General features: G+C 39.2%; 2 protein-coding genes and 1 pseudogene across 6 annotated transcripts in view; 1 reads left to right on the forward strand and 2 right to left on the reverse strand.

The window, feature by feature from the left end:
- Window positions 1-30837: 30837 nt before the first annotated feature.
- Window positions 30838-40685, reverse strand: LOC101616527 (pancreatic alpha-amylase). Of its 3 annotated transcripts, none has more exons than XM_004659067.3 (10): window positions 40515-40685; window positions 40046-40192; window positions 39019-39216; window positions 38189-38419; window positions 36508-36641; window positions 35922-36044; window positions 33630-33729; window positions 32623-32741; window positions 32385-32510; window positions 30838-31027 (listed from the first exon to the last, which is right to left on the reverse strand). In XM_004659067.3, the coding sequence occupies exons 1-10, from the start codon at window positions 40680-40682 to the stop codon at window positions 30838-30840; spliced, it is 1536 nt and encodes a 511-aa protein (XP_004659124.2). In that variant the 5' UTR covers window positions 40683-40685. The 3 variants fall into 3 exon arrangements, with proteins under 3 accessions (XP_004659124.2, XP_004659122.2, XP_004659123.2); XM_004659065.2 differs by having other exon boundaries at window positions 38354-38419; window positions 40515-40682; XM_004659066.2 differs by lacking the exon at window positions 38189-38419 and having other exon boundaries at window positions 40515-40682.
- On the forward strand, window positions 39489-39663 carry LOC123456188 (annotated as a pseudogene).
- Window positions 40686-68157: 27472 nt separating the features above from the next.
- The window catches only part of LOC101612958 (pancreatic alpha-amylase-like), a 10659-nt gene continuing 6727 nt past the window's right edge, over window positions 68158-72089 (reverse strand). For all 3 annotated transcript variants that reach the window (XM_045138077.1, XM_045138076.1, XM_045138075.1), the window contains 4 exons: window positions 72079-72089; window positions 70185-70303; window positions 69947-70072; window positions 68158-68347 (listed from right to left, as the gene is read on the reverse strand). The exon at window positions 72079-72089 is cut by the window's right edge and continues 89 nt beyond it. In XM_045138077.1, coding sequence (XP_044994012.1) covers window positions 68158-68347; window positions 69947-70072; window positions 70185-70303; window positions 72079-72089 — 446 coding nt within the window. The remainder of the gene's footprint in view (window positions 68348-69946; window positions 70073-70184; window positions 70304-72078) is intronic.

Here is a 72089-nt window from a genome sequence, read left to right on the forward strand (position 1 = left end):
AGATGGTGCCTGTATCTTTCATACTCTCTTTCAATAAATTAACTAATTAAATAGTTTTAAAAACCTTTTCTACATCAAAGGACACTCTTAATTTAACAAATAGGTAGCTGACAGAATGAATAAAAATATTTGCCATCTATATACCTGACAGAGGATTAATATCTAGGTTAAACAAAGAAACTCAGACAACTAAATAATAGAAAATAAAACAGTCATTTTTTTTAAAAAGGGCTATCAAACTGAATAGAGTTCTCACAAAAAGGAAATACTCTTAAAAATTAACAATATCTTTAGATATCAAGGAAATGCAAATTAAAGCTACTTTGAGATTCCAACTCACTCAGGTCAGAATGGCTGTTATCAGGAAATCAAATAACAATATGGTCTCAGGAAAAGAAGAATATTTATCAATTGTTAGTACAGTTATTAAGGAAATCGGTGTGGAATTTGTGGATATAGCTATAAATAGGTCTATCAGCTTTACAACTTCCAGGCATGTACCCTAAGGACTCTACACTTACAATAGCCATTCCTGCTCATCAATGTTTATTGCTGCTCTTTTCCCAAGAGCTGAGAAATGGAATTAGTTTAGATGGATTAGTTTAGATGCCCATTAACTAAGATGTGGTACATACATACAATGGGGTTTTATTCACCTGATTTTTAAAAAATGAACATATGAAATATTCAGGAAAATGGACATGAGGCAGTTAGGGTGACTGGGACCTAAAAGTAAACAGTAGGGCCAGCCTTTGCACTCTCTGCTTTGCTAGAGATCAAAGACAAGTCTGTTTTTTTTTTTTTTCTCTTATCTCTTGCCTAATCTATTGTTTCATAAACAATCTGAGCCCCTCTCTGCAAATGAGTTCCACTTTCCTAAGATCTGCTCCTGAAATTAATTTGACCTATAAAGTATCAGGAAGAGACAAGAGAGACAGCATAAAGCCTTGGCAAATGTGTTTGAAACATCCCTGTGTGGGGATTAATTACACAGGCAGGCTGGAATCGGAACAGTGGAGCTTGAGACAGTTGCTGGGGAGACCAAAAAACTCATCAAACTGCTGAGAAGAAGTGATATTCGGGGGTTAAAAACTGGATGGGACATCTCCATCACACTCGGCAAGGCTCAGCGACCACAGCTAAGAAAGACCCTAAGAGCCAAAGGTGTGGAAGACTGCTATGGAACACTGTCTTCAAGGTACAAAGTGGTTGTTGCACTCAGGACTCACCGTGGCTGTCGTTATCTGCATAAGACTTGCATGAAATTGAACCCATCCACATGTAGTCATGTTTGGAGGAAGAGGGGGAAAGGAAGACATTAAAGAAGAAGAGACAATAGTGGAAAGAAAATTCCCTCAGAAGAGGGAACGGGGGTGAGAAGAAAGACAAAGAAGGGTGGAGGGAAGAGTTCATATAATGATTTTAACAATTTCTAAAAGTCTTAGGAAGAGTTGGAAAGAAAATGCCAATAGTGCAAGAGACTGACTACATGCTGCTGAGAATTAGAAATCGGATAGGATAAAGGTATCATTGCATAATAGGGGATACAGACAGGGATGATTAATGAAACAATGAAAGAAGAAAGAATTCACCTGAATCACACTTGGTTCAAGGTGTCTAGGTGCTAAAATGTAATGGCTCAGGGCAAGATCTTAGAATAAGACAAACCACACTTTTAAATATGACCTCTCTACTAATCAGGACCTTGGGAAATAACTTCCAAAATTAAATTATTTATATTGGAAAATAACCACTAACTGGAACCTGTCAATGGACTAGAAAAAGGTAGACCACACTTCATAAAGTTGTTATCATGATTAAACAAATTAATACAAATCATGTTGTTATGCTAGTGTGTGTATATAGTAAAATCTCAGTAGCTTGGTTGACAGTATTTTCATTGCTGTAAAGCTGTCTTTATGATTGGTCCTCCTGATACTGTTCCCACCTTCACTCCCTTGGCCTTGCCATTCTGTCACCCCACCCCATACCTTCTCACCTCTAATAATCCTATTTCTCAGAAATATTTGTAAATGCCTCAGTAGAATACATGGGGATCAAAAGCAATGTTTTCCACCTCTAATATTGTTGGACTTTTTTCCTTCATTTTTTACACATTTTCCTTCATTCTTTGCTCTCCCATTTGCCATATTCCCACTCCTGCAACTCTGACTTCCCTACTTGGGGGCTTTGAAAGACACACCCTGGTTTTGACATGTACTACTCATGACTGATTAAGTTAACTCTGACTTGTTATTTGTAAACCAGTGTATTTATCATATTATTTAAACCAAGGATAACTTAAAGGTATTACTCTGGAAAGTTATCACCTCTCCTGGATAAGTAAAGGCACACAAATATATAATAAGCTTATACTAAGTATGAGGTAGTGTCATATATTTTCTCTTTTCATCTCTTTCTATAACAGATAAGCAATGTGAAGAATTCTAAACTCCATTTTGTAGGCATTGAAAGAGCTAAAATATATTTCTACGTTCTGAGGAAAACCTTAAACACACACCCAATGTCTTTTTTTATCAAGAATGAAGAAATGACAGACTTAAAGTAGATGTCCTATCACTACCTGGTAAAGCTATTTTGAAGGCAAAAACCATGCTATCATAGTAGCTAATGTAAATGCTGTGTTGTCATTCTTGTACTCCTCTTCAATGAGGAAATTCTCTTTTATTGAGCAGATCAATGGCTAAATAATGTGACTATCTCATGATTACAAGGATTTCTAAAATAGTAAAATCAGGTTGGGGGATAGGGAAATGGTAGAATATGTGATTAGTACATACATACATGGCCTTGGGTTTGATTCATAGCACCCCACACACATATAAAAATGTGAAAAGAGGATGCATAATATCCTAATATATAAAAAATGTTCTTTCTAGAGTACCTATTCTTTTAATTCCAATAAAAATCTCCAAGATTTATAGGGTATGATATATTTTAATACTGAGGTTCATTGTGTATTGATTAAGCCAGTCTATTGCAAGTTTTTGTTCTTTTTAAAAAAATACTTTACTATTTATTTATTAGAGAGAGAGAATGGACAAGGCAGAAGGAGGTAGAGAGAAACAGAAAGAGAATGGGTACTCCATGGCCTCCAGCCACTACAAATGAGTTCCAGACGCATGCACACCTTGTACATCTGACTTACGTGGGTCCTGGGGAATCGAACTTGGGTCCTTTGGCTTTTCAGACAAGAGTGCCTTAACTGCTAAGCCATCTCTCCAGCCCCAAGTTTTTGTTATTATAACTTTATGTTTGGAGCCTTGTAGGTAACTTTATTGTACCAAACAATAGTAGAGCTATATTGTTCTCAAAAGTAATTTTTCTAATGAATATTACATTATAGGTATTTGTTATTCAAATTGTTTTACAATGTAAATGATATACAGGAGAAGGACTCTAGTATAAATGTAGAATTTCTCTTAATGCATCAAGTACCATAAATTTAGTCTAATGCAAACTCTACTAAAGTCCTTTCAAAGTCATACTTGCATAAGTCAATGAAGTTCTATATAAATATTAAAGAAAAATAGAGGCTTCTAAAATATTTATATCACTACAACTTCCACATATAAAACTACAGTACTCACAAAATCTCCTTGTTCACTGGGTATAGCCTAATTTTTATGGCAGATACTATATCAATGGCAAATACTTCCATCAATTACAAATGAAATTACATATATCAAGAAGAAATGAGCTATGTACACTTGTCATTTCTAGTTACTAGCCTAGAGTAAGTTACTAGCCTAAGTACCTTTAGAGTAAACAATTTAATACAAGTATCATTAAAATGTCAAGACAAATACCTTGATGTCATATCTTGGCCTATACTTTTATGATTTGTGTTTAATTTATTTTATGTTGACATCCTTCATATTTTTCCATTTTTCTCAGCTTTGGTAAATAATACTACCATAGAAATTGGCCAAGTTGGTGAATGTTTTCACAGAAAATTTGTCAGAAATCTTCTCAATTTTACACTGGATTTTGTATAATTTTAAGAACATAAAATGTTAACCTACTAGTTCCTCCCAATTTGACTTGAACAGAAAAGGACGAACAAAGACATGACACTAAGTTTAGCATAATGTGCATAATATAAAAGCTGGAGGAAAAAAACAAAGATTGTGAAGTTTTCCTAGGAGATCTCTGACCTGAGCAGACATTCTGAGCCAAGGCTCAGTCATATTTCCAACATAAATATTACATTCTGTCCTGCTGGACAGTCAACACTGATCTGTCAACAAACTTAATAAAGAAAAGGATTGGGAAACTCTGAACTATATCAAATCATGTGACAGGCACCGTTTATTTCCAGGAAAAAAAAATGGCAAAGAAATGATTTACCATAGTGAATTGTTTAAATCAACAATATTCCAAACCTATGATTCAGGATTTTTTTCAATCAAAAAATGACCTAAAACTCAGTTTTTGTTCCAATTCATCTTCAGTTGAAAAAAGAAATGCCAGAGTTAGACTTTATGATTTTCTGTAGCAGCTTGGTTTCAATGTAAGCTTTTACATCCTTGCTCCAACACTCCAAAAGTGATTTCTATAAGCATTGAATCAGAGTCCCACAGTGACAAGGGATTGGCCACATCAGTATCCTTGACAAAGCGCTGTCTTCCTCCTCTGCTGCCCTTCCACCTCTTCTGATGGCACCACACATGTCAGGTCTGTGTTTTCTTCTTCTACCATTGACTCCCCTTTTCCTCCTAAATCATTGATATCAATATGCACTTATATCAATATATCAGCATTGCTTGTTAAAATCACAATAATTTCTCATGAAGCCAATTTTAATAAAGTGAAACTATTATACAAATAAATCACTTTAATCATAGAGCTAGAATTATGTCAAAGATTGTCAATACTATGTGTACCTTGAGCAAAACACTAAATCATATAGGTGTCCTTTAGGGCCTCAGCGAGGAAATGTAGATGAGACTGTTAATAAATATGATAAAAACAGAAAACTATACTGACTGCTGTTTTGTGACATGTGTTGTTTTTAAATATATATATAAATAGTTTTCGAGGTAGGGTCTCACTCTAGCCCAGGCTGACCTGGAACTCACTATGTAGTCTCAGGGTGGCTTTGAACTCATGGCGACCCTCCTACCTCTGCCTTCCAAGTGCTGGGATTAAAGGCGTGTGCCACCATGCCCAGCTTAAATATTGTTATTTATTTATTTACAAGCAGAGACAGGGCGAGAGAGAGAGAGAGAGAGAGATTGGATAGCCATGCCAGGGTCTCCAGCTATTTCAAAGGAACTCCAGAGCATGCGCCACCTGTGCATCTGGCTTTAACTGGGTACTGGAGAATTGAACCCAGGTTGCTAGGTTTTGCAGGCAAGCACCTTAACCACTGAGCAATCTCTCCAGCCCTGACATGTATTGTTTTAACTCAACACATGGACACATGTTCCAATGTAGAATTGTGACTATTTAAATATTTATTATTTACTTGAGAGAGAATGAGAAACAGGAATGGGGGAGAATGGGCATTCCAGGGCTTCTAACCACTATAAAAAGAAATTCAAGATGCATGTACCACCTGGTGCATCTGGCTTTATGTGGGTACTAGGTAATTGAACCTGAGTTCTTTGACTTTACAAGCAAGCACCTTAACTGCCAAGCCATCTCTCCACCCCTATCTCTATATTTAAATTAAGAGAATCACAAGACAAGTAGATAATGAGAATTATCCATATTCAAGTTACACAAAATATTGAGATGAAAATACCAAGCAAAGATATCTAACTTCACAGTGCACTGTTTCTTCTTAATGAAAATCAAAGAAATAATGGTGGCAAATATATTCTGAAAAAATTAAAAGGTTTTGTTCAGCTACTAATATGTAAAATCATAGTGCTGAACATTATTCTAATAGTTGTTTTTAACTTTTCACCCCAAATGGCATTACTTTTTTGTGTTATAGTTTTTTCCCTAATCTTTCTTACATAGCCACAAATTTTATTATTGTTCACAGCTTCTGCTCTTCATATTAGGTGACATGTACATGACTGTCTTGTTAAATTTTACAGTGGTTATGTGATTTGCTTCAACAATATAATGTGAAAAAATATTTTACTCAGAGGTCTCATAAACTGTTCCAGTATGTGTCAAATTGCAGGTTTTTTTTTTTATTAATACTGCAGAGACCAATGAGAATCACTTTGTTGATCTTGGATGACCATGTAAAAAGAAATGTGGTTATTGTAATTTTTAGAAAAAGTCCAGGATTTTTTTTGTGTGTGACTACAACATAATTTATTGTATTCTGATTTGGTATAACCCCTAGAATTTTGTAAGCTCCTTGATTTATAACAGTTCAGGAAAATGGTTCTTTTCCTATGAGATATGGAATATTAAAAATTTTAGCATTAGAAAATATAAACCATATAATAGTATTGGAATAAACTTGCTCATTGGTTTCCATACTAATGATTCTAAAGAACCATTAGAGTTTTCCATTGATATTTTATTTTTCATGGTACTGGAAAGATACCAATGCAGAGACAAGAGGCGTACAAAACACTAAATAGACAGGACCAGAAAGGCCCCCCCCACACCCAATATTACATAACAGTATTAACTACAGGCAATGGAGAAAGGAGAATGAAAGCCACAAGAGAGGAACAACAAATCACATGCGAAGGCAAGCCCATCAGAATAGCACCTGGTATTCAACAGAAACTCAAAAGGCCAGAAAAAAAATGTTGATTTATGTATTCCAAATATTAAACATTGAAACTGATAATCTAAACTACTATACCCAAACAAATTATCTCTCAGATTGAGAAAGAGAAATTTCCCATGATGAAAGCTGACAAAAGCAATTTAGGAACACTAAGTTTTCTCTACAGAAGATACTAGAAGGAATATTTCAGGCTGAAGAGAAGGATAAATGTATTCAAAATATTAGAGTTATGTTTATTTTTCATTGCTTTTTCACCTCTGGAAAAATAATGAAGTATAAAAGTTACCAATCAACGATCAAGATCCTATAATTCCTCTCCCCATATAGTGCACTTTCTTTCAAAGTTGAATTTTGTAGAATCCATTTAAATAGGGGTAGAAGGCTCTCAGTGCTTTGTTGAGGGTGCAGCCTATTGTATAATGACATTCAATGTATGCCTGGCCTTAAGTCACTTCATTTTATAAAACAGAAGTCTTCCATGTGGTACTCCATTTGCAAGTGCTAAAAGAGGACATGGGTTTATACAAGTCAATACCACCCTCAGTCAGCACACCACAAGAGAAAACAGATGCCTATTTCAGGTTATACAAGAAACAGCAGACACACCATCAAGTGTTCCATGTCTAAGACACACCATCAAGTGTTCCATGTCTAACCCTCTAACTTAAGACTGTGAGAGAGAGAATCCCAGAAAGATGGTGCAGCATGCTGACCCACCTTTCCGTTACTTGTGAGGAGACGTTTCCAGGATAATCACCCAGCATAAGCTTTGGTTGTCTGTCCCCTGGTTTCATTGCAAGCATAATTTCTCCTTCTCCTGATACATAGTCCACTTCATGCAGACGCTCAAAACCCCTTGCCATGTGCATTTGAGCCTGATATCTCTGTGCCTTGGCAGCCCTTAGCTGGGCTCTTAATCCTCATTCTGCCACCAAAATCAACAAACTTCTTCAGTCTTTTATCTCTGCTTTTACTTTCAGACTTAACTCTTCAAATCTTTTTATTCTTTTTTCAGTAGTGTCTTGCTCGAGTCCAAGCTGACCTGGAATTCTCTATGTAGCCACATGGTGGCCTTGAACTCACAGTAATCCTATTGTCCTTTTATCTCTTTGTGGTTCAGCAAGTATGTAGCAAAGTGTATGACATAATATGTGATGGTCGCTATTAATTTAGCAATTAGACAGCGATATAGAGGTAGGATGGTGATGCTCATGTTTACCAAGCTATCTCAGGAGTACTTGGTGACTTAAAGCTGAGGACCATAAAAGGAACGGGAGATACAAGATGAGCATGATACAGTGAATTTAACCACCTTACTAACAAAAATATATAAAGGGAGACCAAGCAGAACTTCTTCATAAAGTTCACAGTCATGTCCCCCTTCCTGTAACCCCTGGAGCCCTCACCACACTGATCAGAACCCACGTGTGAGGTTTGGAGCCATGAAAACAACTCAATGATCACAATACATCATGCTGTAACACATGGAGCTTCCTTCAAGGTCAGAGTCCACATAGCCTTTAAACTAAGCCAGGATTACCTCAGTAACCTCAACCATCCATCAGCATTGACTGTCTTTCTGACTAAAATTAAGCATTGCCAAACTAAAACCAGATAAACTGAGGAAGCACCAAGTGTCAATCCCAACACTCACTCAATCAGTGCTTCACAGACTTAACTAACTCCAGATAGGCAAGTCCCAACGCAAAAACACAGCCTGGATGAAATATTAAGACAATTTATCTCCTTCCCAAATCCTATAGCAATGGACTCCAGGAGGAATGACTTAGGCAATACTCCAGACACATAATTCCAGATAGTGGTTATAAATACATTCAAATTATTCCAGAGAGGAAACTAGCAAACTCCTGAATGAATTCCAAGTAACTACAAACAGCTAAACAGAATACTAAGGCCAATGCAGGATGTGACAAAAGAAGTCAATAAAAAGGTGGACATACTGAAAGAAAATCAAAATGAAATCGTGCTAGAAAGGAAAAATTCGGTAAGTCAAATCCATAGCTGTTGAAGAGCCATTGCCTCAGCAATAAAACATGCCTTCCTGGGAGGAAGCTTGTTCCGAATTGCAACACGGGCTGCTAAGTCTCAGGAGGCAGGCGCTTCACAAGTCTCAGGAAGCTGCTGGAAGTTATCCAGACTCACAGGTCTCCCCAAAGTGCGGTAAGAATGAGGTGCATGTGGGAGGAGACAATGTCCTAGCAGCCCAGCTCCTGGGAATGTGTGCAGTGAGCAGCAGGGGTGCAGCTTTGGGAGCGGGCACCCGTACTGGACTGAGATGTTCAGTGAGGAGATAGCTACCTTTCAGTCAGCCACATTAAGTATCCCTTCACCCATACTGCTGTAAGAAAACCCAAAGACCTCAGTGGTACACCAAGTCGACTTTGGTATGATTGTTATTTTGATCTGTTCTCCATCAGGGGTGAATAGATACATGTTCGTGTGTTCCATGGGAAAATTAATGCGGTCATACCCATTGGCTGGGAGCCAAAGGAGGTGTGTTGGCTCAAGAGTTTAGTACCATGGAATAGTAGCCGAGAAGCCAATTGCTTCCTCACAGACAAAAGAGAAATCTTGATCAATAAAATGCATCATGAGGAGGACTCCAAAGAGGAAATGGATTATTCAGACAATGACAATGATAAACTTAAAAAAAATATATGAATTGCATACATATCATTGGGCCACTGTGAAAATACATGAATGAATTATATATCATTTGAATACCATAAGACATATGACTGGATTGTGTATCACTGGAACAATGTGAAAAGCCCAAATCTATGAACTATCTTGTCTTTGGCCCATTTCCTTCCACTTCTTACCAGGGGTATTGAGGCAACTACCACATGTTCCATGCATGATGTCCCGCCTACCTGCAGCCTACATTCCAGGGAGACACTGAACTATGGACTGAAAACTCTTAAACCAAGAGGCATGATAAATTCCCCTATGCAGTTGATTTCTTAAGGTAGTTGTCATAAGATGCAAAGGTAATCAAAACAGAAAATTGATCAGTAAGGTATGATGGCTTGTCTTTGTCAACTTGGGAGGACCTAGAATCACCTTGGAAAGGAACCTCTGGGTTTGTCTGTGAGAGACTATCTTGATCAGGTCAGCCTCAGGGCATACTTACGAGGGGCTAACTTGACTGTTAAAATTGATGTGGGAGGGTCCACCTTAACTTTGGGCAGCATTCATCCCTCATGTTATGCTTCCCCACTATGGACTGAATGTGACACACTCTGTTTCATTTTCCTGTTGCCATGTCTACCCCACCACAGTGGACTATAACCTGGAGCTGGAAGCTAAAATCAATGCTTCTTCATAAGTTGTTGCTGTCAGGTATTTGGTCAAAGGCAACAAGAAAAGAAACTAATACATGAGGTCATTGTAATTGTGTATGATTATGTAGTTAGGAAGACTTTGGATGGCATTTGGGGGAAGAATTCCTAAGCTTTAAGAGGGACAAGTAGAAAAATCTTAGACTACTGTACACAGAGTTTAATAGAGAGCTCTGATCTGTGTTGAGAAGACCAGAAGGTCAGTAGCAAAGTGGAAAGGAAAACCGTTCCATGACATTTAAAATGGAAATGAATCTTCTTTGAAATTGGCCCGCAGCTAGTTTGTATTGCTTTCTGGCAAAGAACGTCTACATTTCGCCCATGCCCATAGAAATTGTGAAAGTCTGACATTAAAGGAAACAAAACAAATAGAAAGGATGGAAAATTCCAAGGCAACCCAGTAGTTAAGTAGAGTCAGTGTTATATTCCTATTTGTTTTTAGCCACATTCACAATGACAATCAGGGCATAAAAGCAGAGACTAGAATTAAAAAAAAAAAAAAACTGAGCCGGGTGTGGTGGTGCACGCCTTTAATCCCAGCACTTGGGAGGCAGAGGTAGGAGGATCGCTGTGAGTTCGAGGCCACCCTGAGACTACATAGTGAATTCCAGGTCAGCCTGGGCTAGAATGAGACCTTACCTCAAAAAAATAAAAAAACCACCCTCCCCCCGAAATTTGGCCTCAGGTGGTAAGAATTTAAATTTGGAGCCAATGAAGTTTCATTAGCTAAAAAGATTAGCACTATGCTATAGTAGCCAAGTGCTTCAAACTGGACAGCAAGGAAAACACCTTGAGGGTAACTCAAAAGTTAGAAAGGCCACACTCATCTCAGGCTCACGTGTACAAATGTCTATAATCATTAGAAATGCGTTGAGTTTGGAAGAGTGCTCCAGTGTGCCCAGCCCAAAGAGGAAACTTGAGAAAGTCTTTTTTTTCCCCATAATCAGCCACGCTGTCACTTAAGACCACTGAAGCGATGACAGAAGAGGGCAAAGCTACTCAGGCTCACGGCAAACATGGATGTCATCTGCATGATGCTGGTTTCTCAGGCATGGGACATGTAAGTTGTACAATCATGGAAACTTCCAACACACTTGTACAGTCAGTTTCTTGGAGGGTCAGGTATTCCCTGGAAGTATGATTTATCAAACTGTGAGAGTACAGCGAAAGCTGAGGTTTAGACACACGTGCTGGATATTTTAGCAGCATGACATGTCTATCATGGAAATCTTTTAAGTCATGAACAGATCCAGACTAGCAGAGAGAGAGAAAGACACCATGGGTGCTACTTCTACCAAAGATGTAGGTGAAGGGGTGCCCAAGCCCTTCAGAGCAGCACCTGTGGGGCTGGAGAGATGGCTTAGCAGTTAAGGCGTCTGCCTGCAAAGCCAAAGGACCTCAGTTTGATTCCCCCAGGAAATGCATATGCATCTAGAGTTCATTTGGAGTGGATGGAGACCCTAGTGTGCCCATTCTTATTCTCTCTCTCTTCCCCCCACCCTCTCTCTCTTTCCCTCTCTTGCTCTCTCAAATAAATAAATAAAATTTTAAAAATCAGCATCTGCCAAGATGCTAGAAATCTACCTAAGCATTTAGTGATTATTAAGTTTTAATCTTGATTTGGTCTCATTCTCTTTTTCCTATTCTGCCTTTATAAAAGAACTTTTACCCAATGTTGATGTATTTTGACAGTATGTAGGTTACTTTTTTTAAAATTATAGATGCATTCTGATAAGACATTTCTTTGAGTCTCAGATAAGAGTTTAGGCTCTACTTTCTCCTAAATAGCTTTCTCCTAAATATACACACAGAATGGGCATGCAGGGCCTCCAGCCACTGCAAACAAACTGCACAAGCATACACCACTTTGTGTAGCTGGCCTACATGTGTTCTGGGGAATTGAACCTGGTTCTTTTGACTTTGTAGGGATCGAGCCATCTCTCCAATCCTCCAGACTCTACTTTTGAGAAATGGAAATGTTAGAGTTGTTGAAACTTTGTGGACTCTTGAATGTGTATACTTGATGCATATTGCATATTGAAATGGTCACTATACTTTGTGGTCAGAGAGAAATTCCATCAATTTTCCTATAAAGTATCCTGCCAAAAGGCTCATATAGTGAAGGTTTGCCCTCAAACATGTAGATATTAAAAGGTAATTGAACCATGAGATAGACACTTACTTCAGCAACGCATTAACCTGTTAATGAGTCACTATTGACTGGGTTATAGGAAAGTGAGGCCCTGTTGAAGAAGAAGGCGATCAGAGGTATGTTTAACAGTATGCTTTTCCCCCAGCCCCATCCTGTGTCTTGTCTCTCATTCTTAACCAAGATGAGGAAGAACCACTTTTTTTTTTTCCACCCCATGTTTCCAGTGATGCTGTTCTGCCTCACCACAGCTGAAGAGCAACAGAGAGAGCTGGCTCTGATGGGAAATTCTTCCAAAGATGAGAAACATAAGGACTTCCTTTTATTTAGTTAATTTTTTTCCACGTATCTTGTCATAGTAACGGAAATTTTAAACACAGTTTTATTATTTGAAGTTATATTTGGATGTGACATCCTCAAACTTGGCACAAACCAGTATAATGCACCATGTAAAAAGAATAATATGTGTTTTCTCTCCCTGGACTGCCCTTTGGCTCCTATTCTCAGAAGTTACAGTGTACATTGTAGAGAGCATGCTTTGTTCTGCTCAGAGGAGCTCTAGGCTGAGCGGGGCAAAAAAAAGGACCAGGTTTGACCTTTCCATAGGTTATTTCAGTTTAACAAAATAGCAGTTACTTTGCCGCCATTTACCACATTTTGACTACAAGGACCTATGTGGAATGAACCCACATTTTGTTTAAAAGATTATACATGGCTGGAGAGATGGCTTAGAGGTTAAGGCACTTGCCTATGAAGTCTAAGGACCCAGGTTCAATTCTCCAGTACCCACGTAAGCCAGATGCATATGGTAGTACATTATCTGGAATTAATTTGCAGTGGTGGGAGGCTCTGGTGTGCCCATTCTCTCACTATCTGCCTCTCTCTCTCTCCCTCTCAAAAAAAAAAAAAAAAAAAAAAAAAAGATTAAACAACCACCCTCTGCCAGTATGCTACAGATCAATAGATTGTCATGCCAATAAAATTAGACTTCTGAATATTGCAAATTGTATAAAACACTCAATACACATGGGCTGCTCAGTTTTCTAGTATAACACCCATCACACAAGGCAATCACACGAAGATCCCTCCAGGGCAATGCCTCAACCTGTGGCCTACAGCCCAGTCACTGCTCAGAGGCTTGCCAAGATCACTTGGGATGATTTACTTGGATTTCAGCTCAGGCATGGTTTCTCCTAAGTCAGGTGCACAGTCCATCACGATGAAGTTTCAGCCTGACACTGAACCCTGCTTAACATGTTGATCTGTGCCTGACAGCTGTGCTTCTTGGCAGCCCTGCAGCTGGGTTCCTTAATCCTTCATCCAGTCACCAACAGTAACCTTCTGCACTCTTTAAAGCACACAGCTTCTTGAACCCTTTCTTAGCTATTCAATACACAGGCTACCATTAGGTAAAGGGCACTTGTGTGGTCTGTTGCTGTTTTTAGCCCTGAAGACTAGGATAGATGGTGTGACATGGGAGATTAGGAGTTGTCTCTGTGTATGGTGGTGAATGAGCAGAGTTAGGATATCAAATCGAATCTATTGCAGAGATTTGGAAATGATGACACACCCTCTGAAAAGTGCAGCCACACAACTAGAAGAAGTTATCAGCTCACAGTTCATGTCCCGGCTCCTCAGAAGCCAACAGGGAGATAACACAGATTCTTCATTAAGTGGGTAAGTCAGGGATCCCTGGTGAAAAGTAATTAGTTCTCTTACCCAGAGATGAACCCCTAAGCTCTTTAAAACCTTGTGCCTACTTGGAGGATTTGGTGAATCAGTTATGCCCCCTGCATAACAGGACAGCAGTCAAGAGGAGATCCATTTGTCGCTGTTTTTCAGAGTGCTGAGTCTGTGCACCATCTTGGTTAGGAACCAGTTGTTTAAAGAGGAACTACTCTCAGACCCTGATAATGAAAACAAGCACAGCACAAGGAGCCTGGGGTCAACATGTCGCAGCCCCGGGGTTAGATACGTTACATGAAGCAGTAATGGAGAGGGCTAGCATCGACTTTGGCAGGCTGGTTAGTCTGTCTCTGGTGGTGAGTTGTATAGAGATACATAGATCCACCTTTTGTGACTCAGACCACATGGTATCACCTGATTACAACTGTGTATTATAATATCCCTTTTCTAAAACCATGATTCTCAGAAGGAAGCCTGCAAAGAACTCCAAAAGATCCTAGCTCTTTTTCATAACATTATTCTTTCATTGTTATTTATTTATTAGAAAGAGAGAGAGAGAGAGAATAGGCATACCAGGGCCTCTAGCCACTGCAGACAAATCTAGACAGAGACATCACCATGTGTATCTGGCTTACATGGGCTCTGGGGAATCGAACATGGGTCTTTAGGCTTCACAGGCATGTACCTTAATCTAAGTCATCTCTCCAACCCAAGATCATAACTCTTCAGTTACTAAGTGAGAGACACTGAAATGGCTGGGATACAAAGCAAAGAATAGGAAAGTCTACTTGTAGCAATTACCTATGATCTGAAAGCGACACCAAATATGCAGAAGCATAGGAGACAGATGTCAAGCTAGGAAACTAGAAAAAGGGAAGAGTACAAAAGAGGAAGTCAAGGACGTAGCTCCAAAATTGAGCAAGGAATTGAGATTTACAAAACGTAAATAAACAAAAATGTGGGAAATGAAAATTCAATTAACCAAGTTTTAAAAACGTCAATAGAAAGCATGAATATTGGACTATATCAAATATAAGAAAGAATATTAGAGCCGGGCGTGGTGGCGCACGCCTTTAATCCCAACACTCGGGAGGCAGAGGTAGGAGGATCGCTGTGAGTTCGAGGCCACCCTGAGACTACACAGTGAATTCCAGGTCAGCGTGGGCTAGACAGAGACTCTACCTTGAAAAACAAAAACAAAAGAATATTAGGAATGGATGGCAAGGTGAAGGAAATAGTAAATTCAGTTGATAAGCAAGTGCCTTTAACCACTGAACCATCTCCCTAGCCTTCTAATTCAGATTTCAAAAAGAAAATAATAAAAGCTATTAAGTCCACAACTTCTTCAACAAACTCTGCGACATGATCAAGTCATGAATTTTAAAAATCAGTTCAGTAGAGGAAGAAGTTGGGATTAAAATTTACATTCACAGCCGGGCGTGGTGGCGCACGCCTTTAATCCCAGCACTCGGGAGGCAGAGGTAGGAGGATCGCCATGAGTTCAAGGCCACCCTGAGACTACAGAGTTAATTCCAGGTCAGCCTGGACCAGAGTGAGACCTTACCTCAAAAAACCAAAAAAATAAATAAATAAATAAAATAAAATAAAATAAAATAAAATAAAATAAAATTTACATTCACAGAAAGATATATTCAGGGAAGTTACATTGGAAATACCCAAAATTTAGCAAAGGAGTTCTCATACGAGAACAAGAGGCATTTAAAACCTGAAAAAAGGCAAGAGTACAGGAGATACTACCTCCGATGTTACAGTCACATCCCAAGAAAACAAAGCAGGTGAAAATATCATAAAAGCTATGAAAGAAAAGCACAGGCTGGAGAGATGGCTTAGCAGTTAAAGCTCTTGCCTGCAAAGCCAAAGGACCCAGGTTCAATTCCTCAGGACCCACATAAGCCAGATGCACAAGGGGGTGCATGTGTCTGGGGTTCATTTGCATTACCAGAGGCCCTGGGGCACTTATTCTCCCTCTCTCTCTCCCTCTCTCTTTCCCTCTCTCTCTCTCTCTCTCTCTCTCTCTCTCTCTGCATACTTCTCTCTCTCTCAAATAAATAAATAAAAAGCTGGGCTTGGTGGCTCAAACCTTTAATCCCAGAACTCAGGAGGCAGAGGTAGGAGGACTTCCACACATTGGAGGCCATCCTGAGACTACATAGTTAATACAGGTTAGTCTGGGCTAGAGTGAAACCCTATTTCAGGGAAAAAAAAAAAAAGAAAAAGAAATAGAAAAACATCAAATAAGTTACCAGTAGTGAACATCAGAATAAAATAAGACATCTCAGGATAAACCCCAAAGTCAGGAAAGGGTGGAATGTTGTATTTCAAGCACTGAGGCTGAAAAGACCAAACAAGACAACGGGATGTGCCAGGTAGAGGTATTTGTAGATCTGACAGAGAACCAATGACATTTTAAAACAAGTACATGGCAAAGCAATTTTGCTTAACATGCTTGTCAGATCACAGGAGATACATTTTTAAATCCAACACATTGACGACAATGATAATCCCAGTAGTGATAGCCCTGAGGAAAAACATCTTGGAAGAACAGATATACTTAGGGGATGTGGAAAGCATAATGAATTACAAGCCAGTGAGACACCAAACTCTTAAATAGGAATATAAGAAACAGAAAATAAAATCAAATAAAAACTAATTTATTTAGCATCACCATTATTACTTTTCCAATTTCCACCTTTGTACTTTTATCCATTCTGCTGATTTCTACTTTGAAATATTGAATTGCCCACTAACATATTATTAAATAACAGGTTACTTGATGCATGAGAAGTATTGTTAATCAGAAAAATAAAACTACAATGAAAACCCTATTGTTAACACATAGATAGTAAAATTTCACCTGAGGTATTTCAAAGTCAAACTCCCCACTAATATAGTATCGTTAATATTTTCCTCTCTGGAAAGTCCCCATACAAAAATACTCTGATGCTCAAACACTGTCAGGCCATTTAAGAATCCCTTTCAATCGTCCCCTTTAAGGTTTACTAGCTTTTGTCTTTAAAGCTTAATTTTCCCTTTCCTCTTGTAGGTAAACTTATGGTATCAGCACTCTCCAAATATTACAGATTACCTACTCTATCTCCTGCCCAACACCAGGGTAATCTTAAAGTAGTTCTCTGGCTACTTGTATGCAGCAATGATTGACATTTTGACATGTTATACTATAAAAAGGGCCCATGGTTTGCTGTAATGTGATTGCTATCAAAAGAAAAAGTCCATGGTACTGGGTGATCAAATCTGGGTCCTTAGGCATTGCAGGCAAGCATTAACTGCTAAGTCATCTCTCCAGCCTAAATATAGATTTTAAGTGGAAAATATGTTGAACTGGGTATGACATCTCATACCTGGGTTACTAGCACTGAAGGAGAAAGATCAGAGTATGTTCACAGCCAACCTGATCTATAAAAACTTTACAATGCAAACTTAGATTCAATAAGTAAAATAGAATGAAGATATTAAGGCACCATTGCCTAAGTCCCTTGGGGACTATTGTGTATTTTATTTTGAAATGTCTGTAATATAGTTACCTTTCACAAACATCCCTACAATGGCAGTTTAGATAATGGAATAAAGCTGAGGGGCAATTCTGGAATCATTGCTAGGCACAAAACTAAACAACTTGGAAGGCTTTGATTTGATATAATTTTGGGAACATATTTGGTGGTATTTTATAAGATAGAATCTGAGTCTACAACTACCAAAAACATAGTTATACCTGCTGTATGATTGTTCTGAATGGAAGTAAGAGATGGTAACTTTCAGAAATGAGTGGCAAAAGAAGATTTAAAGGCAACATCGTGTATCAAAAGGTATCTTGAGAAGAGGGTGAATGGTGAGGGTTATAAATAGAACGGATGATGGAGAAGAGACATAGAAATAAAAGAGCCCACATGGGAAACAGAAGATGATTCAGTGAAAGAAAGAGCTACCAGTGCAAAAGAAAGTCAAGAGTAGAATCATATTGGCAAAAGGAAGAGGAGAAATGAGTGGTCTGCCCTATACAAGAACGTTGAAAAGTACAGTACAAGGAGGAGAAAAAATTCATTGGTGACCATGTGTGGTGGCCCATACCTTTAATCCAAGCACTTGAGAGGCCAAGGTAGGAGGACAGACATGATGAGATCAAGGCCACTGTGAGACTACATAATGAATTCCAGGTCAGCCTGGGTAGTATGAGATCCTACCTCAAAAACAAAACAAAACAACAACAACAAAAAGAAAATAGAGAAAGTACCTCTTATTTTTTCACCTAAAATAATTTTTAAAAACTGAGAGATATAAGTGACCACCATAGCACATTCCATATTTAAAGTGAAGAATGTATCAAGAGGGGATGAAGGTGTAAACCGGAGTACACAGTTTCATGGTAGCCCTCAACAGACAACCCTAGTAGAAGGGAAAGAGAAGAAAAGAAAAAAGAACTAGCCACACAATATGGAGACAATAGCTGTGAGCTCAATATAACTAAACAGTGTAGATTGTAAGACTTAAATTTCTTATATTTGTGATATTTAATTGAAAATTATTTTCATATTGTGAAAACTGTGTATCTTTGTATGGGAATTATCATTATACCAGGTCTACCTAGTTGATAAAAGTGCTCTGTTGGAACAATTATAAATAGAGAGCCATTCAAGATCCCTATTATTGACAGCACACTATTTCCATTTGCACCATTCTGGGAAATTCCCTTGACAAATAGTCATAAGGTTAGGAACAAGGTAGCTCTCTTCTGCAGGGAGTTGGCTAGAGGAAGGCTCAGAAGAGCATGGGTGTGCCATGCCCTAGTGAAACTCCAGTCTGATTCAAGGTGGTGATCAGCAATATGTGCCTACTCTTTTTTAATTCTCTCTTAATTAATAATGGTCACCCCATTTAACTGGCGCTGACTTCACTCTTTGTTGGAGAATCTGCTTCTCTGTCTCAGATGGAAACTGGACTTGAGATAAATGACCAGTGCCCTCCACCCCAGCCCCAGCTGGAACCACAGAGGAATTGGGGAAATGAGCAAGAATGCTACTCTGTCAGTTAAGCTGTTATCAGCACAGGGTGATGGAGAAAGATACTGAGGACCCTCCACACCTACCAAACCAGACATCTAGATGCTCCTAAGTGCCCATAATGGAAGTAGACTTACAATGCTCTCAGCATGGCTCAGGGATTTTGTGGAAAAGGGGGTGAAAAGATTGTTAGATCCAGAAGTTGGGACATGTTGCACAGAGACATTGCCTCTTCCCCATAACTGACTGCTGCCCCATAATCTATAACCCACAATCCCCATGGGATTGACCTGCACCCCCAATGAGAAACTGACAACCATGTGTGCTTGTCTGTTTGTGTATACCTTAATTCTTTTTTTCTTTCATTTATTTATTTTTATTATTAGATATGGACATATTTGTTTATGTAAACACCAAATGTTGGTACCACCCTTTCCTTCCTCCCTGTCCCTTTTCTGAAGAGGCCTTCCTCTAACACTTTGCCATTCTGAAAATTTCTGTCCCAGCAGTAACTTGACATCATTCCTGTGAAGCCAACAGGATGTGCAAGCATAAATCCAGCTGCCGTTTTACACATTCTACCAGTTACAAAATGACAGGACATGAGAGTAACCGCATGTTTTGACTATTGCTTTTGAAAGGGCAAGTTTGACTTCTTCCTCTCTAATTTTTATCCTGTGTTTTTCTCTTTCTCTTGTCTTACTGCTTTACCTAAGGTTTGAAATATTCTGTTAAATAATAGTAGAATGGACATCCTTGACTTTTTCCAAATCTTCATGGGATTGTTTCAAATTTTTCTCCATTTGTAGAATGTTGGCATTAAGTTTGTCATATATTGCCTTTATTATGCTAAGATCTGTTCCCTTTCTTCTACTATTGTCATTTTTTTTCGTAAGGGAATGTTGTATTTTATAGAAGTTCTTTTCTGCATCTATTGACATGATTATGTGATTTCTGTCCTTAAGTACATGATTCGTTATATTCAATGACTTCTATATACTGAAATATCCCTCCATCCCTAAAATGAAACCTTCCTTGTAGGTGGATAATATTTTAATGTATTATTGAATTTGACTTACAAGAATTTCACTAGAATTCTCATAAGTAAGCTAAACAGGGATATTGGTCTACAGTGTTTTTTCGTTTATGTGTGTGTCTGTCTCTGTTGTTATACAAATAAGAAAGTAAGCCAGGCTTGGTGGCTCATACCTTTAATCCCAGCACAGTGGAGGCAGAGGTAGAAAGTTCACTGTGAATTCAAGGCTATCCTGGAAATACAGAGTGAATTCCAGGTCAGCCTGGGCTATAGTAAGACCCTACCTCAAAACAACAAAAACAAAGCAAAACAAAACAAAAATCATAAAGGAAGAAGTCAAACTAGCTTTGCTTAGAGATGACATAATTCTTTATCTAAAAGATTCTTATTTATTCCACCTAAATTTTTCTAGAGCTCATAAATAATTTAAACAAAGTAGCAGGATATAAAACAGACACAGAGAGCCAGGTATGGTGGTGCATGTCTTTAATCCTAGCATTCAGGAGGCAGAAGTAAGAGTTTGCATCTAGCCTGGGACTACACTGTGACTTTGAGACTAGCCTGGGACTGTAGAGTATGTTCCAGGTCATCCTTGGCTAAAATAGGACTCTACCTTGAAAAAAAAAAAAAAAAAACAACTAAACAAAATTAACTAAAATAAAATGAACACAGAAAAATCAGCATTCTTTTATGTACTAATGGCAAACATAGAGAACATATAGAGAAAGAAGTCAGGGATACAGCCCCATTTACAATAGCAACAAAAACGTTCAATACCTTGGAATATTCCTAAATAAAACAGTGAAAGACCTCTACAATGAAAACAATAAAACACCAAAGAAAGAAATTGGGCAAGACACATGAGATGGAAAGATCTGGCATGCTCACGAATTGGAAGAATTAATATTGTGAAAATGGTCATCCTACAAAAAGCAATGTACAGTCATGCAACTCCATTCAAATTTTATCCCCATTTTTCACAGAAATAGAAAAAAAAAAGTAAGCATAAAATTCCTAGGGAAACGCAAAATGATAGCAAAAAGAATGCAGCTGGTGATAACACCATACCTGAGATCAAGATATACTACAAAGCTGTAATAATAATAACAATAACAACAACAATAATAATGGGAACAGCATAGTGCTGGCACAAAAACAAGACACATGGAGCAGTGGAATACAGTAGACTATTCAGGTATCACTTCATGAAACTACAGCTACCTGATTTTTAACAAAAAGGCCAAAAACAAGTACCAGACAAAAGGCAGTATCATCAGCAAATGGTGTTGGAGAAACTAGAAAAGTACATGTGGAAGAATAGATCTAGAATCTTCTGTTGCCCTCCACAATATTAACTACAAATACCTGCTCAAAAAAAAAATCAATATGACCTGAAAGTGTGAAACAACTATATGAAAAGTAGGATGAAGACTCAAAGATACAGGCATAAGGAAGACTTTCTGACTATGACCCCAGTAGCCCATGGAATTAGATAAACCCGCAACCATTGGGATGTCATGAAACTAAACAGCTATTGTCCAGCTAAGCAAACCATCAACCGAGTCAGTATAAAATGTACAAAATGGAAGAAAATCTTCTCCAGCTATACGTCTGACAGAAGTTTACTATCTAGACCATATAAAGAACTCAAAAAATTAGACAAAAATAACCATATAACCCAATCAACAAATACGGCAGGGAACTGAGCAGAGAGTTCATAAAGGAGAAATATGAATGACCAATAAACATCTGAAACATGCTCAACATCTTTACCCATTAGGGAAATACAAATTAAAGCTTCTTTGAGGTTTCATCCCACTTTTGTCAGAATGGCTGTCATCAAAGCATCAAATGACATCAAACCCTTGAGAGCATGGGGGAAAGAGGAACTCTTCTTCACTGAACAGGCATAGCCACTATGGAAATCAGTGTTGAGGTTTCTGTAAAACCTAAAATCAAATCTACTGTATAGCTCTGTCATACCACCCCTGGGTGTGTACTCCAAAGACTCTACTCTTTACTCCAGAGTTACTTGCTCATCCACATTGGTTGATGTTCTACTCACCACAGTTAGCAAAAGTAATAAGTACAGCTGTGCATCAACTGATGAAAAGATAATGAAGATTTGGCACATATATGTACTGGAGGTCAGTTCAGCAATAAGAAGAATTAAATTGTGACATTCACATGAAAATGGATGGATTAGAAAAAAATTATATTACGTGACATAACTGGGGCTCAAAAGATGAGCCCTGCATGTTCTCTTTCATATGCAGACACTGACGTGGAAAAGTGAGGTTTGTCTTTGTGTCATGCAAAGAAGTGCCTTGAGCACTAGTTAGGGTTCTATAGTGAAGCCTGGAGGGAGAAGAAGTGAGGGTATGGAGTAAGGGCAGAGGATAATAGAAAGGCAAGCGAAGGTCAAATGTTAACATGCTAAATGTTTAGAGTGCAAGCTGCTTGTTCTTATCTGAGGATTATCAACAGTGATGTTAACACCACAGGTGAGTAAGCAGAAAACCTCCCAAGAGAATAAATCCCATGCCCTTTTAGAACTTAATAATTTTTTTTCATATTGAAGACACATCTATTTTATAATCTACCATTTGATATATGTTAATAGTCATTATTCATGTATTATTTGATTAGTAATAGATCTTATTTCTGATGCACTTTGCTAATAAAAGGGCAATTACATTCAGAGTCAAAATATCCCTTTAAATGTCTAACTGCAAATATTTGTTATAATTGCACTTCAAATAGAAAACAGATAATCCGCTTAGTTCTGTTTTCTTTCTCCTACCCCAAACTTTAATTGCTTGAGTATTTGAGTTAAATTTTAAAACCCAGGCATGGTGGTGCATACGTTTAATCTCAGCACTTGGGAGGCAGGGGTAAGGAGGATCACTCTGAGCTTGAGGCTACCTTGAGACTATGTAGTAAATTCCAGGTCGGATTCGACTAGAGTGCGACCTTACTTTGAAAACCAAAAAAGAAAAAAAAAATCTTCCAAATTCCAGACCATCCAGCCAAACCACTGGCCACAGCCCATGAATCAGTGTATGACCTCACATCTGGCCATATCTTTTCTTGATGCACAAGATATTGAGGGTGTGTTTACATACTTTCCTCACAAGGTGGACATATATTTTTGTTTATTTATTTATTTTTTTGCAAGTAGAGAAAGATGGAGAGAAGTGAGACACACAGAGAGAAAAGAGAGAGAGAGAGACAGAGAATGTGCATGTCAGGGCCTTCAGCCACTGCAAACAAACTCCAGACACATGCGTCACTGTGCTTTTGGCTTTACCTGGCTAATGCGGGGAGGGGTGGATATCTGGTTGTTAGGCTTTGCAGGCATGTGCCTGAACCAGCACTACTTTTTTCCTTTTGATGACTACTATGTAGGGTTTGCAATTCTTCAGATTATTTAACTGAGGTACGAAAGACTGATGAAATGAGAAATCAAATGAAAATGTACAGAAGCTAATTATACATATATATACCTTCACTTAATCTGGGAGTGCTAATAAAATTTTCTAAATAGTGCCTGCTTGCTTTTAATATTATGAGTACACTGTGTGTATATGCGGAGTGTATTTGTGGGATGTTTTGCACTGTTTGTTTGTTTATTTGTTTGACTCAGTAGACAGTCCACAAAACTGGGATTTATTTTAGATGAAGACACAAAGAGTGAGAAATTTCACAAGTATAAAATGTTTATCATGGAAAGCCACAAGCCAATAACAAAATACAACCTAGCAAAGATATCTTGGCATCAACAGGTGTAATGCACCATGTAAAAAGAATAATATGTGGTTTTTCTCACTGGAGAGTCCCTTCATTCCTGCTCTCAGAACTTACAGTGTACAATATAGAGAGCACGTTTTGCTCTGCTCAGAAGTACTCTATGCTATAGGGAAAAGAAGCACCAGGTTCCAAGTCACTTTAGGTGATATTCCAGTTTATAAAACAGCAGTTGCTTTGCCATGTGTTACCACATTTTGAGTGCAAGGGCCAATGTGAGAAAACTCTACATTTTCATTTAGAAATTGAACAACCACCATCTCTCAGAACAAGGACCAAACAGAGAAGTTCATTTTTTTTTCATACTAATAAAAATTACACCACTGAATATTCCAAGTCATTTCTTTTTTTTTTTTAATTTAATTTATTAGTTTTCTTTTCAGTAAATACAGGCAGTTTAGTACCATTATTTATCCAAGTCATTTCTAAAACACCAGACACATGTGCTGATCAGTACTCCATCATAACACCCCTCACACAAAGCTCTATCAGTAGGAGCATGCTAAGATGATGACACAGCATGTGCCCATCACCCATTCACTGCTCAGGGGACTGTGCAAAAATTATCACCCGAGATAAACCTCCAGCTTCCCATGGGTCTCAGCTCAAGCATACATTGCAACCTGACACTGAGCCCTACCTAACATGTAGGTCTGTTCCATCAGCCCTGCGGCTGGGTTCTTTAGATCTTTATACAGTCACCACCAGCAATCTTCTATATCAGGATCCACTCTGCGCCTTTATTTTCAGCACTGCATCTTTAATCCATGTAGCCTTATGAACCCCATCTGTAAACACATTATCACTCAGTGATGTGCAATGTGTAATCTGCAGTTGACTTCGTCAATGTAGTTTTAAGGGATCCCCACATGAGAGCTGCCTCTGTTTGATTTAGCAAATGAGCAGAGTTAGAATAGTAGAGAATCCCAATGACTTCCCACAAAGAACTAGAAAAAAAAAATCCTAAAATTAATATGAAAGCCAAAAACATCCCAAGTAGTCAAAAGAATCCTAAGTGAAAACAGCAATGCTGGAGATATTTAAAGATGACCACTCAAATTATACAACAGAGTCATAGTAACCAAAATAGTGTGGTGTCAGCACAGAAATGGGCATGTAAACAAATATAAGGGGACAGGACTCAGAAATCGTGTCGTGGTAAAAGCCACATGATATTCTACATATATAAAAAACTTACAGGCAGGAGAGATTGCTTAGTGGTTAAGGAGGTGTTAAGGTGCTTGCCTGTGAAGCCTAAGGACTCAGGTTCAATTCACCAGTACCCATGTGTGGTGGTTTGATCAGATGTCCCCCGTAAATTTAGGTGTTCTGAAAGCTAGGTTCCCAGTTGATGGAGATTTGGGAATTAATGCCTCCTGGAGGCAGTGCATTGTTGGGGGATGGGCTTACGGGTGTTATAGCCAGTTTCCCCATGCCAGTGTTTGGCACAGTCTCCTGTTGCTTTTGTCTACATATGTTGGCCAGGGGGTGATGTTCACCCTCTGCTCATGAAATCATTTTCCCCCTGCCATCATGGAGCTTCCCCCTTCAGCCTGTAAACCAAAATAAACCTCCCTCTTCCTACAAGCTGCTCTTGGTTGGGTGATTTCCACCAGCAGTGTGAACCTGTCTGCAATGCCACATAATCCAGACACACAAGGTAGCATTCCTTTACAGTAACTGGAGGTCCTGGTATACCCATTCTCTGTCTCTATCAGCCTCTTCCTCCCTCTCTCTTGCAAATAAAATATATTTTTAAACTTACAATATAGAAAACAAATTTTTTGTGAAATGAGACTGGAAAATCATGCAGAAGAATGAAACTAGATAAGTATCTCTCACCTGGTATAAAAATTAAAGGCTAGAGTGTTGGCTTAGCAGTTAAGGTGCTTGTCTGCAAAGCCAAAAGATCCTGGTTTGACTCTCCAGACCCATGTAAGCCAGTTGCACAAGGGGGCCCATGGATCTGGAGTTTGTTTGCAGTAGCTGGAGGCCCTGGTGTGCCCACTCTTTCCCTCTCTCTTTCTCTCTATCTTGCCTCTTTCTCTCTCTTAAATAAATAAATAAATTATTAAAATTCAACTCAAAATATGCTGACTCCTGAACTCATGAGGCCACAGTTCAATCAGGAGCAGTTAAAGATGCCAACCCATCTCCCAATAATGCCAAAAGCCCTACCTCACTGCCCAACCTTTGTCTTCTTTCCTAAGAAGTATCAATATGTTCATCTTTTACATAAACAAAAATGCCAGAATGTTAGATTTCGAGAGAACCATCTCTTCCTTCTCCCTCTCCACAGCTGTCCCAAGTCTGTGACTTTATAAAACCTTCCCCAGTGGAAACTGCTGAGGGCTTACTGCACCATGGCTTGGGTGAGGAATGGACCCTCCTCACAGACACCAGTGGTCAGTGATGGAGATATCCCATTCTAAGAGTTACTTTCCAACAGATAAGACAGAAACTCTGGGCTGGAGAGATGGCTTAGCAGTTAAGCAATTGCCTGTGAAGTCTAAGGACCCTGGTTCGAGGCTCAATTCTCCAGGACCCACATTAGGCAGATGCACAAGGGGGGCGTGTGCATCTGGAGTTTGTTTGTATTGGCTGGAGGCCCTGGCGCACCCATGCTCTATCTATCTATCTATCTATCTATCTATCTATCTATCTATCTATCTATCTATCTATGCCTCTTTCTCTCTCTCTCTCTGTCCATCACTTTCAAATAAATAAATAAAAATAAAATAACTTAAAAAAAAAGACAGAAACTCTTACCCAATCTTAAAAACGGAATGACTCCTATCATATATGCCTAAGTCATATCCACACCCACCACCCAAATCCTATATGGCCCATAAAGGGTTCCCCCTCACAGTGTAAGATCCTTCCTTTTTCCTTCAAAATAAAATTCATAATTACTTCCATTCCTCTCTGCTTGGAAGTTCTGAGTTTCTTTCCACTCCCTTAAATTCCCAGCATTCTATCACTAGAATTAAATAAATCCTGGACCCAAGAAAGAGAGTTCTGAGTCTTCTATTTTCAGTTTTGGAGTACTGAGATTGTCCTAAAAATTACTAATTTGATGTAGTTCTAATAAAAAGTAGATGTGTGGGAATGTAGAATCTTTAAGGAATTTTTACATACAGGATCATGCTATAAGTGAAAATCAATTATTTTCTTTCTTCGTGAGAACTTGGAAAACACCTATTTTTTGTGTGTGATTATGTAGGCTTCCATATCCAATATTATGTTGAATAATCTAAGAGGGAAAAATTCTCATCATTCTCATTGAGTATGAGATGTTTTCCTATATACTAGTGATTATACTAAGGTCTTATTCTCCTTTGCCAAGTCTGTTGAATATACTTGTTATAAAACATACTGAATTTACTATAATATCATACTGTACATTTACTCAAACAAATACCACATTTGGCCTAAAATTGGTACTTTGAAGTCTTTAGCTGCTTTCACAAAAAGGTGGGTGTAAAATGGGATATTATGTTAATTCAAGAAACAAACAAGTAGATAGTGACCATTATGAGAGCAAACAGCACAGGCAAGAAACAGTTAATTGGCAAAATTAGAAGGATCTAGTACTCAGATGGTTCTGAGAGATATTGGAGAGTCAAAAAAAAGACACAGATCTTAGGTTGCAGAACTGTAAAAATGACCACAGCAATTACATAAGACATATCCAAGCCATGCTAATTAGCTAGTCTAAGACCTTTCAGTAGAAGCAGAGGGGTGATCCAATGAATTCCCAAAAGTCTATGACATAGTGATAAAATTGATAAAAGGTCAGAAAAAGATAAGAATATGGGGTTGCCAGGGAGAAAGGACAAGAGATAAATGTGGAAAGCTCTATTTATACCCAGTAGTATGAGGGCTTTAGTTTACTGTGGTTTATTTGTGTTTCATTAAAAATATAATAGCACCAAAGAAGTTCCAATATGGAAAAGTTTTACTTTGAAATTTGTGTTATTTTAAATGATTTGTTTAGATACAATTGTAGGTTCATATGAGGTTGTAAGAAACAATACAGCTGAATCCCATGTACCCTTTAGACCCTTTCCTTCAAAGGCAACATGTTGAAAATACAGCAATAGTGTGCACAGGATCCTAATATTTATAACCTACAGCAGGTTCTCTGCACAGAATCCTTAGGCTGTACTGTGATACTTACACACACTTCTTTCTTACACTCTCCCACTTTAATGCTTAAAACCACTGATCTTCCTATAAAATATTTTTAAATGATGCATATATAGTATATGTGTATGCATATATAGTTATAATTAGGTAATGTATGTCAGTTTGTGGTTGGCTTTTTTCAAAGTACATTTCTGCCCATTTGATAACCACTATGTGCATATTCTTTTATTGTTAGATAGTGTTCCAGGTATAGATATATCACAGCTCAGGTGACCTATCATTCACTGAAGAATTATTTGAACAGTTATTTGTAGGTTTAGGATGTAATAAAGTAAAATGCTATGAATATTCTTATGTGACTTTTGTGTAATACAATCTTTCATTGGTCAGCAAAAAATGCTCAAAGTACAATTGCAGATTCATGCCTTTGCTTCTTTTATGTTCAAGTGTTGATGCTTTTGTGGAAACTGACAAATTGATTTCCAGACAGGGCATAATACCTTAACTTCCACACCAATATGTGACTGATAGCGTTCTACATTGTCAGCATCACTTGGTAGAACCCCTACTTGTAATCTCTTGTCTGTACCTTATTTATTTGAAATAACTATATCAAAGTATTTCCATACCCCAAACTATCCTCTTTAATGCTTCCAAAGTTCGTTTTTTGATAGATACCTTAAAGTGTTGAGATCAAGTATAACCTCGTGAACATGTGGGAATTTGGAGGCATCTAGCTAGTGGAAAGAGACATTGGTAAAAGCTCCTGTCAATGTAAAAGGTTGTTCTTTAAGTTACAGAAGTATAATCACTCAGACAGGATGAGTAGAAGGGGAAAGAGAAATATGGAGCACAAAGAGGTGAGAAGCATCTGTGTGGTATCTGAAACTGAGTCTTCTTAGAGATAAGAGTATAGTATGCAAAAGGAAACATATATACATACACACACACACACACACACACACATACACACACATATATATATATACATACATATATATACACATACATATACATATACATATACATATACATATACATATACATATACATATACATATATATGTGAGTGTGTATATATATGTATGTATTATATATAATACATATATATATAAATAATACATACATATATATGTATTATTAGTAGTGATTATCATGCCTTTTCCTACCTGTCTCCAGAAAGCTTAGATTTTCTTTCCAAAGCAAAGAAAATGAAGTAGAAGAAATCAGTAGGAGGCTGGAGAGATTGTTCAGCAGTTAAGGCACTTGCTTGCAAAGCCTAAGGACACTGGTTCAGCTCCACAACGGCCACATAAACACAGATGCACAAGATGGCCCAAGCATCTGGAGTTCGTTTGTAGTGGCTAGAGGCCATGCCATGCCCATTCTCACTACCACTCTGTGCCTGCCTCACTCTCTGTCTCTCTCATAAAATGAATAACCAAAGCTCTTAAAAAGGAAACCAGAAAGAGAGAGTTGAATAAGAAAACTAAGCATCATCTCTTGCAATTGTTATTGAAGGGATGGGTGCTGACTCTGCATGACAGTTTCCATAGCAATGAGGGAAGATATGTATGGAAACGTGCATGAAACACAACAGAGAGAAAGGGAGGGAAAAAGGGATGACTAACATCCTTTAAGATGAAAACTGAAAAAGAATGAACAATAATTAATATTACTGAAGTTTTTTTCCAGATTTTACTTTTTTAATGAAATTAGCATATTGCCTATACTAGTGGCACCTACTGAGCCTCCTGAGTGATATGACTGTAGGACTCAGGACAATCCACAGTGGCTAAAAAGGCTTTATTTTAAGGGGAAAAAAAATCAGCTAATAGGCCCAAGATGATTTAATGGGGAAGACATGCTGAAATATGGGGAGAAATCTTACAAAATGTCAAAAAAATAATGGACAATTAACACCCAAAACATATTTCTATGGAAACAGATATAGCAGAGCAAGCGGTGTTTTAAGGAACAAGTCTATGGAGGACATGGGAGAGAACCTGGCTCAGACTACAGAGAGAAACTACAAGCAGAAATGCATTTGGGGCTCAGTGAATTCTGGGTGGACATGTTACACATGTATGTGGGGCTCTGTGAGATGAGGCGGGGACCTGATAAACTCCTGGGGATCAGAACAGTCACTGAGGAAATGAAACATGGAGTTAGTTGAAGAACAGGCTCAGTATTGTTGAGTCTGAAGGACACTACAAAAAGCTATTTGTTTCTCTTATAAATTGCGGTTGGGGTGTAAACAGTGGGCAAAATATACGGAGCTGGGCAGGATGGCTAGCATTGCCACACAAGCACTAGAGATAGTGAAGGTGTCAGATTACTGACCATTCAAGGCCAACCTAAGCTATACTGGCAGATTCTGTCCCAGAAACTAACTATCCTATACATTAAAAGTACATTGTCTTAAGACTTGTGTTTGTTTTGTAACTACAACCTTCATGAAGCCGGGCATGGTGGCCCACACCTTTAATCGAGCACTCAGGAAGCAGAGGTAGGAGGATTGCCACAAGTTTGAGGCCACCCTGAGACTCCTTAGTGAATTCCAGGTCAGCCTGGGCTAGAGTGAGACCCGACCTTGAAAAACCAAAAAAAAAAATAAATAAACAAACTAATAAATAAATAAAATAAAAAATAAAAAAATAAAGAAAAAAAAACCTTCATGAATTATTAATACATTGCCATGTAGCTGTTTGTGACTATTTTTCTGACAGGTATACACGTATGTAGTATCATTAATGGTTTTATAATTTTTCAAGTTGGTAAGTTATAGAATGTACTAAGAATTAATAAACAATAAGAATTGAGTTCGTAGCAAGAAAAGAAACACGCATGATTTGTGCTGTCTCTGTACGTATTTAATGTGTCCTTTACAACTTAGACTCAGCATGAATGGCAATGAATGGGTCTTCAGCAGAGTTACTGATAGAAAAGTGAGCTCTGCCATCGCCAGAAACCTGGATCTTAATTCCCGTGCAGTTGCCATCGATTTTATCTCCAGAAATGACGTCACAGTATGTGCCGGCAGGAAGACCAGTTTGTAAGGTGGTGGACAGTGCCCTGAAAAAATAAATACTCATTATTATTCTTAAATCCAATACAGTAAAATGTGAGCTAGCAGACTATCTATCTCTAAAGCAAACACAGGACTTAACTTGGTGCTATAGAACTAGAAGTGATCAATGTCAGTGGGGAAACTCAGACACAAAGCCTCCTCCAGGAGAGAGAAAAGCTTTTTCTCAGACCACGAGTCATCTAACAGAGGCCTAGAAGATTCCTCGGCATGGTGAATATGAGCCAGCATTGCGTGGAAGAGTCTAGTGAAGATGAGGGAGAATCATAACCCTGACAGTGGAGTACGGCCTGCATGACGCTGGAAATAGGGTTAAGGCAGGATTAAAAAAACAAAAAACCATAAATTTCCAAGAGGAAGAAAAAAAGCTTGGAATTTGAGGCTGTTTTATGAAAGCTGCCAAATGGTGATGTACTTGATTTATAGTCCTTGTTGGCCAATAAAATATAACTTAGGCTAAAAGATAATTTACACATGAAGAAAAGATGACATTGGACTGAGATATTTCTATTCCTAGAAAAGAGATGCTCAGAGCTATCATCTATATGGGAAGGAATCACTGAGGAGAAGTGAGCTGCAAACATCACAGAGGAAAGTGCTTAATTGGAAGGCTCAGAATAAAAACTGCACATGGTCCTGAGGAAAATAATTACCATGCTCAAGAGAATATATATAACTTGGTAGTGATTATCACAGTGAGAGATTTGAAGACTATATATCAAAGGAAGAGATAAAAGAATGATGGAGACAACAGGTGTTTAAAAAAAAAGAAAGCAATCATGGCTAGAGAGCTGTCTGAACAGTTAAGGAACTTGCCTAAAATGCCTGATGAGCCAGGCTAGATTTTCAGTACCCCCATAAAGCCAGATGCAACAAGTTACACGTGCATCTGGAATACCTGTGTGGTGTGGCTGGTGGCTCTAGAATACCCATAATCCATCTCTCTTCTCTTTTCCTCTCTGTGCTTGCAAATGCATAAATAAAAAGTACTTTTAAAAATTCAATCACTGAGGCACTACGTTCTATGAATGACATTTCACTCTCAACTTGAATGTTTCTGTGCGCCATGAACTGTGACCCATGGACATGTATATGTGCGCATTTGCATGCTAGATGTTAGGGAGGCATGGAAAAGACTCTACTTGAAACAAAGTCTTTAAAAATAGAGGAACAATCTAAAAGCCACCATTGCCTTCTCTTCTATGCTTTCCTGATACCTATATTTTCTTTCCACTCTCCAAATGAATCTTCAGAAAAATGAAAATATCAAATGGGCAGGGAAATAAATGAACAAGAAAAGAATATGACAGTATGAATTACTATAAATCTTTGATGTCTACTTACCAGTCATCATTGTTAAAGACAATGAATCCTCTGTTTCCTCTCCCAAAGGCGACTTGGTTGCTCCCATTATCCCACCAGTTTGCAAAAGGCTGGCCATTAACTACATTTCTGAAGGCAACCATGTTCCTAGAAGCAATCATCAGATGAGATGCTGGTAAACTTAAAATTTGACAGGGAAAAATAAAACGTTACAAAAACCATGTCCTATGAGAAGATGCCTCCAAGGGAACGTCCCCACCTGATTTGACGCCAGCGATGCTCACAGACCCAGCCATTTCCACAAGTAGTGTCTGGATTGATAGTCACTTCTTTGGTCGCCCCATTGTTATTTGGTGGTCCAATCCAGTCATTAACGTCCTGGTTATTTACAACAAGAATACTGATTATGATGATACAGGATCTGCCTGCTCTTTCTCCACCACACCACACCCTCCAGGTCTGCTCTGTGTGTCTCTGCAGGGTCTGTAGTGAGCATCCTCCTCCTTCAGGGCAGTCAGTGACACAGAGAGAGACGTCAGCATCTCCACAGACTCTGGGTCTCTAGGGACTTATTGATAAGAGAGCAGCAAATGTTTAACTTCCCCTTTCCTATCCCTGCAGTGGCTTCTCATAATCACTCTAAGCCGTTTAGTTTCTGTGTGATTTTGAATGTATATGTCCCCATAGCCTTCGCTTTTTCTTCTGTTTTTTTTTTTTTTCTTTTTTTGGTTGTTTGTTTGTTTGTTTTTAAGCTTCCTATTTAAGTCCTACCAGGCAGATCCCTGATGGAAGAGGTGTGTCTTTAGGGGCAGATCTTGAGTACAGACTAAGGTGTGTTTTGAGCTACACTGAACTTAGTTGAGTTCATTATCCTCTCATTTACTCTTTTAGATAAATGGGTTACATAATGTATCTGATTAGGCTGGGTTTAAGTGAGCAACATCTTAATATGCATTTTGAGAATTAGAGGTAATTTAAGAAGAGAAAAATATGGTCTAGGGTAAATAATAGAGGCAAAAAAGAAATGAAGTCATCTGTGATTCCTGACATCAGAAAGCAATGAGTGGAAATAGTAGGGGTTGGCATCATTTAAAAAGCCACATTCTTGTGACCTGGCATGGTGGTGCACACCTTTTACCGAGGACATGGGAGATAGAGATAGGAAAAATTCTGATCCTAAATATTGTACACAAAAATTTTGTGAAAAAGTAACACAGAGGGATTTTTTTCTTGGAAAAAGTTATTTTCAACAACTCTACCACTTACTTTGCCATTCTGAAAATTTCTGTCCCAGCGGTAACTTGACATCACTCGTGTGAAGCCATAGGGATGAGCGAGCATAAATCCAACGGCCATTTTATACATTCTGCAAGGTACAAATGACATGACATTAGAATAACAGAATGTCTCATCACCACCAAAAGGCAGGTCACAAAATCACAATTTGTAATATTTTCCCTCCTTTCCCTCTCCACTTTCTCTTGCTTATTCCTCTAGAAAGGCCTGCAAGTACTCTGTTAAAATAGCAGTGAAAAGAGTAGACACCCTTGTCAGTTTCCAAATATTAGTGAGAAGGCGTCAAGTAATTCCCCACTGGTATGATATTGTCTCCAAGTTTGTCATATAATGCCTTTATTATGCTTATTTCCCTCCATTCCAAGTGTCTTCAGTGTTCTTATCATGAAGGGATATTTTATTTTACCAAAGGCCTTTCCTGCATCTACTGCATCTGTTGACATTATCATGTAATTTCTGTTCTTAACTATGTTCATATGATGTATTATATTTTGTTTTCTTTTTTGAACTACAATGTCACTCTAGACTAGGCTAACCAGGAACTCATTCTTTATTCTCACACTGGCCTTGAACTCAAAGTGATCCTTCCACCTCTGACTCCCAAGTGCTAGGATTAAGGGCATGTGCCATCACGCCTAACTGGTATATCATGTTTTTTTGACTTATGTATATTGTACCATCTATCACTGTATCCATGTAATGAATTCTACCTGATCTAGGTGGATGATATGTTTAATGTATTATTGAATTTGATTTGTAAGAACTTTCTTAAGAAGTTTTGCATATAATTTAAACAAGGATAACACTCTATAATTTTCATATTCTTGCTGTGACTCTGCCTGGTTTTGATTTCATACAAATCAGAATGAAACATGTCAAATTAGCCTTATTTACATATGACATGATTCTGTATCTAAGAGAAGCTTACTCCACCACAAACTACTAAAGTTGATAAACACATTCAATAAAGTGACAGGATAGGGCTGGAGAGAGGGTTTAGCAGTTAAGACACTTGCCAGCAAAGCCAAATTCCCCAGGTTCAATTCCTCAGGACACAGGTAAGCCAGGTGCAAAAGGTGGCACAAGCATCTGGAGAGTACTTGCAGGAGCTAGAGGCCCTGCACACCCTTTCTCTCCCCTCTCCATTTCTCTCCCTGTCTTACTCTCTCCATCTGCCTCTTTCTCTCTCTCATAAACAAACAAATACGTATATTTTTTTAAAGTGGCAGGATACAAACTTAACACACACACACACTCACACAAACACAGTGTACCATTCATGTATACCAAATGAAAAGCAGAAAGAAACCAGAGAAACAGTCTCATTTACAATATTCAGTTTCATTCAAATCCAATCAAATTCTTATTTCAGTCTTCAGAGATAAAAGGGACCTAGAGGGATAACACAGTGGTTAAAGCATATGCCTACAAATCCAAAGAACCCAGTTCAATGCCCCAGGACCAGCGTAAGCCAGATGCACATGGTGGCATATAGGTTTTCAGTTCCTTTGCAGTTGCTGGAAATCTTAGTGTGCCAACTTCGCTCTCTCTCTCTCTCTCTCTCCCTTTCTCAAATAAATAAAATTTAAAAAGTAAAAAATGGCTGGGGAGAGATGGCTTAGCTGTTAAGCGCTTGCCTGTGAAGCCAAAAAGCCTGGTTCAAGGCTTGATTCCCCAGGACCCATGTTAGCCAGATGCACAAGGGGGGGCACACATCTTGCATTCATTTGCAGTGGTGTGCCCATTCTCTCTCTTTCTCTCGGCCTCCTTCTCTCTCTGTCTGTCATTCTCAAATAAATAAATAAAAAACTTTTAAAAATATTTTTTAAAAAGTAAAAGTAAATAAATATATATGGAAGTTAAAAGGCAGCATATAGCCAAACATGTCCTTAAGGAAAAAAAAAAAAGTACTACAGATGGTATCAACATGATTAGTTTCAAGATTTATGACAAAACTATAGTAAAAAAAAAAAAAGCATGCTTTTGGCACAAACATTGACACTTGGGTATATGGTAATATCGTGTCTCCATCAATATTCTGGCACCGTGCACTAAGGAGGGAAACAGGAATGAGACAACAAGACAGAGGAAGGTCAACCTCAAAAGGAAGTTCCTTCAAGGAGGGAAGACTGGAGAGAGGGCAGAAAAGAGGATAGGTCTGCAGAAACAAAATTAAAGAACAGAATCTTCATATATTATCATTCTCAATGACAACATAAGAAACAAATCAAAGAAAAGATTACAATGAAATCCGTTTCCTACCTGGCGTCCCAGAACGTCAGGATTGACGCACCTCCGGCCCCATGTCCTCGCTGGTTATCATGGTTGTCCACGAAGGCAAGGGCTCTGTCGGAGGGCATCAAACCCCAGCCCTCTCCCCAGTTCCTAGTTTAAAAAGAATTTATATGTTTACATTAATCTTTCACAGTGGATTTAGAGACATCTAAATGTGCCACTCTTTTCATATGTTTTTTTGTAAAAGTTTGACACTGTATATTGTTTTTTCAGTATGACTTTCAGAATATTCTAAAGGTAGCAAATTGCATTTAGTAATAGCCTAGTTTTAACAGACATTCTTTTTTTATAGACATTACCAAACTCTAGAATACTCATATGATATTACAGACAAAATCTCTAGGTGTAGGTTTGAGTATGTTAGAGTACTTCCTTATGATTGACTTTCTCAAAGAAATAGATGATAAAGTTTGGTATGGGAAACAACAAATATTAGTGAAAATCAACTTCATAATAGTTTAACCAATCAAGAATATCCTAAGCTGAAAATCATAGTGGGGTAATAGGGTGATAAATCTGTGATAGATCAAGGGAAAGACTTTGATTTATTTACTTTAAGTAAGCCAGCTTCTCTCCATTCCATTTGCGGATCACTGTGCACAGTTTTGCACCATATTTGAATTCTGTCACACGGCCATTTCCAAAGTATTCACTACTGGAGATTGCCTCACCACCCAGGTCAATTACCTAGGAGAAATACAGAGAGTAAATGCCACGTTACCCTAAGACATGCAAAGATTTTGGTGGAAAATGTTATTCTATAAGAAATTTAAACCAATAACAAAATGTTCAGTTTTCAAAATAATTTTCTTGGTGTTTTGTTTCTTATTTTTTAATCTAGCCTATGCCACATTTTAAGACATGCAATAACAAGGTCACTCCTGTCCTATCAGAATGCTGGTGTAACTACTCTTGCACATAAGTGGTATTTCAGTCATTCATTCACCTTATTAAACCACTTTCTATCTGGCAAATACTTTCAGTGCTTATCAACTCATAATTCTACAAAGAAAACTAAGATAAATGGTATCACTAACACTCTTTTTTAAAAATACCTTATTTTTTATTTGAGAGAGATAGAAATAGGCAGGGAGAGAGAGAGAAAAATTGAGAGAGAGAGAGAGAGAATGGGCATGGCAGGGCCTGTAGCCACTGCAAACAAATTCCAGATACATGAGCCCCCTTGTGCATCAGACATACATGGGTCCTGGGGAATCAAACCTGAGTCCTTTGGCTTTGCAGGCCAGTGTCTTAACCACTAAGCCATCTCTCCAGCCCTTACTAACACTCTTATCCCCACAAAAAAATTGTTGCATCAAAATAATAATCTGTTTTTCTAAAGATATCTCATGTTGGCTTAGCCAAGATTAAAAATCAAAGAGACTAGCTTGAGGGCTGGAGAGATGATTTAAGGGTGAGGTGATTGCCTGAAAAACCTAAGAGCTTTCTGCCTCTTATTGTCAAATAAATAATTTTTTTTTTAAAAAAAAGAACATTTAGGTGCTGGAGAGAGGCCTTAGTCGTTAAGGTGCTTGCATGTGAAGCCTAGGGACCCATGTTCAACTCTTCAGATCCTTATGGAAGCCAGACACACAAAGTTGACTCAAGCACAAGGTTGCACATGCCCATTAGGTGGCACAAATGTCTAGAGTTCAATTGCAATGGCAGAGGCTCTGGAATGCCAATTCTCTTTCTCTCTCTCTCTCTAAAAAAATAAAACTAAATTAAAATACAAAAAAAAATTTAAATGAAACTCAGTGCTGTGATGCAGGCCTTTAAACCCAGCACTTTGGAGGCAGAGGTAAGAGAATTGCTGAGAGTTTGACGCCACCCTGAGACTACATAGTGAATTGGAGTTCAGGCTAGGCTACAGTGAGACCCTAACTCAGAAAAAAAAAAAATGAATAAATAAAGGAAAAATTAAAAAAAAAGTCTTTCTCAATAAAAGACTGGCTTCATACAATAAATATGATTTTCTGAATGCATAAGAGTCTCTGGGGATATAAGAAATATCATAACATTTGCCAATTAAACAAATTATCTGCACTCCATTAGAACTTAGCATGGTGTGAGGTAACAATGCATTTCTGAAGAAATGGAACCTCAAGATCCTGTTCTATATCAATTCACTTAAACATGAACTTGCAGAATCAACATAGTTAACTAGGTAGGCTATCCATTTCCTACTTAACAAAATAACTTGATTTTATATGCACTTGTATGTATTGCAATACCTCTTGATAAATGAAAGGTCTACTTCCTGCAGAGAACCACCTTGTATTCAGGTTATGCAGTTTATTCAAAAATGCCTTTATGTCTCCAGGCCACATGTGCTTAGCGGCGTCCAGTCTGAACCCAGCCACACCAATGTCAATGAGATGGTTCAAGTAGTCAGCAACCTTGGTACGAACATAGTCTTTCTCAAGTGCGAGATCAAGGAGGCCAGACACACGACAATTTCTGACCTGTTAAGGAAAAGCAAAAGTGACTGATTTATAAATGTCCCCCCTCACCTAAGAATCCATGGAACGATTATCTTGTTCACCGATTAAGCAAGAAAAACATGATAATGCCTTTACATGGGACACTGGGAAACAATATTCTTCTGTGCCTATGTGTTCAAAAGTTTTCCAGTATAAAAATGGAAATGTTAGGATATAGAATTGATGAGCTCCTTAGTTGATTACAGAAATTTCTCTTTCCTTACTTACTGTCACCTTTCTTACCTCCCTCCCTCCCTCCACCCTTACTGTCACTAATCTTCCATCCATAATTTCTTGCTTTGTTTTAAATGGTGCCTGACAGCCATCACATTCTAAACACCTACACATTTAGGACATCTCAAGCAAGTGCCTGAACCCTAAGCCTAAATTCCATCTCTAGAGACTAGTTTTAAATGTAGATTTCAGTTTCTTATTTTTAACCATTCGACCCTGCTATAGGCTCTCCTATAGATGTCACACCAGCACATAAAATATGTGTGTACATGTATGTATGTAAGTTCATAAAATATATCATTAGGGACACAGTAGTTCTTCATTCTGTCCTTATTTTAAGGACTTACTTGATTAGCATCATTGTAGTTCTGAACTTCTCCGTTGGAAGTGTGGCACTTCCCATCATTAAAGTCCCACCCAGAGTACGGCACTGCTGGGAAGTCCTCCTTGTTAGCGTTGTAGTAACTCCCACAGGTGCTGCTTGTCCCCGCGCCACCAGCTGCGCCGCACATGTGGTTGACGACGGCATCCACGTAAATGCGCACCTAAAATGGAAAGTGTCTACTTCACATGGACACAGAAACCTAAGGCCTTGTTGACTAAACCTACAACGTGTTACTGGAATCCCCAGATACCCTTTTGCTATTTCATGGCTTTATTTTCCAAAAGACAGAAAGATCTGTGTGAAAGAAAACTTTAATGACATGAAGAACAAAAATTATTCTAAATGTGTGGTCCAATAGGAACAAAGTGGAGACCAGAAGCTACTCAGAATACAGAGAAAAGGGCATGGCCATTCTTTTTAAAAGCAGAAATTATCACCTCTCAGCCTTTAGGCTAAGAGCAAGTAAGTGTATGATCTGTTCTTATCTGTTTAAACATAGAAATTATTTGAAAAAGGAGATTATTGATTTTTTTTTTTTAAATTGCACTGTACCACAAGGTGAAGACCGTACTCTGCTCTGCATGACCAGAAGTAGACAGAAGTTCATATACACTGGAAGAGTTCACCTGCTATTTACTACTCAGAACGGATAGGCTAGCACACTAACCATGGACTAGTGGGTGTAAAGAGACATGAGATGAGATGCTAGCAACTATACAAGTAGTAATTTCAATTCCTCACAAGAATAGTGTTACTAGAAAATATGGGCCAGTACATAGGGCAAAGGCCAACATTTTAATTCATACAGGAACCTTTGCTCAGCATGTTCTCCTGTTTAGAAGATGAGTATTATGCATACAAAGATTTACACACTGGGACATAAGGCAGTGATTTCATTCATAAGTAAAGTACATTTTAAAAGTATGAATCTTTCTTCTCAGAGAGAAAGTTTCTTCCTATATAATACATATAAAGGGGAATTCACTTACACCAACGTTGTTGCACCTCGTCACCATGTCTCTGAACTCATCTTCATTTCCAGACCTTGTGCATATTTTATAGCTGATGGGTTGGTATCTTTCCCACCAAGGCCTTGAAGGGTTGTGAACTACAATATTTTCATTAGGTGGAGAGACCTACAAATGAAACCGTCGTAATGAGTGCCAGATCATAGATCACAACCTCACTGAATGTTATGGTGGCTAACAAATGGTCCAGAGTTATCTCAGAATCTTTGTTTAGGTAGTGACCTTGCCTCAGAAACAGCTGAACCATTATGAGCATGGTGCAGTGCTCTTCCTGAATTCCTATAACAAAACACGAAATGGTGGAACAGGCCCGTGTTTTCTCTTTTTCTGAAAACATTCCTGTAAAGAGCACAATGCTCCAATTCATGAAAGATCACCATTGTGTATAAGTGCAGATGACTCTGAAATTCAGTCTGTGAGCAGTGCTTACCTGAACCCCTCCAAATCCTTTGGGACCTAAGTATCTCTCACATTCCTTAGCAATATCAACCCAGCGCCACTCAAAGAGATGGACCATCGATGTGCGTCCATCCTGAGTGTGAGGGGAGTACTGAGCCCAGCAGAGCCCAAGAGCAGAGAGCAGCAGGAGGAACCTCATCTCGCTGTGAAGTCGTCAGTGTTTCTTTCTAGCAGCCACTTATAGTCCTGCAACAAACACATTTTACTAAGTAAATGTTACCATGGCAAATATTTAGAGGACAAGCTGCTTGTTTCTAATCTTTGAAGATTATCAACAGTGATCTTAACACCACAGGTGAACATACAGAAAATCTCCCAAGAGAGTACTAGCACACCCTCTTAGAACTTAATGATTTTTTTTCCTCAGGAAATAAATATTATCCTCTCGCAACCTTGCATTTCAAGAATATAAACATTAATCATTCATGTATTCTTTGATTAATATTAGATCTTGTCTGAAGTTCTCTGGTCATGCAAGGAAAATTACATTTGGTGCCAAAATATTTCTTTTTTTATTAGCATCTTCCATGATTATAAAAAAATATCCCATGGTAATTCCCTCTCTCTACCCCCCACACTTTCCCCTTTGAAATTCCATTCTCCATAATATTACCTCCCCATCACAATCATTGTACTTACATATATACAATATCAACCTGTTAAGTACCCTCCTCCCTTCCTTTCTCTTCCCTTTATGTCTCCTTACCGTCTATCTATCTACACATATTAGCAAGAAGTCTACTTAAAATAGAGACCAGATAATAAATTAAAGTGTGTTTCTCTTCTTCCACCCCAATTTTAATTACTTATGTGTTTCCATCACAATCAGAGGTAATTGTAGGCATTGTGGCACAGCCCTAACCTCCCAGAGCTAGAGAAACTTAGAGGGTAGGATTACAAATACAAGACCACCCAAGGCTACATTGTAAGCTGTGGTCTACAAAGTGATAATTAGATAGCACTTGAAAGGGCCATAAAATAAAAATCCTCTAAATTTGAACAAGAGCCTTCTATAAAATCATCTGTTTAATGTGGGAAACAGCAGAGGGATATGTGGTGACACTTTTCTCCCTTGCCCCAAATGTGTTCTATTCTTACCATGAGTCTAAGTAAAGGAACTCAAAACCACCTTCCTTATTAAAATAATGAAATCATGTTTTAAAAAATAGTGTATGTGGGAAATAATTCACTTATATGGGTTTTGTGTATTCCTTTTTTTTTTCTCCCCAAATCTGAGTGTATAATAGGGAAAATAAAGGAACACGGACGTTCCTATTCTGTAGATAATTTTTGGCAGAGAGGGCAATATGACAATGCTAATCGTAGTGGTGACGGTATGATTTCAGATAGGTACCAGTTGGTATGAAATGACAAAATAGTAATAATGGGAAAGAGAGGGGGCTAGCACCGTCACTGTGTTTCAGACAAGATCAGGGAAAGCACCCCCAAGGAGGGGAGCTCTGTCGTGTTTTTAAGCACTGACATTAGTTCTGAGAATAAGAGGAAGAGCAATTTAGAGAGAAAAAAATCATGTAGATGGCTGACAAGGGCTTAGACACCCACTAAGTATTCCAAAAAATTACAAAGTCAGCTGGATTGAATCATGTGAGAATAGTGGGAAGGTAAATGAGGTGAGACCTGAGAGGTCAGCCAGGTCTTAGAAAGGTATTTGACAACATGAAGAAAGAGCCACTGAGTCTATCTGGGGAACAAGGTATGCTGAAATTTACAAGGAAATCGCTCATGCCTCTGAGAAGAAACAAGCTTTTAGAAGTGTAAGAGTCAAACAAATGAGAGATCAGTTCACATTCTTCCATAGTAGTCCAGGAAAAAAGGTGAGTGTCTTGGACTGACACATTGACAGAATAACACTTCAAAGGATAACAGATTTATGGAATGATTAGAACTGAAGAATGAGGAAAAGTGGAATGCTGAGCACACAGGGCATTGGCAGTGACAGCCGCTCTTAAGATAAGAAGAGCTCTATGGGTCATGACGATTGGGTATGTGGAGATCTGTTCCATTTTGGAGGGATGTTTTTGTTGAGTTGTGCTGATGATAGGCTAAGAAGGGATTAGTAAGTATCACCTTGGAAAGGGTATCAAGAGTCCAAATGAGGGGCTGGAGAGATTTCTTAGTAGCTAAAGTCCTTGCTGATGAAGCCTAAGGACCCTGGTTGGATTCTCCAAGTCCCACGTAAGCCAGAGGCACAAGGTGTTACATGTGTCTGAAGTTCATTTGCGGGAGCTTGATGAGCTGGTATGTCACTCTCTCTCTCTCTCTCTCTTTCATGCTCACTGTCTGTCTCAAATAACAATAAAGAAAATATTTAAAAAGAGTTCAGATAAACTTACTTCTTACTCAGTTACAATGCTCTACTTTACCAACCAACAGAATGCACAAAGTCTATGGCAAAACTAGACAATCTTCATGTTTTCCATATAATTTCATACCCTCATGACATTCCAGGTAATTTTCTTCTTACTATGATTCACTCCTATCCTCTTCATGAGACTTCCATTGTATCCCCACGTGCAGAGCATAAGTCCTGTACTTTGTGACAGTTTTGGTTTTCTTTTGGTTTGTCTTTCTTCATGAATATGAAAGTATTAAATTTCACTCAATTTATATTGGCATATTATGCTGTTATTAACTATTCAAATGCCCACCTATCTGAGCCTAGTTTTGCAAAACTAGACATATTATTTAATATTCCCAGAACCTAGCAAGTAGATAATAAAATTTTTGAATGCTCAATAGGTGGCAGGAATGTGCAAAGTCTGAGTTCCAGCAAGTCATGGGCATGAGTTATTGCTCTGTTATCTAATCACATGAACACATAGAAGAGATGAAAAGAGGTAATGAAAAGGCAGAGTTGGGATTGTGGGAAGAGCTGGAGGACAGGACAGAAGAGAAGGAGGTTTGGTGGTGACTGACTAAAGGAAATGCAGCTAATTAGATGTAAGGGAACAAAAAGCCAGTCAAATGGACTCTGCAATATAAAATTTGGGTGGCTAGAACAATGGCACTGCCCGTAATACATACAGAAAGCAACTACACAGAGCACAATGGGAAATTGAGATACCAATAGTGATGGCTTGATTTTGTGGTATAAATTTTAAACCCAAAGGGAATATAATAAAAAATTTTAAATGTAAATATGACAATAGACGCAAAGAAGGTTTGGAATTTCCAAACAAGCAATAATAGATTTTGAAATGAAACCTAATGTATTTAATGGTTGACCTGGTGGAGACAATGGAAAAAACAGATGTCATCCTTGATCATTTGCAATGGACAGGACAACGAATATTGACTGGCTGTTGGGATGGAAGACCTGAACATGGATAAATGACAAGATTCCCCAACTAGTGCTGAAGAGATTGCTTAGTGGTTAAGGTATTTGCCTAAGAATCCTAAGGACCCATGTTGAACTCTCCAGATTCCACGTAAGGCAGAAACACAAGGTGAGGCATGTGAAAGGCCACACATTTGTACAATGTGGCACACACATCTGGAGCTTGATTGCCATGGATGGAGGCCCTGACATGCCAATTCCTTCCTTCTTTCTTTCTTTCTTTCTTTCTTTCTTTCTTTCTTTCTTTCTCTCTCTCTCTCTCTCTCTCTCTCTCTCTCTCTCTCTCTCTCTCTCTCTCTCTCTCTCTTTCTCATAAAAAAAAAGTAATGAATATGAGCCAGATGTGGTGGTGCATGCCTTTAATCCCAGCTCTTAGGAGACAGAGGTAAAAGGATTGTCATGAGTTCAAAGCCAAGCTGATACTACATAGTGAATTCCAGGTCGGCCTGAGCTAGAGTAAGACCCTATTCAGAAATATATATATATATATATATATATATATATATATATATATATATATATAATGCAACTTTATAACTTTAGCAAAGTTAAATAGTTTATGAAATTCTGGTTGACAGGAAAGGAGAGAAGATAAGAGGTACTTCCAGTGGAGAGAAGTGTTTCCTGACCAGGGAAGAGTTTTCAAAAACAAGTCAGAAAGAAAATTTTCCAGCAGTGTAATACATGTGACTGAGCATTTTAAATAGGAGAGAGTTGTGCTTACATAACAGGGACATGGGGCTGGTGTGCAGAGTGACAGAGAAAGGACTCATCCGAGCTTCACGCTTGATTCAAGGTTTCTGATGCTAACAACGTCATGGTTCAAACCACAAACTTAGACAAAGTACACTCTTAGATCTGAACTTCCACTTTCTGGGACCCTGAAAAATAACCCCACATTTAGCATATTAATGTTGGAAAGTAATGGCCAGATGGAACCAAGCTATGAATTAGAAAAATGAAAATCCCACTTCTTAGAAACCTTATCATAATTAAACAAATTAATTCAAATAATTTTGACATCTCAGTGTACATACACAGTAAAATCTCAATATGTTGGTTGATATAATATTTAAATTGCTGTGAACTTATCTTTATGATTGTTCTTTCTGATAATGTTAAAAACTCATGCTCTGTTCTCAACTTTGTCAAGGCCTTGGCATTAAGTAGTATCACTCCACACTTTCTCTCACATCCACTAGTTCCATTTCTCAGAAGTAGTTGTAAATCCCCGACCCTCAGAGAACTAATAGGGTTAGAAGGGAATATGCAATGTTTTCTAACCTTTAAAAATATGCAACCAGACTGGGGGATGTAGTACAATGGGTAGATGTGTGCTTACAATGCTCATGGCCGGGCTGGAGAGATGGCTTAACAGTTAAGAGCTTGCCTGTGAAGCCTGAGGACCCCCGTTCAAAACTCGATTCCCCAGGATCCACGTTAGCCAGATGCACAAGGGGGCGCATGTGTCTGGACTTCGTTTGCAGTGGCTGGAGGCCCTGGCGCACCCATTCTCTCTCTCTCTCTCTCTCTCTCCCCCCCCCTCTGTCTATCACTCTCAATTAAATAAATAAAAATAAACAACAACAAAAAAAACAATACTCATGGCCTTTGTACCATTCAGAGAACCATACACACATATAATATGAAAAAGACATAACATAATCATAACACTACAAAACCCCTCCAGGAGTTATCTTTGATGTTTCAATAACACATTTACAATATTTATGGCAGACAATGTGATATTTCAGTACACATGTACAATGCCAAGTGTAGCGGTGGGCACCTTTAATTCCAACACTCGGGAGATAGAGGTAGGATCATTGCCCTGAGTTCAAGGCCACCTTGAGAATCATGAGTGAATTGATAGTCAGCCTGGGCTAGAGAGAAACCCTACCTCAAAAAACCAAAAAACATAAAAATAAAATAAATGCTAATGTCCATTATATACTGATGAAACAAGGTTAATTAAGGCATCTTTGTTCTTATCATAACTTCATGTTTGGAATATTTCACTCCTTTACTTTGTTCTGTCAAACAACAATATGTTTTTGCTGTTCTTAAAAGCATTTTTCCAATAAATATGGATTTCATTTAGGTCCTCATTGAAAAAATACACATGATACTTGTAGTTATCTTTGTGTTGGTGGTACAAATAACAAGACCAAAAACAACACATGGGAGGGAAGTTTTTATGTGGGATTAGAGTCTTGAGGGGAAGCTTCATTCAAGCAGGAGAAAGCATGGCATGAGCAGAGGCTGGTCAGCACCTCTGCCCCAATAGGTGAAAAACACTAGCAAGAGCATGATGCAGTCTCTATCAAGGGGGAGCTGGCTAAAATACCCATACTGCACTCAGCAACAGCCATGATAAAAGTGGGCAGAGATAAATCAAGTTCATGGTCAACACTGATATCAACCATATGATGATGTCTTCTCAGGCATGGAGAATTTGAGATGCAGAATTGTGGAAGATGCCAACTCATTCATACACTAATTTATTGGAAGGTCAAACTGCCAGAAAGCAGACCTCAAGAGTGTGATTCATTATTAAGCAGTAACAGAATAGCAAAAGTTAAGATGGGGACATTCCAATTCAGAAATGTCAGGGGCCTGTAACATCTTACATCAAAGGCAAAGCCATGAACAGGATCAGCCTAGGAGCAAAGGTATTACATGCTGCAGGAAGGGGTATTGGTAAAGGGATGCCCATGTCATTCAGGGCTCACATCACAGAACAATATGCCAAGGTCGTAGAAACCTAGTTAAGTGTTGCATGTTTGGTTGTTGGGTTTGGATCTTGAATCACTCTCATTATACTGATGTTCCTATTCCATCTTACAAAATGAATTTTTTTAACCAAATACTGTTATATGCTGAAAATACAAAAGTTGCTTTTTTTTTCTATCTACAGAGTTTCACAGATAAGGTACTTTTTTTCCGTCTCAGAGAAGACTTCAGAGGTGACATTTGAAGAATGCTAGACCTGGCTTTTGTATGGATCCACTGTGTTGGTGAAGTCAAGACACTGAGCTTAAGCTCAAAATAAAGTTCCTTGCCCTTGCATACGTGTTTGGTTCTCCTTGGTGGTCACTGGGGGTTCCAAGAACTGGGCATAACCTTTGGGGGCTTGTCCCAGATCTCCTCAGAGACTGCTGAGGACCACCAACACGTGGGCTCAGGTCGCTGGCTGGTAAGTGTGCTTCTGTGTTTTGTCTTTCCTGAAAACCTGTCCTTCGTTATTCCATTCATTAGAAAATTGTGGCTGGGCAGAAGCACCCCTGGAGGCCACTTTGTTTGCAAGGTGGGTCCTGGGTGCCCCAGGCCCTCCCGGAGGTGATTTCATTCCCCCATTTGTAGAAACAATACGGGTCACTACTGCGCGCAGAATGGCGAGATGCAGTGGTCTCAGTTTGGGTTCTGTAGTAGCTGGCCACTCTGTCAGGACTGTGGGTCCTGGGTGCCCCAGGCCTGCTCAGAGGGGATTTCTTTCCCCTATTTGTGGAGACAATGCAAGAGGCTGTTGTCTCAGTTTCAGTTATGTAGTCGCTGGCCAGCTGAACGTTTTTGCTGTCTCTATCCTTTTCTTTGTTGGAATTACTATTTGTGTGCTTGGACAGATGGGACAGATGCAGACTACCCCACTTTCTTTACTGACGGACCACTTTCAGGACGTTAAAATTAGGGCCCCTTGGAGTCACAGCATCCCCTCTTTGGGTTATGGGGCCCCCAGACCAAGATGGTAATCAACTTGGGATGATTGTCAACAATTGCTACAGATTCTTTTTACTACAGAAGAAAGAGAGAAGACAGACTGAAGCCTGGAAATTCGTTCTGGGCACTGATGGGAATTCCACCAGTAATCAGACTATTATTGACACATTCTTCCCTTTGACTAGACCAGACTGGGATTTCAACATGGCAGCAGGTAAGGAAAAAGCTGCTCAACTTTCTCCTGGCAATTTCTTTCTCTCTTCACATGCTCATCCATCCCTGGTTGCCTGGATGTCTTCAGGGTGAACCACTGCAGCACCCCCAAGCAAAAATCCAAAATCCCACACCTCGAGCCTGAACAGGGACCTTATGAGATGGGCAGGGTAGGTGAGTGCTCTGTCACAGGGACTGGGAAACATCGGCCCATGAGGCCTTGCCTCCATGTTTTGAGGGGTGGCAGGTTTCTCTTTCTCCTCCTTTCTTTTCAGTTCACATCATTGTGCAGGACCAGACATGACAAACTGGCAACTGATGTCTCTTGGCCAAGGCCACTCTTCCGTATTGACTGAAGGCCGCTGTCCTCTGCCTGGACCCTGACAGCCCATTGGGTGTTGGCAAAAACCCTCTATCTATTTCTCTCTCTCTCTCTCTCTCTCTCTCTCTCTCACACACACACACACACACACACACACACACACACAAAGAAAGAAAAAAAAAAACTGGTAATACATCGACCTCTTAAAAGCATGTAGGGCAGGTCTCTGGCCTCTTAAACTTGTAGACAGGCTCATGCTTGGAGCTCTGGGGAATCCCCCATGCACTAATCAGCCCTAGGAAACGTTGCCCTTTGGTCTTGGCATTTCTAATCTTTCTCTGTCATGGGTAACATTACCTCCCACCAATATATATATATATATATCTCAGATTCATGGAATAAGAGCTCTTCTGAAAGTTAAGGGAATTAGTTCTCCCAGAGGGTGGCAGGCTCCTTGTGAGAAGAAGTCCTCCAGTTCATTTCTGTATTTCTGGGCATCCATGTGGACCTGCAAAGCTTATCTGGCTAGGAAATGAAAAGTTCAGGCAGGAAATTTCCCCTATCCCTTCCTTCCCTCTCCCTTTAAGCAGCAAAACTACAAGCCAGCTTTGCAAGCGCTCCAAAGTGGCTTGGGTCAAAGTCAGGTGGCAGACAGACAATGGTGTCTTTGCCCATGCAGGTGCCATGTCTCCGCCTCCTCTCCCACCGACCCCCCCCCCCCCGCCAGCAGGCCCACTCCTTTTTCAGTGGCCTCCCAGTGGGCCACCTTCTTCAGAGGCCACCTGGCAGTCCTTGAGGCCCCACCTTTTCCCCTTCAGGTAGTCAGAAATCCTTGGCCTTCCGGCAGTCTTCCTGGCCATTACCTCCACGCGTACTAGACGGAGCCCTGGGGAGTGCGGGAGTAGAACAAGGCTGATCTAAGGTTATGCAAGCCCCGCCAGCTGCAACAGTGCACCAAAAAGTGGTAAGAAAGAAAGAAAAAAGTCACGTTTAACTACAGCCTTTAAAAAACTGAAGTTTTACGTAATAAATGTCATACTTTGTTACATGATATCATAAATATAATTACTGAATTTATGTTCTAGGTCAACTTCAAGTTATATAGAGGATTATTAAAAACAACAGAATTCTCTCTAAAATGGTAACATAATTTGTCAGGTATTACAAAAAAAAAAAAAAAAAAAAAAAGGATGTAATGTCCTTAATGTACTTAAAAGGAGGAGGCAACTGACCTGACTTCTAGGCCAGCCTGCCTCAAGATAGCAACAAAATTTGCCTTAGTTACTCCTAATAAAATCATTTACAAGTGTCTTATTGGTATTAATGACATAAAATTGTCTTTAGACTACTCACTTGTTAGTGAGTAATAGGATTAATTAATTTGGTATAGTTTTTCATAATAGCCTTATAAGAAAGGTGGTTAATAATGGAATGAGATTAATTGATTGTTGGGACATAGAAGGCTCATTAAAAATGCTTGAGTGGTACTTAGATGAGAATGTTAAAGTATGTGGATAAAGATGTGCATATATAGGAAAGAATTTTCAGGCTAAACCTAAACACCACGCCTAAAGTTAGAGATTTTTCAACTGTTTACAGAATCTTAAGGAAACTCTAAAAGTTTTATATAGGGCTGTAGAGATGGCTTAGCAGTTAAGCGCTTGCCTGTGAAGCCTAAGGACCCTGGTTCAAGGCTCGGTTCCCCAGGACCCACGTTAGCCAGATGCACAAAGAGGCACACGCATCTGGAGTTCGTTTGCAGTGGCTGGAAGCCCTGGAGTACCCATTCTTCTCTCTCCCTCTGTCTTTCTCTCTGTGTCTGTCGCTCTCAAATAAATATATTAAAAATGAACAAAAAAATTTTAAAGTTTTATATAGGGACATAGTCTTAATCTAAATTCATCTTACATTAGACGCAGGTGATGCCTATGATAAGTGGATCACAAACTCATAAGTACAGATGTAATTGGAGGTCTAACCAGGTTAAACATAGACAAGAGTCTATCACCTTGTGTTTTGTAAATGGGTTAATTTGCTATGTAAAAACAAACAACTTCAGAATAGGTTAAGGAATGTCAGGATGCTTATCTCTCTGCTCTGTAATTTCATTTTCCTCTTGCTTTCCAACATATGCTATTTAAATTCATGGAAAGCTGGACTATGAAAAAACAGATGGAGCCCCCTTTATCTCAGACTCCATGCAAGTTTAAGCCATATGTCCCCCAGACTCTGACTAGAGACAAAATGGCCAATTGTATCTGGCAAGGAAAAAGGAGTACAGCATATAACTGTGGTTCTCTTTAGTTCTTCTCTTTTGAACACCTAAAGTCACATATGTTAGATAAACTTTCTCACTAGACAAAATGTCAAATAGGTAAACTGAGTCAAGGTATTTGATCAGGTTACAAACTCCTTACATAAGACAAACATCAGGCTTACCTAATGTGTATATCATGGTAAGGGACCCTTCATTGAAACATTTAATTGAATTAAATCTAATGTTTACCTGATGCCAAGGTTTTAATCAGTGGAGAAACTGAGTCTTATGATAAGGCCTCACACATTAACAGTTCACTGATGCTAATTTGTTATGATTTAAGGTTTATAAAACTGGCTTTAATACTCTCTCAGTAAAGTAAATTAGGTTCCTCTTTTCATCAAGGTTTTAACTATTCTTAAGATAAAGGCTCACATAGAAGTGGTTAATTTCCAAAGGTGAAGTACTCATACCTAAAGACATTGTGACTTTAAATGTAGGTTCTGTCTTATTTATGATAATTCTATCGAATGGTCATAACTAAGTTTAATCAGTTAGGTTTAAGTGATTTAATTTCAGTAATGATAACTTTCATCTTCCTGGGATATGTTGGGATAGCTTGCTTAAGTCTTATCAAATTTAAATCATGAGTAAGACATAAAGTTGTTTTATGTTAATAAAAATTTCTGTGGTACATAAAATCGATAGCTTTCAAGTTTAAGCCAAAAATCACTGGTTGTCAAATAATTTTTTTCTTTCAAAAAGATTTATCAAGGGTTATATTAGCATTTAGCTAGCTGTTTTGGTTTAAAAAAAAATTCAAGCTCTGTGGTTCTGTTTCCAATGTTCTCGGGGTAATTTGTACCCATGCAGGTATCTGAACTAATCAGAGATGTCTTCAAACATAGGTGCTAAGACTTTTTACTGTCTTACTTGTCCTTTTCTGACAATATCTAGGTTAAATTAGTTAGTTTGTAGATCAATTGGTACTGTTTGCAAGACTGGTAACAGGTTCTGCCTATATTTATAAATGTTATATATTTAAAATGTGAAATGTGTCTACTTTCTATGCCTCATATATAAGGCTTATGCTGCCATAGTACAACTAAAATTTTAAAGATAGGACAAAATGATTTTAGAAGCCCTTGTGCCATTCTTTAACTAAGTCTATTTCAGTAATCAAATGTGCTTTGTATGTACACACATCCAGGCTGGTGTAACTTCATAAGTGGTTAATTACCTATGTAGAAGCCAAAGCCAGTTGGAATCATCAGAGCAAGATGCACCAATATTTTGGCCTGTGCTCCCAGGTCATGAGGCCACTTGAAATGATGGGATACTTCTACACTGGCCCCCTGGAAGTCACCTGTCTTCCTAAGCAGGGAGGATATGGAGATCCAAACAAAATTGGTATACAGTCTGAAACAGGAGAGTCACAATTGAGGAGCAATCAGTCCTCCTGACTTCCCAAAGAAGGGAAAACTACTTGGCCAGCATGGCCCTGACTCATCCTAACAGACAAAACACACCAGTAAGCTATGGGGCTACTCCTGTGTCCTCAAAGTGTCTTTGGAGAGCAATTAGAGACCTAATTCTTAATTAAACCAATCCTTAATTAAATGTGGCTATCTGCATGGTCTTAAACACTCAGAGAGAAATGTATAACCAAAGATAAAAATTACCTTACAAATATGAATGGCCTATTAAGTAACAGAAGAGCTTTCCAAGAGGGGAAACAAACATTAAGACATCTTTTTTCCCATAGTTTTAATTCTATAATAAAGAAAACAAATATAGATGTTCAAAGGGTTATTTTCAAATCTAAAATATGTAAATAATCTGGGAGACTGGGTGTCACCATAGCTGCGAGACACTGGAACCCTGCTGGAAGGAATCCTACGTCTTCATCCTGACTACACCTACTGCTGTGAAGATGGATGGAATTGCCACTTGGATTCATCACATCAACATCTGACCGACTGACAGGTCCACTGGCTGAACCCGAGGACCATCAGCCACAATGGAAATGCAGCACCCCACTCAAGCTTCAACTCAAACGCTCCTGATCCTGACTGTGCTCCTAACTGTACGTATTGTGGCAGCTACTCCCCACCAACTTTATAATCTGACCTGGCTAATAACCAACACTGCCATGGGGGAAATTGCTTACTCCAAAATCACATCTTGCCCCACAGGGAACCTGGTTTCCTGATTTGATCTTTAACCTCCATCAACTAGGGGGTGACTCATGGGACTCTGTGGCAAATCAGGAAATTTCTTATTTCTATGTATGCCCAGGCACTTAAGGAAAGCAAGAATCAAAGGGGGCCATGGGGGACCTGAAGCCTTCTACTGTGCTGGCTGGCAGTGTGTGTCTACCAGAAGGGTATATCAGAACCAACCTACTAAGGGGGACCTTATCACCATGACACTGAACCAGACCAGGGACCAAAATGGACCATGTTACCTCCCTCCCTTGAAAGGAAATGAGACCTGTAATTTCATTTCTCTCAAGTTTACAGAAAAAGGGATACAGGTGTCCTGGGATAATGGAAAGACCTGGGGAATAAGACTGTATGCTACTGGGTATGGTCCCGGTGCCTTATTTACTGTCTGGTTGGTGACAACATTTCGCAATGCAGGCCTGGCAGGGGCAGGAACAGGCATTGCAGCACTCACCCTTCAAAGAAAACATTACCATGAGTTGAGAGAAAGTATAGACTTAGACATTCAGAGACTGGAAACATCCATTACTCTCTTAGAGAAAAATGTAGATTCCGTAGCTGATTATGGAATAGACGGGGGTTGGACTTATTATTCCTCCAGCAAGGGGTCTATGTGTGGCCTTAAGGGAAGAATGTTGTTTTTATATCAACCATTCAGGTATAATTAGAGACTCAATGGTAAAGGTACGAGAGAATTTGGAAAAATGAAAGAAAGAGAAGCTGATAGAGGATGATTTGAGTCATGGTTCAGTCATTCCCCATGGTTAACAACTTTGTTGTCTGTTTTAACAGGGACATTGTTTTTATTTTTGTTGCTAATCACAATAAGACCTTGCATTATTAATAGGTTAGTTGCTTTTGTTAGGGAACACATTAATACAGTACAGCTTATGGTTTTAAGATCATAGTTTATACCATTAGACTCCACTCACTAACTCAACTGGGATCCAAGGTTGGCTTCTCATAGTACAAAGAGAGGGGGAATGAAGGACTCAGGAACCAGATGGACTCCATGACAGGCTTCAGAGTCCTCAGTAGGCCTAAGTTTCTGTTTCCTGGCACAGTCTAAATTTTTATTTTCTGTTAAAGATGGGTTTAATAGTTACTGGAGACTAATTATGCCATACATTCCTACAGTCATAGATAAGTTCAATTCCTATAGTCCCAGCCCACCAACTTTTAGCCTGCCAAAATCCTAAGCCAATCAGAAGAGTACAAGTGCAGTTTCTGTTTTAATCAACCAATCATGTACCCATCCCCTTCTTCTATGTTCAAATCCATATAAAAACCCTACCCTCCCACTACTTGGGGCTCTTGTATGGATCCACTGCATTGGTGAAGTCAAGAGACCGACTTTAAGCCCCAAATAAAGCTCCTTGCCCTTGCATTAAAAAAGTAAAGAAAAATGCTAGAACTATTGAACATTAGGGAACTCTTGAAAGGTGGACACAGTGAGTTTTTTCATTATGGGATGGGCATGAGGCTTTGGGGCCAGAAGTCAAATTTTATGGTTTGTACATAGGTGTCTTATGAAAAGGTTTATATGGGGCTGGAGAGATGGCTTAGCAGTTGAGCGCTTGCCTGTGAAGCCTCAGGACCCTGGTTCGAGGCTCGATTCCCCAGGACCCACGTTAGCCAGATACACAACGGGTGCACGCGTCTGGAGTTCATTTGCAGGCCCTGGCGTGCCCATTCTCTCTCTCCCTCTCTCTTTCTTCCTCTCTATCTGCCTCTCTCTGTCTGTCGCTCTCAAATAAATAAAAAAAAATTAATTAAAAAAAAGGTTTATATGGTGAAAGTTAGCCCTTAAAGTTGTGGGAGTATTGAAAGGGAACCAGATCATGAGAGGCTGGTGCCTAGCTCATCCATGCATCAATCTGTTTATGAGTTACCCATCACTGGGCTATCCAAAGGTGAGCCCATTGCTGGAGAAGATCACTGCAGAAATGCTCTGAAAATATTCCTGTCCCTGGCTTGGTCTCATCCTTGTCTAATCTTGGCCAAGATGAGGTGGGCAAAACTTTTCCACCCAAGGCTCGGTTCCTTGTGATGATAATCTGTGTCACCACAGCTGAAGAGCAGCAGAGTGAGCTGATCATGACATGGAATCCCTCAAACTATGAGACAGGTACCTCCAAATAGTAGTTATTTGTTGTCAGGCATTTTGTCACAGTGATGGAAAGTGACTGACACATTGCTATTACTACATATTATATGTGGATGTTTTCCTTAATCTTGATCAACCAGCCAATGTAATTTATCAGGTAGAAAAGAATAATATGTGGTTTCTTTTACCAGAGAGTCATTTGGCATGTGTTTTCAGGTGTCACAATGTACACTGTATGGAGCAAGCATGGATCTGCTCAGAGCACTCAGTGCTGTTCAGAAGAACAGATTCCAGGTTTTTCCTTACTCCAATTTGCTCCAATTCATGAAGCAGCCACATTTTGCCAAGAGATATCACATTTTTGGTGTGAGGACCAATGTAGACTGACTCTACATTTGTTGATAAGATTAAACAACCACCAGCTGCCAGTATTCCACAAGGAACACACAGATGCATAATTCTTTCATGCCAATAAACTTCCATCTTTGGGTAGTACAACTCAAATTTAAAATACTGAACACATGAGCTTTTCAATGCTCCAGTATAATGCCCATCCCCCAAGGCTATGAGAGGAGAAGCATTCCCAAGTGAGGGCACGTGGTCCATCACCCGTTCACTGCTCAGCAGGCTGGGCCAACATGACCTGAGATTAACTTCCATCTTTTCCTGTTGTTGCAGTTACCTTCTCATTGCTGGGATGAAGCGCCTAACCAAGTGGAGCCAATGGAAGGAAAGTTTTTCTTTTGTCTTTGAGACTTGTGGGGACACTTCATGATGGCAGGGAAAATATGGCATGAGCAAGGGCTGGACATCATCCCTGTGACATCATTTAGAAAACAGCAGCAGGAGAGTGAGCTAAGTTCTGGCAAGGGGGAGTAGCTAAAACATCTGTAAGCCCATACCCAACAATGCACCTCCTCATAGCTTCACCTACCAAATTCCCAACTTCTGGTACCAAGAATTCAAGCATTTAAGGGATGGGGAACCCCATTCAAACCACCATGGTTGGGTTTCAGTTCAAGCATGGATTTTCATGGCCAGAATGCATGGTCCATCAAGGGTACACTCCAACCTGACCCTCATCACTGCCTGCTATGTTGATCTCTTACTCTTGGCTCTGTGTCCTATCAATGCTGCAACTTGGTGCCTCAGTCCTTTATCTATTACCAGCACAACTATCTACTCAGTGCCTTTGCCCTCAACACATCTTTAAACCATTTAGCCTCTTCAAACCCCATTTTCCTCTTCTGTAAATGGATTATCGTTAGATAAAGTGCATCAACAGATCTAAATATTATTGGTTGTGGCAATCAAAATTATCTTGAAGAGTGTGATATGTGAGATTAGGTAACAAACCCTTTGTATTTGATGTTGTGAATGGCAGAGATAGGATAGCAAGGAATAGAATCTCTTCCAAAGACAGATTGGAGGAGCTTTACAAATGTTGATAAAACATTTGAAAATTGCATATAACCATCACAAGTCATGGAGGTAGAGTCAAACTGTCCCAGTCCCAGGCTTACAGACAGTTACTTGAAGCAATAATGGAGGGGAGTAATGGACATACTACTCAGGCACGCAGAGGCTTAAATGGTATAGGAATGAACAGACCCACCTTCTGTGAATCTGATCATAACTACAGTCTGGTTTCGCTATTCTGAACCATTTAGGACACACAGTTGACAGCCAACACTATTCAGAAGTTGGAAGCTTTCTCAGTCACTGATATCCAAGACCTCATCCTTTCAAGATAAGTCTCATGATTAGCAAGGGTTGCAAGCAAGAACATTGTCTCTTTGCAGACCTCGGTACAATTTGCTAAATTTACGCGCTCCCCAACACATTGAAGAGGCATATATGTTCCACAGCATGAACCTTCCCACAGTTTATGAACTAGTGAGCAAGAGACACTGTGCCAACAGTGCAGACTGCAAACCACAGTGCAGCCAGAAGAGGTGATTTTTTGCAAGATAAGCATCTCTTAAAAGGAAGGGAAGAGAATCCCGGCCAGCATCAGACACAGGATTTGTTTGAGTTTATCATCATCTTCACTGGCAGGAAAGACAAGTGTCCCAATCCTATACTGACCATTCTTCATGTGAACTGCTTAATTTTAAGGATATAAAGTGATCTTTATCCTTCTCTTTCTTCCCGTTCTTTTAAGCATGCTTCTATTAGCTTGTCACCCTATTTAATTTTTTTTTCAATTAAAGAGCTTTTTATTTCACACATACCAGTTTCTTAAAAGACATATTATTCAATTAGTCATTGAAATATATTCTTTGCACCAGGCATGGTAGTACATGCCTTTTTTTTTTTTTTTTTTTTTGATTCTGTGTTTTTCTCACAGCATGGCTCATACATGTGGCTCAGACATTCTTTCCACTTCCTCTTCCACAAAATTTCCCTGAGCCATGTTCATTTTTGGTCAGCTTCAGTGATGATGTGTTGGGAGCCTCTGAGTCTCTGGATATCTGATTTGGTAGGAGTTGATTATTCTCTGTGTTGATCTCCTTCACTCTTGTGCTGGTACTTGGTTCATCAAGAAAACAAAACCCTTCTTGTTTGGCCAAATATTCTTAGTTTCATCTGGGGCCCTTTTGAGGTATGGTGGGGTGGTTCTCTCCTTAGGATCTGTATCCATCTGAAAAAAAGAAGCATATTCTCCAACAGAGGGTAAAGCACCAGACAAATGGGATAACCCTTATTATTTTATAGAGAATTTAAGAGTTGTAGGCCCTCTTATAGTCCCCAATTGGTTGCTTGATAATGGAGAGTGGCCTCATGTTTGGATATGGTTCTGACTTGTTTCCCAGCTCCAGCTATGGGTCCCATTCCTTTGAGAGGATGGATCAGATAGCCAAATCAAGAGCAGTTGGTTTCCCACCATGGCTGTGCACCAATATTGCACTTGGGTGAGCATCAAGACAGGCTATTTGCTGCTCAGTAGGTTGGACCATGAGTTGCTTGGACAGATATTGGTCATTTTCCCCCAGTCACCCATGTAGCACCTTCTGGCACCAGACATATTGTCTGGGGACTGATCTCTCTTCCAGCTTCCAGCCATGTCATTCCATTTTATGTATTGACCTCATATGGTACCTTCAACAATAGTGCCTTACCACTAACCTTTGTTGGATCATCAAGTACTCTGACAGAAAGCTGTCTTTGTTTTAATAAACCTTGTAGGCTTTGCTGACCAAAAGCTTATTGTGGATGATAGCCACGTGCTGGTACTGGGAGTTACAGGTCAGTGCCTACTAAGACAAGGAAAACAAAGATAACTAATATAAAGACTTAGGGAAAGAAAGAGAGAGAGGGAGAGAGGGAGAGAGAAAGAAGCTGTAGAAGATTAAGGTCTGACTTCATCATACCCTCTCCAGTACCCTGTGGCTCAAGTGTTCCCTCTAAGGGCCTAGTGAAGGGTCAAACATTTGGTCTGCCTTTTAGGATGTAGAATTTTATGGTGCCATTGTGGTTTGAGTCTAGATTTGTGTCTCTAATCCCCTCCTTTTCCCTCCCATCCCTCCCTACCAATCCTATTGTCTAGTCCTTGAGATGCTTGCTGGGTATGTCGGCATCTTGGGTAGTTTCAGGTTAGGTGCTGTAGATGAGCGAGACTATGCAGTGATTGCCTTTCTGTAATTGGTTAAGTTCACTGAGAATGATCTGTTCCAGGCTCAACCATTTTTCTTCAAATTTCATTGTGTCATCTTTTTCTTACTGCTGTGTATAATTCCATTGTGTAGATGTACCACATCTTGTTATCCATTCTTTTAGTGATGGACATCTGGGTTGATTCCAGCTCTTAGCTGACTGAGGTTTAAAGGTTTTAGGGTACATGCACAGTAAGGGAATAACTGGATCTGTTGGGAACTCTGTAGTCAGAATTTTTAGGAGTCTCCATATTGCTTTCCAAAGAAGTTGTACCATCTTACATTCCCAGCAACAGTGGATGAGGGTTCCTATTTCTCCACATCCTTGTTAGCATTTATTTTTATTTCATTTTTTGATATTTGCTATCCTTACTGGGGTAAAGTGGGATCTCATTGTTGTTTTAATTTGCATTTCCCTGATGATTAGGGATGATGAACATTTTCTTAAGTGTGTGTTTTCCATTTGTATTTCTTCCTCTGTGAACTGCCTGTTCAGCTCTGCCCCATTGTATGAGTGGGTTGTTTGACTTCTTATTGTTTAGGTTTCTGAGTTCTTTGTAGATTCTAGACTTTAGGCCTCTGTCAGTTGGATAATCAGCAAATATTTTCTCCCAATCTGTAGGTAATCTATTGGCTTTGCTTATTATATGCTTGTCTGTAAAGAAACTCTTCAGCTTCATGTGATCTCATTGGTTGAGTGACAGTTTAAGATCATGAGCTACTGGGGTTCTGTCCAGGAAGTCTTTTTCCATTCCTATATCATGGAAAGTTCCTCCTATATTTTCTTCCAATAGTAGTCAAGTTTCTGATCTCATATTGAGGTCTTTGTTCCATTTGGACTTGAGTGTTGTGCATGGCAATATGTGTGGTTCAAGTTTCAATTTCCTGCATATTGTTATCCAGTTTGTCCAGCACCATTTGTTGAAGATGCTGTCTCTTTTTCCAGCCTATATTGTTAGGGCCTTTGTCAAATATCAAGTAGCTGTAGTTGCTTGACCCAAAGTTCAGGTCTTCAATTCTATTCTATTGGCCTATACTACTGTTTTTATATGCCAGTACAATGCTGTTTTTACTACTATGGCTTTGTAATATAGCTTTATCTCAGATATGGTGATGCCTCCAGGGGTATTTCTTTTGCAGAGGATATGCTTGAATATCTGAGGCCTTCTGCCTTTCCATATGAAATTTGAGATAATTTTTTCTGTCTCTGTGAAGAACAATGTTGGGATTTTAGTTGGAATTGCATTAAATCTGTATATTGCCTTTTGTAGGATTGCCATCTTCACAATGTTAATTCTGCCTATACAGGAGCATGGGAGGTCTTTCCATTTTCTCTAGTCCTCCTTAGCTTCTTTTTTGAGTATTTTTATGTTTTCATTGTATAGATCTTTCACTTCCTTGGTCAACATTATTCTAAGGTATTTTTTGTTGTTGTTGCTATTGAAAATGGGACCATGCCCCTTATTTCTTTCTCTGTATCTTTGTCATATGCCTATAGAAAGGCTATTGATTTTTGTGCATTGATTTTTGTATCCTGCTACTTTGCTATAGGAATTAATCACCTTCAAGAATTTTGGGATGGAGTCTCTCAGATCTCTTACTTATACAATCATGTCATCAGCAAATAGAGCTAACTTAACTTCTTCCTTTCCAAATTGTATCCCTTTTATTTCTTTCTCCTGTCTTATTGCTTGAGCTATGACTTCTAGTACTATATTGAAGAGCAGAGGTGAGAGTGGACAACCCTGTCTTGTTCCTGATCTCAATGGGAATTCCTTCAGTCTTTCTCCATTAAGTATTATTTGGGCCTTAGGAGCTTTGTATATTGCCTTTATTATGTTAAGATATGAACCATGTCACTTCTCTCCAATGTTTTGATCATGAAGTGATGTTGTATTTTGTCAAAGGCCTTTTCTGCATCTATCAAGATAATCATGTGGTTTTTGTGTTTACACTTGTTTATGTGGTTTATTATATGGACAGATTTCCATAGAATGAACCACCCCTGCATTCCTGGAATGAATCCCACTTGTTCAAGGTGGATAATGCTTTTGATGTATTGTTGGATTCAGTTTGATAGGATTTTATTCAGGATCTTTGCATCTAAGTTCATCAGGGAAATAAGCCGATCGCTTTCTTATCTTGTGGTGTCTCTGCCTGGTTTTGGAATTAGGGTGATACTAGCTTCATAGAAGGAATTGGGAAGCTTTCCCAGTTGTCCAATGTGTGTGGCACAATTTGAGAAAGATTGGTTTGAATTCTTCCATGAAGGTTTGATAGAATTCAGCTGAGAAGTCATCTGCTCCTGGACTCTTCTTTTGGGGGATGTTTTTTATTACTTTTTCAATCTCTATAAGTGTGATAGGTTTGTTTAGGAGATTAATCTGCTCTGAGTTTAACTTTGATAGATGGTATGTGTCCAGGAATTTATCCATTTCCTCCATATTACCCAGTTTTGTGGAGTAGAGGTTTTTGAAATAAGTCCAATTTCATTTCACTTATGTCTGTTGTGATCTCTACTTTTTCATTTCAAATTTTGTTAATTTGAAGCATTGTTTGTTTGTTTTTTTTGCTTGATCAAATTGGCCAGGAGTTTGTCAATCTTGTTTATTTTTTTAAAGAACCAACTCTTTGTTTTGTCAATTTTCTTAATTGTTTTATTAGTTTCCAATTCATTAATTTCTGCTTTGATCTTAATTATTTCTTTCCTTTTGGAGCTTTTGGGGTTAGATTCTTCTTGCATTTCCAGTGCCTTTAGGTGGATGGGTCAGGTTATTGATTTGGGATCTCTCTGTCTTTGTTATGAAGGCACTTAGTGCTATGAATTTTCCCCTGATGACCACCTTCCTTGTGTCCCATAAGTTTTGGTCCAATGTGTTCTCATTGTCATTCATTTCTAGAAATTTCACAATTTCATTTTTTTATTTGATCCACTATCCATTTATTGTTTAAAAGTGTATGGTTCAGTTTCCAGGTGCCAATGGGATTCTTGGTAGATCTCTTGTTAACTTCTAGCAGTATAGCATTGTGATCTGATATCATGCAGAGAATTATGTCAATTATCCTAAATATAGGAGTCAGGATTTGTGACACAGTATATGATCTAATTTAGAGAATGTTCTATGGGCTGCTCAGAAGAATGTGTAGTCTGTGGATTTGGGATGGAATGTTCTGTAGATGTAAATTAGATCTAAGTGATCTATGGTTTTGTTGAGCTCTCTTACTTCCCTGTTGAGTTTCTGTTTGGGTGATCTGTCTATTATTGATAATGGTGTATTGAAGTCCTCAACTATGATGGTGTTGGTAGTTATTTCTGTTTCATTGTCAAATAGGTTTTGTTTTATGAACTGTGGTGCCCCTGTGTTTGGTGCATACAGATTTATGACTGTGATATCCTCTTGATGGATTGTTCCCTTGATAAGTAGGAAGTGACCTTCTTTGTCTTTTTTGGTTATTTTTGGTTTAAAGTATATTTTATCTGATATTAATATAGCTAGAACCTGCTTGTTTATTATTCCCATTTGCTTGGAATATTGTTTTCCACCCTTTCACCCTGAGAAGGTGCCTGCCTTTAGTCGTGAGATGGGTTTCTTGAAGATAACAGATTGAGGGGTCTAATTTTCTGATCCATCCTGTTAGCTTGTGTCTCTTTATGGGTGAATTAAGACTATTAATATATAGGGTAATGACTATGAAGTTTGATTTGATCCCTGCCATATTGTGTTGGTATATGTGCTTTGGTGTTTTCATGGACTTTGAAGTTTTTTTGTGCCTTCTCTGAGTTTGGTTATTGTGATATGCTTCTTGTAGGCACTTGATGCTGATTATTTAATTCTTCTGTGTGGAGAATTTCCTGAAATACTCTGGAGGCTTGGGTTTGTGTTCATATAATTGTAAAGCTGAGTTTTGTCATGGAAAGTTTTTCTTTCACCATCTATTATGAGGGATGCTTTTGCTGAGTAAAGTAGTTTGGGTTGGAAGCCATAGGTTCTTAGACTTTGCAATGTTTCATTTCAGGCCCTTCTGGCTTTCAGGGTTTCCACTGAGAAGTCTGAAGTAATTCTGATAGGATGACCTTTAAAAGTGATGTGCTGTTTTTCCCTAGCTGCTTTTAGTATTTTCTCTTTTGTGTCAATGTTTAGAGTCTTAATGACAATATGTCTTGGAGAGTTTCTCCTTTGGTCCAATCTGTTTAGAGTTCTGTTAGCTTCTTGTATCTTGATGGGCCTTTCTTTCGAGAGACTGGGAAAATTTTCTTTAATTATTTTGTTAAATAATTTCTCCATGCCCTTGGTCTGAATTTTTTCTCCTTCTGGTTTTCCAATGATCCATATACTAGGAAGTTTAATTGTATCCCCCAATTCCCTCATGTTCTGTTCACAAAAATTTTTGAACTTATTGAAACTTTTGAACTCTCGAACTGTTTCTTCCATCTTGTCTTCCAGATTGGAGTTTCTATCCTCCACATGGCTGACTCTATTCTTGAGAGCTTCTGGAGAGTTTTGGAGAGTTACTCAATTAGGTTTGCATTTTCTACTACTTTTCTGTGTATAGTTTCCCTCCCTCTGTCAAGCTGCCTTTTCACATCATTTTCTGATTTTCTTGATGCTTCTTGGAATTCATCTTTCCATTTCTTTACATCTTCATTTAGCATCACCAGCTGATTTTCGAGGTCCTCTTTTGTTTCACTCTCCTTCATATCTCTTAACTGTCTTTGAACTCCTTCCATTCTCTTATTTATTAGGTCTAGTCTAGTGATACCAGAATCCACATGTGTGCTTTTCTGACAGTTCTACCAGTTGCTTGGTCAGGATTGCATTATTCTTAGCTTCATTTTGGTGTTCTGATCCTAATGTCTCTTCATGTATTGATTAGAGACATTCATTATAGGATGGATGATCTTACTGTATTTACTTGCGTTTGATTTTTCATGTTATTTCTTGTGCACTGTGGTCTGCCCATCACAGTGTATGGGCAGGGAGAGTAGGACTGTGGTCTTGATGGGTGGGGGAAGTGGTGCCTCTTGGGGGAGCTGGCCTAAGCTAGCTGGCAGACAAGCAGATGTGTAGAGTGGTCCTGAGCTAACAGGTGGGAGGGTGCATCAGCCTGAGCTCAAGCACAGTGGGAAGCTGAAGCAGCCTGAGGACGGATGCTGAAGAAATCTGAGCTCTCGCTTGGTGGAATGCCAAAGAAGCCTGAGCAGGGATGCCAAAGTTGTCTGAGCTCTCAGGCTGTTATGTGCCAAAGCTGCTTGACACTGAAGCACCAAGCACCGAAGCAGCCTATACATGTGTGGAGGGACACTGGGACACAGAAGCAGTCTGAGCTCACATGCACAACGGACACTGGTGGGCGGCCCACCCGGCCAACAGGCAGGGGATTGAGCCTGAGCTGGCACAGGCAGACATGCAGAGTGAGCCTGGACTCGTGTGGGCAGGTGGAATGGGCCTGAGCTGGCACATGGATGGGCAACAGCTGGAGCAGTAAGTGGGCAAATGGGCAGAGCAGGCTAAGCTTGCACAAGTGGAGATCAGTGGCGTGCATGTGGTGGGCAAATGGACAGATGGAACCTGAGCTCCAGCAGGCCAGCAGAAGGAGCCTACCCAAGGTCATGCGTGGGCAGGGGTAGCATGGCGATTGCCTCTGTGAAGTGAGGCAAGTGGAACTATGTTGGCCTGGGTCCCCTTTTCTACAGTAAGTGCAGGAGTATCCTGAGGCTGGGACTGTGGGTACAGCAGCTGCTTGAGGGGATTGGGGGACTGGTGGGCTACCTGTGAGCGAGGGAATCAGGAATGATCATTTTTCCCCCTCTGTGCCCTCCCACTGGGGATCTATTAGAGACTGCTCTCCCTGAAAGATCCAGAACCCTTAATGCCTTGCCTTTCTATCCCAGGGCTGTGCTGCGCAGTTAGGCAGGCACCACCTTGGCCGGAAGTCAGGCATCTCTATTTATTTTTATATACATTATTTTTCTTTATTTTTTGTTTATTTTTATTTTTTAAATTTATTTGAGAGCAACAGACAGAGAGAGAAAGAGGCACCTAGAGAGATAGAGAGAGAATTGGTGCGCCAGTGCCTCCAGCCACTGTAAAGGAACTCCAGATACGTGCGCCCCCTTGTGTATCTGGCTAATGTGGGTCCTGGGGAATCCAGCCTTGAACTGGGATCCTTAGGCTTTACAGGCAAGCACTTAACTGCTAAGCCATTTTTCCAATCCTATTTTTTTTTGTTAACTTTTATTTATTTGAGAATAACAGACAGAGAAAGAGGCTGAGACACAGAGAGAAAGAGCACGTCAGGGACTCCAGCCACTGCAAACGAACTCCAGATGTGTGGGTCCTGGAGAATCAAACCTTAAATCAGGATCCTTAGGCTTCACAGCCCTTATTTTCCTTTCATTTATCTAATTTTGCTTATGCATTTTGCCCTCAAAGATGATTCAGAAGTTAAGATACTTGCATGCAACGCCTAAGGACACTGGTTCAGTTCCACAGTGACCACATAAAACCAGATGCACACTATGGCACAATCCTCTGGAGTTTGTATGTAGTGGCTAGAGGCCATGTCATTCCCATTCTCACTATCTCTCTCTACCTGACTCTTTCTCTGTCTCTATCATAAAATAAATAACTAAAGCTTAAAAAAAAACAGAAAGAGAAATTTGAATGAGAAAACTAAGTATGATCTTTTGCATTTGCTATTGAAAGGCATAGGTGCTTGACAGTTTCCACAGAAATGAGGAAAGATGCTTGTAGAAATGTGCATGAAACACAACAGAAAGAAAGGGAGAACAAATAAGGAATTGATAACATTCTTCACAATGAAACTGAAAAAGAATGAACAGTAATTAATATTATGGAGGTTTTTTTCAAATTTTACTTTTTTTTTTGCTTTTTTTTTTTTTTTTTTTTTTTTGCTTTTTGTTTTTCAAGGTAGTCTCTCGCTCTAGCTCAGGCTGACCTGGAATTCACTATGTAGTCTTGGGGGGGGCCTCAAAATCTCTATGATCCTCCCAACTCTGTATCCTGAGTTCTGGGATTAAAGGCATGTGCCACACCACCAAGAAAAATGATACTTTTTTAGTGGAATTGCTAAGTTGCCTTTACTAGTGGTATTTCCTGAGCTATATTAGCCTCATGAGTCATTCCACTGTAGGACTCAGGGCAATATACCAATAGCTAAAAAGGCTGTATTTTAAGGAAAAAAAATCTATTAATGGGCCAAAGATGACTTAATGGGGAGACATGCTGAAGTATGGGGGCAAAATCTTACAAATTGCCAAGAAATAATGGATAATTAATACCCAAAACATATTTCTATGGAAACAGATATAGCAGAGCAAGCAGTGTTTAAGGAAGAAGTCTATGGAGGACATGGGAGAGAACCTGGCTCAGACTACAGAAAGAAACTACAAGCAGTGATGCATTCAGGGCTCAGTGAATTCTGTGTGGACATGTTACACATGTCTGTGGGGCTCTGTGAGATGAGGCGGGGACCTGATAAACTCCTGGGGATCAGAACAGTCACTGAGGGAATGAAACATGGAGTTAGTTGAAGAACAGGCACAATATTGCTGAGTCTGAAGGACACTACAAAAGGTAATTTTACCTCCCATAAATCTGAGGAGTGGTGTAAACAGTGGGCCAAATATATCGAGATGAGCACGATGTCTAACATTGCCACACTAGCACTAGAGATAGTGAAGGTATCAGATCACTGAAAATTCAAGGCCAACCTCAGCTATACCTGCAGACTCTGTCCCAGAAACTACCACACTAAACAAAAGGAGAATATTGGAGGTAAGATCCCAGAAGTGATGAAGGAACAAAGAAAAAGAACAAAAGAGGTAAAAGGCAATGGGGCGCTATCATGAATTTTATTTTGAAATTTCTATGTAATTTATTTACCTTCTATTAATGTTCCTCTCATGGCACTGTGAATGATAGAATAAAAGATGGCAATGCCGGAAGCATGGTTGAGCACACTGCTAGGCATTTTGGAAATTTTTGACTTGAAGTAATTTAGGGAACATTGTTTATGTGGTCCTGGGTAAGATAAAATAAGGGGCTATAACGATGGAAAAGAGTTTTGTTGTACAATTGTTCTAAATGCAGGTAAGAGATGGCCACCTCAAAGAATGAGCAGCAGAAGGTACAAAAGGAATATCGTGCTTCAGGAACTTTCTTGGGAATGTGGTTCATGGGTGAGGTGATCAGTACAGAGGATGATGAAGAGGAGACAATAGGTATGAATGGACACTGATGTAGGCAGACGACTCAGCTGAAGAACCAGCAGGATCAGTGAGAGAGGAGTGCAGCGTCTGGTGTCCCCTGTGGGCTCCCTGTCAGTACTGAACAAGCATCACGTGAGGTCTTTGCACAGGCATGTCCGACTTCAGGAGAGTCAGGTCAACTGTAGAAATTTTAGCACAAAGGTACAAAATGGGGCCTGAGGCAAAGCAGATCTATTTCAGAGCAGAGGAAGATCCACAGGTAGTTGGAAACCAAAGAGAGTTTTGTAAATGTACCTTTTAATTTCTCCCCTAAGAATAAGAAAGAACAGCCAGTCATGGTGGCACATGCCTTTAATTCCAGTGCTTGGGAGTCAGAAGTAGGAGGATTGAATGAGTTCAAGGCCACCCAGAGACTACATAGTGAATTCTGGGTCAGCCTAGGCTAGGGAGAGACCCTACTGTGAACCCCCCGCCCACCAAAAAAAATTTAAAAAAAGAAACAGAGAAAGAAAGAAAGGTATGATGTAAGAAGTCTTAGGTGCATGTGAAGTTCCTGAACATATAAATATAGATTTATATATAGAACGTATCTATCCAGCAAAACCAGGTCAATTAAAACTGATTAGAATTTCAATGTGGACAGACTGAAATGCTAAAAATCCAGAGATAACTTATCCACAGCTAAATTTAGTCTCCTTAATAGCTGTTTACTACGGATCTCTTTGTCTGATCTAACATCTTGTGACTATCAGGTAATGAAGAGGAACTTTCATGGAATGAAGACCACCAGCTTCCTCCAACCCAATGTCTAAGAATATTGTAAGATAACATTGGAATTTTAGAGCAGAGGTGTCCCTCCCTTGCCATAATCGGCCCACCTAATGTTTCCCCGAATATATTAAAAACTACATTGTCTTATGACTTGTGTGTGTTTTGTAACTATAAAACCTTCATGAAAGCTGAGCATGGTGGCACACGCCTTTAATCTCAGCATTCAGGAGGCAGAGGTAGGAGGATGGCCACAAGTTTGAGGCCACCCTGAGACTCCATAGTGAATTCCAGGTCAGACTGGTGAGACCTTACCTTGAACAACCAATAAATAAATAAGAAATAAAGAAAGAAAAGAAAAAGCTTTCATGAATTATTAATACATTCCCATGTAACTGTTTCTAACTAGTTTCTCACCGGTGTACACTTATGTAGTATCTTTACTGGTTTTTGAATTTTTCAAGTTGATAACTTATAGAATTTACTAAGAATTAATAAACAATAAGCATTTAGTTAGGCTGGGCGTGGTGGCACATGCCTTTAATCCCAGCACTCGTGAAGGAGAGGTAGGAGGATTGCCATGAGTTCGTGGCCACCCTGAAACTCCATAATGAATTTCAGGTCAGTCTGGGCTAGAGTGAGACCCTACCTTGAAAAACAAAAACAAACAAAAAAAGAAAAAGAAAAAGAATTGAGATAGTTGCAAGAAAAGAAAGACACATAATTTGTGCTGTCTCTGTACATATTTAATGTGTCCTTTACAACTTAGACTCGGCATGAATGGCAATGAACGGGTCTTCGGCAGAGTTACTAATAGAAAAGTGAGCTCTGCCATCGCCAGAAACCTGGATCTTAATTCCCGTGCAGTTGCCATCGATTTTATCTCCAGAAATGACGTCACAGTACGTGCCAGCAGGAAGACCAGTTTGTAAGGTGGTAGACAGTGCCCTGAAAAAATAAACACTCATTATTATTCTTAAATTCAATACCGTGAAATGTGAGCTAGCAGACGATCTCTAAAGCAAACACAGGACTTGTTGCTATAGAACTAGACGTGATCAATGTCAGTGGGGAAACTCAGACACAAAGCCTCCTCCAGGAGAGAGAAAAGCTTTTTCTCAGACCACGGGTCATCTAACAGAGGCCTAGAAGATTCCTCGGCATGGTGACTATGAGCCAGCATTGCATGGAAGAGTCTAGTGAAGATGAGGGAGAATCATAACCCTAACAGTGGAGTATGGCCTGCGTGATGCTGGAAATAGGGTTAGGTCAGGATTACAAAAAAAACAAAACAAAACAAAACAAAACATAAATTTCCAAGAGGAAGAAAAAAAGCTTGGAAGTTGAGGCTGTCTTATGAAAGCTGCCAAATGGTGATATACTTGATTTATAGTCCTTGTTGGCCAATAAAATATAACTTAGGCTAAAAGATAATTTACACATGAAGAAAAGATGACATTGGACTGAGATATTTCTATTCCTAGCAAAGAGATGCACAGAGCTATTATTCTATATGGGAAGGAATCAATGAGGAGAAGTGAGCTGCAAACATCACAGAGGAAAGTGCTTAATGAGAAGGTTCAGAACCAAAACTGCACATGGTCCTGAGGAAAATAATTACCATGCACAAGAGAATATATATAACTTGGTAGTGATTATCACAGTGAGAGATTTGAAGACTATATATCAAAGGAAGAGATAAAGGAATGATGGAGACAACAGGTGTTTTTAAAAATAAAAGCAATCATGGCTAGAGAGCTGTCTGAACAGTTAAGGAACTTGCCTACAATGCCTAATGACCCAGGCTGGAGTTCCAGTACCCATGTAAAACCAGTTGCGAAAAGTTACATGTGAATCTGTAGTTCCTGTGTGGTGTGGCTGGTGGCCCTGGCACACCCATAATCCATCTCTCTTCTCTTTCCCTCTCTCTCCTTGCAAATGCATAAATAAAAAGTACTTTTAAAAATTCAATTACTGAGGCACTACATTCTATGAATGGCATTTCACTCTCAAATTTAGTGTTTTTCTGCAACATGGAGAATGACCCATGGACACGTATATGTGCGCAGTTGCACGCTAGATGTTAGGGAGGCACGGAAAAGACTACTTAAAACAAAGTCTTTAATTTTTTTTTTTTTATTTGAGAGTGACAGACACAGAGAGAAGGACAGATAGAGGGAGAGAGAGAGAATGGACGTGCCAGGGCTTCCAGCCTCTGCAAACGAACTCCAGACGCGTGCACCCCCTTGTGCATCTGACTAAAGTGGGACCTGGGGAACCAAGCCTTGAACCGGGGTCCTTAGGCTTCGCAGGCAAGCGTTTAACTGCTAAGCCATCTCTCCAGCCCAAACAAAGTCTTTAAAAGTAGAGGAACAATCTAAGATCCACCATTGCCTTCTCTTCTATGCTTTTCTGATACTTACATTTTCATTCCACTGTCCAAATGACTCATCAGAAAAATGAAAGTAGCAAATGGGCAGAGAAATAAATAAATAAAAAAAGGAGTATGACAGTATGAAGTACTATAAATCTTTGATGTCTACTTACCAGTCATCATTGTTAAAGACAATGAATCCTTTGCTTCCTCTCCCAAAGGCGACTTGGTTGCTCCCATTATCCCACCAGTTTGCAAAAGGCTGGCCATTAACTACATTTCTGAAGGCAACCATGTTCCTAGAAGCAATCATCAGATGAGATGCTGATATACTTAAAATTTGACAGGGAAAAATAAAACGTTATGGAAACCATGTCCTGTGAGAAGATGCCTCCAAGGAGACGCCCCCACCTGATTTGACGCCAGCGATGTTCACAGACCCAGCCATTGCCACAGGTCGTGTCGGGATTGATAGTCACTTCTTTGATCGCCCCATTGTTATTTGGTGGTCCAATCCAGTCATTAACGTCCTGGTTATTTACAACAAGAATACTGATTATGATGATACAGGATCTGCCTGCTCTTTCTCCACCACACCACACCCTCCAGGTCTGCTCTGTGTGTCTCTGCAGGGTCTGTAGTGAGCATCCTCTTCCTTCAATGAAGTCAGTGACACAGAGAGAGACCTCAGCATCCCCACAGACTCTGGGTCTCTAGGGACTTATTGATAAGAGAGCAGCAAATGTTTAACTTCCCCTTTCCTATCCCTGCAGTGGCTTCTCATAATCACTCTAAGCCGTTTAGTTTCTGTGTGATTTTGAATGTATATGTCCCCATAGCCTTCGCTTTTTCTTCTGTTTTTTTTTTTTTCTTTTTGGTTGTTTGTTTGTTTGTTTTTAAGCTTCCTATTTAAGTCCTACCAGGCAGATCCCTGATGGAAGAGGTGTGTCTTTAGGGGCAGATCTTGAGTACAGACTAAGGTGTGTTTTGAGCTACACTGAACTTAGTTGAGTTCATTATCCTCTCATTTACTCTTTTAGATAAATGTGTTACACAATATGTCTAATTATGCTGGGGTTAAATGAGCAACATCTTAATATGCATTTTGAGAATTAGAGATAATTTAAGAAGAGAAAAATGTGGTCTCGGGGGCATATAAGCAGTAAAACCATATTACATGGTGAACAGTGGGTAAAAAGAACAGATCTGACTAGACAGTAGATGTGGTTCTGTAGAAATAATAGAGGCAAAAAGGAAATGGAAATCATCTGTGATTACTGACATCAGAAAGTAATGAGGGGAAATAGAAGGTGTTGGCTCTGTTTTAAAAGCTGCATTCTTGTGACCTGGCATGATGGTAAATACCTTTTACTCGGGACTTGGGAGGTAGAGGTAGGACGAACACTGTGATTTTGAGGCCAGCCTGAGACTACATAGTTTATGCCAGGTCAGCCTAGGCTAGAGAGAAATCCTTCCTCAAAACAACAACAAAACACACACACACACACACACACACTCACACAAGCATATTCTAAGTTTTAATACTATACATAATTATAATGAGATGCTATACAGAGCAGTTATTGTACAACTGAAAGAATGGCAAAATCTTGACAATTATCCTCAGGAATTATAGTGGAGCTAAATTTCTGCTGTAGGTTTAGAGATTCTGTATGAGTTTTTCTCTAGAATCTCCAGTGGAAAAGAAATCCTCCTCTAGCCTTCTAAGATAGCTTTGAGGCCTTTCTCATTCCTTGGTTGTGACCAGGAATTCTTGCTCTGATTAATTTTGTTAACCAGTTGGCCCAATAAATTTTTAAGCTCCCTCTTCATGGAATCATCACTGAACTTCTATTCTTTAATTAGAGTGATTTCCTTTCCATTTTATACTTTCTGGTTAAGATCAATGCAACTAAATGATGTCTTCCCAGTCCAAACAAAACAATCAAAATTATTTAGCAAAGGCTTCTATTCGGGACAAAGTATTTTAATTTCTTTTAATTGTTAACATTGGGTGGCTGGTGAGGTCAGCTGGTTACATTGTCCTATTAATAAATTCAGCATTTGTAAGAAATTCAGTGCTCACCACAGGTGTGTATTCTATCTTTAGGTCCTTTATGTTATTATCATTTTTTCTGGGCTTTTTTGTGTCTGTGTGTGACAGTGAATATTTTATTATATTTACATTACTGAGAATCATTATATACACATCTGATCCTAAATATTGTACACAACAGTTTCATGAAAAAGTAACACAGAGGGATTTTTCTTGGAAAAAGTTATTTTCAACAACTCTACCACTTACTTTGCCATTCT

This window comes from Jaculus jaculus, chromosome 19 (genome assembly GCF_020740685.1).
Source record: "Jaculus jaculus isolate mJacJac1 chromosome 19, mJacJac1.mat.Y.cur, whole genome shotgun sequence".
Lineage (NCBI taxonomy): Eukaryota > Metazoa > Chordata > Mammalia > Rodentia > Dipodidae > Jaculus > Jaculus jaculus.

Coding starts and splice junctions, on each gene's coding strand:
- LOC101616527 (XM_004659067.3), bottom strand. CDS start 40,682: ATGAGGTTCCTCCTGCTGCTCTCTGCTCTTGGGCTCTGCTGGGCTCAG. Junction 36,045..36,507: donor GAGAAGCTGGCTTACTTAAA/GTAAATAAATCA, acceptor TTTTTAAACTAG/GAACTGGGGAGAGGGCTGGG. Junction 32,742..33,629: donor GAAATTTTCAGAATGGCAAA/GTAAGTGGTAGA, acceptor GTAAATAACCAG/GACGTTAATGACTGGATTGG.